Here is a 72,089-nt window from a genome sequence, read left to right on the forward strand (position 1 = left end):
ATGGCCTGTTCTGTGATGCGTGTTTGTGACTCTCCTGTTCGAAACTGTCTCGTCGTGTGTGTGTTTCGGTGAAAGACATGGGACGAGGGCTACTGGTGATTGCAGGGGAAAACACGCTGGTCTCTGTTGCCTGCACATCATTGGGGCCATTCATTTTTTCTGTAAAAACACGTCGAAAAAAGTTAGTTTGTCTTATCACTGCAAAGAGTTTAAGACAACAGCATGTAGAGGTGTGATAATTTATCTTCAACCAACTGGTCCTCAGATTCAAGACTGGATTCCAAAAATGCAATTGCAGAGTTTTTTGTCACCGCTGCTCCAGAAAATGCCGGCCTGTGTCCAAACAACGCGTCCAGGCGGTCAAACCACTTGTTAGTACGCCGATCGGATCTGCTTATTGTTGTGATCCTTGACTTTTTTGTAGTCTTGTTTTAATTTTTTAACGTCTCTCTGCACTGTTTTCCAGTGTGAACAATGCCCAGCTCGTATAACCAACTCGATATTTTCAGGTATACCTTTTCATTGCGGATTGGCGTTTCCAGTTCCCGCTGGATTTCTTCTTCCGCAAATACGCTTATTAAAGCCTGGACCTCGTCATCGGTCCAGCGGTTGTATTTTTTTGTAAACTCCATATTTCCAGACAACTCTTTACTGCACTAAGTCAGGAAGTGCGATTTTTAAAAATGGCGGCTAAAATAAAATGCTACGTGGAGTCAACCAGTCAAATGTGACGTGAGCTCAACCACGTCATCGTGAGCTCAACCATCAGCATGTTCAGTGCACAAGTCCCACCCCGAAAGTTCCTGAACTCTGAAAAAGTACCACCTCGTCAGCAGGAACTTTCTGGGGGGGGGACTTTTACCCGGAACTTCATTTAGACCCTGGTTCCTGTGGTGTAAACACACCGAGTACCACCTCAAATTTCCTAGTTCCTGGGGAAGTTCCTGCGGTGGAAACGTGGCTTAACAGTCAGCAATGAGGACACATGACTGTGTTTGTCTTCTTTTGAATTTTTGGTGGGGGTGGTGCAAAGGAGCCAGGATCAGAGGTAAGGGAGTTAGAAACTAAAGAAATCACTCTCTTTCTTTGTATTTGAGGTGGTGGGAATGGTACAAAGGAGCCAGGATCAGAGGAAAGGGGGTAGAGACTGGAGCCTTGATAACTACAGTAGCTGGGGGACAGAGTGTCGGGCATGCAGCTACAGAGAGAGCTGGAGATAGGGTACGTGCTGCAAGTACTTCTGTCTTAGAGCATAAAAACATGGCTTATGAATTGTTCCTTGCTTACTGTCTGGCTGCAGTACAGACAGTGAAAATGGGCTGTGGTCCTGCACAGTTAGTTGCATTTTGAGATTAAGTAACCTGCAAAATTATAGCAACTAAGTTATTAACAGTTGCACAGTGAACACAGTAAGTTTAACAAAACACAACAAGATTGTCAAAACTTCAGTGTAGGGCTATGTGATTTTTACGTTGACTAGTTAAACATTTAAGAAATCAAAATCGAAACGGTCAATCATTCTGAAAAGGAAAAATCAAGATTAATTTGTTTTTCCATATTAGCCCTGCCCTATACTTCAGAGTAGTTTCTAAATTTCAATAAACTACAACTCATCTTGTTTGTCTTCGTTTTGAGATGCAAGTAAATATTTAGATTAGACAAACATATTTGTGATTTAAAACAACAAAAATGTATCAATAACTAGAGAGATGCTCCCACCATAACTTCATGTTTCACTGCATGACTTATATGGTTCTCAAGATGAATAGAAAATGAGAATTTCTCTTTAGTCCTAAAACTGCAGCAGGGGCATTCAAACCACCCATCCAGGCAGTATTGATCTGCATCAGGCTTAATCTGAAAATGTATAGGATGCTGTAAAACATGACAATGACAATAATTATTGATATTTCCATTAATTTAGAATAGATAGAAGGATACATAGATAATTTGCCACATACATAGAGTTATCATGTATGTAGTGAAATGATTTGGTTGCCCAATCAAGTTACTTTGCAAGGGTTGTAAGTGATAGATGATCAGACCAAAACGTTTTAACCTAGCTATCGTTAAATTGTTAATTCCATTTCAGACAAACCTTTGGCCCGACAGTTAACAGTCCACTAACTTGATTAGGATACAAACCAAAGTTTATTTTTACTTACCGGCATCGCAAACAATTACTTGCTTTCAAAATTGTAGTACTCCTGAAAAGAAGTCTAATATAGTTATGAAAGACTGCTGATGTGATGGCTGGTTGCCGTCACTGTATTTACTATGAATCAATAATAAAACTTATTCATGTTACAACAGTTCATCATCACATTACATTATCTAAACATGTACAACTTCTTTGCATAGCAAAAAACTTTTTCAATATGCAGTATTTACAACTGACAGAGTGACAATCAAATCTCATATTCTTTACAAGCAGAAGATTTACAAGATGTAACGTCACACATTAGCACTGAAATAATATATTTTTCATATTTACCCTTAATCCAAATAACAACATTAAATTGGTGATATAACAATGCAGTTAAGTATAGTATAATAGTAATAGTATACAAAACAATATTCTCAGTTAAGATTCTAACGTACTTAACGTTATTGATAGGAAATTCACTCAGCAACATGTAACGTTAACAATTCAGTGACGAAATATGTAAGTTGAAGATAATTCATAGCTCTAGAACAACATAAAACCGTATTGATTAGAATTACATTGATATTTTGACAATGTATTACTGTACATAGGCTTTCACGCTGAGCAAGCATTCTAAGTCAAGTGATCAGCCGCACCAAACTATTATTAAAGTGATAAGAGCTGCTTTCGACAGGTACCTAACATATCTCATTCTCATACAACTCATTCGTATTATGTTGAACAGTGTTTATACTAAAACCGCAAGTGTGTTTTGTGTATTTTGTTTTGCAGTTACCATTGTCTTCCCTCAATGCTTCTTCCAGTGTTTAAATGTTAACGTTGATGAGAATGTGTCCAAGAATGTGGGCCGGGTTGATGCAGCGAGAGGCTTCTCGTTTAAACGGGGAAAAACGAGAAGGGGTGGGGATTTACCCAGATAGCAAACTGACATTGAATCAACCTGGAAATTTGACATCGAAACAACGTTGATCTGACATTGTTTTGCTCATCGAATTAACGTTGAACCAACGTCAGACGCGTCATTCTTTCAAAACTAACGGAAAATCAACTTGAAATCAACGCGTTGTTTCAACGTTATGAAAGCAAACCAATTTTCGATTTTCATTTAGCTTTGAAGAATGCCGCGTCTGATGTTGGTTCAACGTTAATTCGATGAGCAAATCAACGTTGTTTCAATGTCATGAGAGACGTCGTTTCCACGTTGATTCAATGTCAGTTTGCTGTCTGGGTAGGGATGAGGAAGAGCAGAGGTGTTAACAAAGTTATGGCTACAGGTGTTTCTAAATTAACATAAAAAACTCAACATTAGCCATGATGGTCAGGGCTATATTTAGGCCTAACAAAATTAGCCCTAAAGGCAAAATTTAAAAGCAGTAACACTGCCAACTGTAAGCAGTTTACTGCATTTGAATGTGGCCTTTAAGGCAGTTAACTATTGTATTTAAAAACATATCATTTCTAGGTATGAAATGAATCTTTAAAAAATTGCCCAGGACTGTCAATTATATTTAAGTACTATTATATTTTTACACTATTTAAGCCACGAACATGCCTTGTCAAGTTTCACCGGATTGGCACCGGCCTTCCAACGGCACCTCTGGGTCACAGCTGAAGACATGATCTTCATGCCCGGGTGCCAGAGTTTAAGCTGGTGCAGGTCCTCCTTCATAGTGTTCACCAGCTGGACGCTGCTGACCACCCCCAGGCCATTGCTGCCACAGTGGATGAGGAAGACGTCCGGTGCTGCTGTTCCTCGCAGGGAGTGGGAGAAGAAGGGAAGAAGTCCTTTCCACCATAGCCCACCACAACCAAACCAACAGACATGGACACCTGCCAGACTGAGGTTGCTTCCCATGGTCTCTGCAGCTCTCTGGGCACCACGTCTGACATATAATTGTCATTGTTGTCAACAATGATTCATACTGTGTCTATGGAAGGAAAATAAACGAGTTTTTATAAATGCATGAGGTAAGGAAAAATAAGAATTTAATGTTGCTCAGTTTTTTATGTTGGCAATACTGTCACATGTGGGAGAACATAGATGAAGTGAACAACAACTCAAAATGTTGTTGTTGTCCTTTTAAGATAGACATATCCGCTGTCAAATAGACAAGACTAGTACTTACAGTTTAAGCTATGTGCAGACGTGGTGCATTCGTCACGGATGGCCATCACCTCAAAATCGATCACTAAAAAAAAATGCACAGCTTGTAAAGAATACGCTAACTAATGTAAATGCGTAATAACATTTTTAATGTCAGCTAATATGATCCTAACCCTATCTTAACGTTATATTCAGTTGACATCCAAATACACACTCATAAATGCAGGTTAATTGATTTGCTTCATTTTGGTTCTTTGAGATGCAAGTTTTTAAGTAAAGTTATAACGTTAATTCTTATTCATAATATTAACGTTTTCTGCAAGTCATCTGGTGTTGCAAATAAATGTTACCACATGTATTAAAAGTGCTGCAGCGTTTAAACCTTTGTATAGTTTATTATCGATAACATATAAATAGTTATTTTAAGTTTTGTTGTGAAGGTTCAGGTTAATTTACCTCAATAGTAAGCTTGGTATGAATCGGTTCAAAATAAACCAAGCCAATATCTTCCATCCAAAGATAACTTGATCGTGTGTAGCTAGGTTGGGTTTTCCGGGAGTGACGTGCTGCCAAGATGGCGACGGTCGGCTACGCCCACTTTAGGCTTCAAAAATGCTCTTCAGAAATATACGGGTGATGTCACGGACACTACGTCCAGTCTATGGAGAGCAGACGCAGCACCATTGAACTCACGCTGTTTGTGAAATTGCGTCTCGCGGAACGTTTTCAAACTACTGATTTGATTTTATAATTTGTGTGGATTTATTTTCTAATAAAAAATACATGCTAAAGCGAAACAATGTTTGTAGTGATTCACATGTATATAATAATCAAAAGTATGCGCAATACCCTCGCGGAAATTCGAGCCCTGAATTGGCTTCATTCAAAAGCACAACGTTATCGATACGGCAGCTGCTGTATAGATACGTGCATCGCCTGGAGCTCATGACGATATATTGTTGTATCGATATTTTGAGCACAGGAATGATAGTTACATAATGACGTCTATTTCATGTGTGTGTTTACATCTGGAAGACATATTTTTTAGAGGGTTTGCTCATCTGCAATACGTCTATAAGACGTTTCCTGTCAGATGTCAAATTGATGTTTAGAAGATGTAATAAGATGTAATATATCATTTAAGATGTAATGAATTATGTTAATTAGTGTATGTTAAACTGACATCGTAAACATGTCTATCATATGTTAGTAAACAGCAGATGCTTTCCAGATGAAGTGATCTTTAACAGACATCTTGCAGACATTCGTGTGCCATCTGAAATATATACATATATATGTATATATCCCTCTGATGGTCCTCGGTCACTTCTGACCGAATCATTTTCTGTTTTGAATTTTAAAAAATCACAGCTTCATCGGAGGGTTATGATACTTGGTGACTTTTCTACCATTTGGTATGTGAATAGAAAAAAAAATTGAGGTCATGATCCGAGCATGCTAAGTGGTTGTAAAAAATAAATAGTCACACTCGTGGTCTTCGGTCAAAAATGACAGACCCATAGGAAATGAATGGGAAATTTACAAAAACACAAAAATTCTCAGAATTTTTGTCTTTACAATCTACAAATCAGCCACGATTCTAAGTAAGGGTTAATGCCCGACGAGGTGTCCATTGTCAGGTTTTAATGGACGACGGCGAGGCGTGAACCGGCCGACGCGCAGCGGAGGACGGTTGCCTCCGCCGAAGTCCATTAAAACCTGACAATGGACACCTCGGAGGGCATTAACCCGCTTATACCATGGTCACTTGCCAAATAAAACATTTTAAAAACATTAGTTTATATTTTAATTAGGCTAAATCTAGTTTTTACAAATAATAACTTGCCTGATGGTTTATTAAGCAACCGGAGATATTTATAGTCCGCTCAGCTTGTAGAACCCTTCAGTTTCAAAAATGCATTTTTTTTTCATGAAACACAAAGGTAGGCATAGATATTTTTTATTACACATAAAACAATTAATCAAACAAAAATAAAAAAAAACACAACAAAAAAAACTATTAGTTCTGAGCACCAGCGATTTGCGCTTATAGAGGGCAATAAATTAATCAGATCAAAGAGAGGGTCATTTGACTACATGCTAGCTTTTTTATTTACAATTAATTTCAACGTTTCCATTTATAGTGCAATTTGAAAAAGTCGGCCAGTCAGGAGGATCCACAAAAGCTGGGTAACGTTACTGCTGCCCATGATGGGCACTTGATGCACACATGTAACGTTACGTTGCTCCAGCTTCGTCTCTCACGGACAGACGGAGCCCTGTAAGCCCACAGACTGCTCTCGCATCGATGGCCTGTCACCGACATTATTTGACGGCTCTCCAGTCCAGCATCGGAGAGTCGACCTACAGCATATCAGTCATCAAAGTTGCCATATTCTCCATAAATGTTAAAAGAAATAACGAAGTCGCTCATTATTGTATTAGGCTATTCTCAAGGTCGGACATCCGGGACTTTTACTCCTGTGCGCGCATAGCAACACGGCGAAGGGTAAAACAAACAAGCCCCCGCCATTAAGCTACACGAAAGCGGTAGATAAATAAGCGTCTAAATTGAATCTAAATAGAAATGTAATCTCAAATGAATGGACAAATTGAGGGACAAATCAAAGAATAACAAAATAATACCACTGCAGAGATGGCCACTCAATTTTCTGCTATGTTATGACATTGCTATGCATAATGGTCGGCAGCTCTACACCGATAAGCAACAATGAAATGCACTGTTTTTGTGGGGAAAAGGATGCAGTTAGCCTTTTTTGGCTTTTTTGAATAAACTTTGTCCCTCACTGACATTGTAGCTACAAGTTGTGCCACTGACAGACTTTGTAACACAGTGCTTTTGAATGAGCAGGGGTTTTTTTAATGAATAAAAAAATCGATAACATAGTTAATATGTAATCGATGCTTGGTTGGTATTTAAACATGACTGCAAGTGTAGGACACATGGTATGTACACATGGTGTTCAGGGGATTTGATGAGGTGGGCCATGCTTTTGGGTTGTTCTACCAAGACTCAGCTGGATGCCGATAGGGACAAGATTGTAATGTTAAACCTACAAGCGACAGCTTTCTGTGGTACCTGGTCAATGCAGGCGCTAGGAGACTGTCTATATATTGATAGAAGATATAAATTTATATAGCTAGCTGCTAGCGCCTTTCACAGACATGTAACGTTAGAAAGCCACAAAGCCCTTTACATGAGTGTTTTATTATTCACTTCTCACCACCGACATACATCTGCATACACAGATATCATTCATTATTAATACAAAGTAGTCCGTTAGTATCCATAACTGACATAACCCACAGCAAAACTTCTGTGAATAGATACCTTTTTGATTTGCCTCGGGCATTGACTTCGGTTTGTTTTACCCTTCGTGGCCGGTTGCTATGCAGGTCACATGATTAGTGACGTAACACCGACCAAGAGAATACAGTAGTATCTAACGTTAGATGTTTGTTTTGATAGAGCGTTTGACTGCCTGTTGCTATGGTCACTCACAGCTGTTGTAGGCAGCGCATTTATTTATAAATTTCGAATGGTAAACAGGCAGTTTCACCAGAACTACTTTACTAGGTGTCCTCTATCACTTTTTAACGGACACCCTGCAGCCAATCAGAATCGAGTTTTCACCCAGACCATGGTATAAAAGAAAGTACACCACAGTAAAGGGGTGACACTCTACAATATCAAGAGTGCAAAAAATTCACACGCACCAACACACACACACACAAACACACTTTTATACACATACACACCAATAAATTCAGATTACAAAAAATATGTTTTGAATTTTTAAAAATCACAGCTTCATCGGAATGTTACGAAACTTTGTGACTTTTATGGGATTATGTATGTGATTACACAAAAAAATTGAGTTCATGATCTGAGGATGCTAAGTGGTCGTAAAAAAATTAGTCACAATTTTGGTTTTCGGTCAAAAATGACCCCCATGGGAAATTTACAAAAACACACAAATTCACCACATTTTTTTTTCACTAAAATACCTCATTAATAATTTTGCAAATACTGCAAAACTAAAACTAAAATACTGCATTAATAATTATATATATATATTTTTTTTTTTCCATGACAAAAAATAGACAATAAATATTGCATACATAAATTGTACATAAATTGTACAATAAATTCAATCAAATTGTCTCAAAATACTAAATTAAAAAGAATAAATATTATAGAACAAAAATAAATTGCATTGTTTTTACTGGGATGGCGGAAGTATATATATATATAATGATATTATATCATTATACTATCATATAATGATGGTTGTCTCGCTTTGGTTTAAGAGGACTGTACCCCAGATTTCGTGATTTTAATAAATTTAAATTGACTTTTATGTTGCCTCTTTAACGCGATGTGACGTCATTACGTCGTTTCCGGGACTACACCACCGACAGAGGGTAAAGTTGTTTTCAGCCAGTCAGGATTTGAGGTCTGTAGTACAACTTTCAGCAAGAATTAAATTATATTTTATTTACACAAAATTAATATAAAACGTAATATGACAATTCTTGCTTGCTTTTGTTTGCTAATAGCTGGTCTCTCGTAAACGTTATGCCATGGGCGCCAAAATGTGATTTTATTGTGTTGCGTTAACATTTTCTGTGCAAAACGCATCCACGCATGAGGGACATTGTGATTTCAATTAATTTATTTTTCTTTCTACTGTAAATTCTTATTAAAATCCTCCGTGAACTCCAGGTAACACAACTGAGATGTACGTGGCAAAGATGGAGTTTATTAAAGAGGAGAAGCTGGACATCGGTGACTCAGAACCATGCAGAGTGAAAGAAGAGGAGACTGAGGAACAATTAGGTGGGTGTCCATTGATTTGCCAGTAACTGTTAGTCAGGAAAAGTACATTACGTGTGTGCATTTGAGAGAGATTTGTATCTAAAGCGACTTTTTTACATTCAAGCAACAGGAAAAAAAACTAAGCTTTTATCTTTTCATCGCATTTGGCGACTTGATAAGTGGTTCTTAAACTGTGCTAAACGTTTTTTGTTTTTGTTTTTCTGAAAAAGTTACCACCTTACGTAACGCTGAGTGCTTTCGTGTCCTCCGCATTAAAGTTCATCTAAAACATATCGTTTATAAAATCTAATTACAATTTTCTTAGCTGATAACGGTATCCATATATAGACTTGTTTTTACAGATTATTGTATTTGAATTAAGTGTTGTGCAATGCATAAAGGCAGTATATTGACGTTTTTTTTTTTCTGGGTCAAAATTGTCATTTATTTAGTGGTGTAGGACGAACACGGCCATCCATGCACACAATAAATTCCCCCTCTAAAAATAAGTGAAGATAACGTTTGTAATAAGTTATATATAAATCTTTGTCAGGACAGATCATAAAACAAAGGGAACTATTTTATACCTAAAAACCTTTAAATTTACACCTAAACAGTTATTGAGTTACTGATTTGAGAAGTTGAACAAAGTAAAGCATTACAGGTCGAGTGGCAGGTCAATTAGTTTACACTTACACTCAAAATCTTAATGCACTGATTTGACATACAGTATCAGATTGTTCTTTCTGTTTGAAATGGTTATCACTAGGTCTGGGCGTTATGACGATATTGTTACTATGGTGTAAACTGTCTGTCGTTAGTAACGGTTCTTCGATCAGGATTTTTGGAGCCGATCACAGGAAGCAGTGTCTGCTGAAATGATCATCAATACGGATCTGCTTGAAGCATTAAAGTTCATCTAAAACATTTCGTTTATAAAATCTAATTACAATTTTCTAATTACAAAAATCACTGAAGCGGTCAATTACAACACGAGGTACACAAAGCTGCACTCTTGTGAAAACTCCTATTATAATCAATGAAATTGTGCAATTAGGGTGGGCGATATGACCATTTGTTTTTATGATACCAAAATTTGAAACCATTAAAATTTCATAATTCTTATCACCATTTAATATATATAATTAAAAAAACTTATAATAGCCTAAAAAACCTCTCAAGCTTACTGATGACAAGTAAACTGTGATAAAGAAAGAGCAAAGAAAACAAACTACAATATGACAGACCTGCCTAAAAAAACTGTATAACATGTATGCTGTAAAGTATATCAAATGTATAAAAAACAATGCATAGTCTTGACTGTTTTCAAATGAAATATACATTTATTCCTATAAAAGTTACAAAAGTGATTCAGTCAACAGCAGTGAGAGATTTTTACTTCATTGTTGTTTGATTAATATTAATAAAGACAGCAGGTAACTTTTGGATGCCGTCACACAAAGACTCCACACTGTACAGATCCAATATACTTGTGCGTTTTCTCTCAACTGTTTATGTTCACTTTAGACATAAATGGCTCCGTTTACTTGCAAATAGATGGTCACTTTGACACATGTGGAATGAATTTCTTTTTGACATTGTGTTTATACTTTGTTGGTAATAATGAAAGTTCAGTGGATTCTGGTTAACATAAACACATCTGATTGGCTATTGTTCACGCACTCAACAGATATGCCTGTGATTGGTCACAAAGATCAACACTGCATGTAAATAGGAAACTTTGATGTACTTCACATAGCACTTATGCAAACACTCATGGTTTTAAAGCGGAGGTCTGTGAGGCATGCTTGAGAATGACACTGCGATATGAATCCAATAATTAGCACATCTAACTAATTTAATCTTCATATTTTTAACTTTCCATACCTGCCAACATGTACGCATTTTGCGTAGTGGGCACACATTTTGACCTCAAAGTGCGCTGGTATGATTTGTCTCTCTAAACCAGGGGTTCTCAAACATTTTGGTGCCAGGGACCCCTTTCAGGGGAAAAAAATTTCCAAGGACCCCCCTCATATTTATAACCGTTATTGAGCACAAAGTTAATGTGTGAGCGGCTAATGAAATATTTTTGCACAAAATTAATGGTCTCCACCCAGGGTACTATGCAGGAATTTCTAAATAGCCTACTGGTCCCAAAAGTCATCTTGCTAGGAATCACTTAGGATCCCTCACTTAGGAAATTTTGATGTTCTTGATCTACACATGTGCATTTTAAGGTGTTTTAAGGCCCCACAATTGGATAACTATAGATTTAGTAGAAGCATGTCAGTCAGTGGCATACATTTTTTTTGTCAAGATGTCACGAAACACAATCACATTCCAAACAGGAATGGCCTTAAAAGAGAATGTTTCAATGATTAGGCCTATTCTGCACACAAATAAAGCCCATAAGCCTATAAATACAATGATAATGGCATTATGTTTAATAGGTGCGTGCGTTGTTAATTTGAGCTTCTGTAATTAGCTAAAAAAAACATACAGTATATGTTAAATATATGAATCCATAATGTTAATCTCATGGGCACAGTATGTTTCTATTGACCTGCTTTTTCCTTTGTTAAAGTTGAGCTTGATTAATAGTTTGCAAACTGATTGTTTCAGTCGTTTTTTAAAACTTTTATCTAAAACAGCTGTTTAGTTTATGTTAATTTATGCCTACATCTTATCTCGCACTTTATGACCGTTGACTGAAACGTCGTGCGGGGAACTTTGAGCACTCCGACTCAAACATTTTGACATTGAGCTGCGTTGTTAGTCTGCTGAAGCACCTCAGACGAGAAGGTCAGTATCATCGCGATGTGCATCCTTGCAACCTCAATTGTGGGTACGGCCCTGTCACTATGCACTTTTATTTTGATAATGATCAGACTTCTAATGTCAAATCTACAGTAGCAGTGCTAAAACTGACTATTGTGCGCGCACGCGAGACGCCGACGCGCGATTACGTGGGAATTTTTCCTCAGCAGTGGAAACAGGAATACTCTTATTTATGGTCATAGATAAGACAAGAGTGCATCATCCGAAACGGTAAAGTGTCCATTTTTTATTTGTGTATAGGCTACATTATAAATGACTACAAAATGTCATGCCTTTTAAAAAGACACATTTATATGCGGGTTCATGCCGTCTCTCGGTCTCCTTTCTGGCGCACGTCCCGCAAAATCAACAGCAGCGAATAATCTACTTGACTCACAGATATAGATTATCTATCTATAGAAAACTTTAAGTGTCTACTTTGTATTGTTTGATGTTAAATGCATTAGGCTATATAAGTTACTTGGGAATAAATAGCATGTTTTTAGATGATAAAGAAAACATGACTCATAGCACGGAAAAAACGTTAGGTTGTTATAAATTATTTCGCAGACCCCCTGGCTTTAGCTCACGGACCACCAGGGGTCCGCGGACCCCACTTTGAGAACCACTGCTCTAAACTACGCAAAAACCTGGTGACGCCTATGTGCACGCGCAGTCCTCAAATAAAGCAACAGCAATAGAAGAGTTCGACCAATCATAGCGCTGGGTTCATTCCCCAAATTGCAAGCGGAGATGATTGACAGATGTGTAAGTCCTATAATTAAAAAGAGACTGAAAATCGACACCAATAAAGAATCCCGCTCGATCCCGCTTCCACTCGCACGCGCCCCGGGTCTGACTGATTTAAGCGAGGACAGTAGGCCTACAGTAGTCGGGACTTCTCCTGAAGGTAAACGGGCTGGGGTGGATGTGGAAAGTTGAAATATTGAATTTGAGTTCATTTAAAATTGATTGGTTATCACACGGGACGGGATCGCAAGGATTATTTAAAAAATATTCCGTAATTCATTCATGGTAACCCAGATAAGACATTCAGCCATGCAAATTATAAAATGCTCAAATGTTGAACAATAAATCTAAATAAAATTGAAATCGCTATGTCTTAGTGATTATGAAAGTGCTGTGGTTTGTGGATGACTGATAACGTAAAGCGCGCGCATCTGGAGAAACGGGCGTTTATTTTTTTCTTTCTCTGTGTTGAGAAACATAGCCTGCATGTGTTGCGTTATGTTAATAACTAAAGTACAGAATTATGTTACGTATTTATTTTGTATGAAAACTAGAGTTAGTTGGCGTACTTATGGATTAAAAACGACCATTGTATGATCTCATGTATCAGTGCTGCGCGAGCTCTCTCACAAACAGACTCAGAGAAAAGATATTTATAAAATAAAAATTGACAGGCAAAGTTCTTGCTTGTGTTTTCTTTGTCAAAATAATGTGAAAGCTTTTTGTCTTGTCTATTCGTGTTTTTACAAATCGTTAAGCAACGGACGCTTTACTGTTAACAGCCCTCATTATGTCCGATGTTCGTATTTGATCAATTATATTATTGGTCTGTGACAGGACTCCTGTCTGTTCATTGTTAACTGTTTTCTAGAAATTTATTTGGATTGGCTAAAGGTTATTCAGCTAATGCGTGTCCTGTTTATAATCTGTAGCCTAATATTCAAATGCGAAGAAAGCACAAATATAAGCCCTTTTCCCTGTAGGATTTAATATCATATTTGGATATTGGAATAATCAATTAAGTAGCCAATTTAAAATATTTTTGTTGTTGTTTTTTTTACTTTTATCTAGGTTGTTTTTTAAAATTATTTTAGACTAATTGACCAGCACAGATTATATGCAATACAATATTAATCAATCATGAATCATTAAATGGAGTTGAGCAGGATTGAAACTTTGTACTTTCACTGTTGCATTGCAGTGCAATGTAAATTTAGTGTCAAATAAAAAAACCTCTAGAGGTCTAATTTTTTCTAGAATTATGCAGATAGGCATGTGTCTGTGTGTGTCTTGCATTCTCAAAATAATGCCAAAAATATATGACTGAACAATATAGTCTGAACAATTTCAGTGTAACAGTTTGTGTTGGAGTCCGTGTTGTGCTCGAGACAGTTAGATGTTTTTTTTTTAGATGTTATTAATCAATGTTATATGCTTTTTCTGAAGCCATCACCCAGCATTATTATTTTACTTTATTCTTAAAACTGTCACATTTAAGAGCTAAATTTGTGGTTAAAACTACATTACCCCTGATGCTGTAATGACAATTCCACCAGAGAGTCAGAAGAGCTAGCAGGGAATGCCCACTCCCATGAAGCAACACGAATAATTCTCGCTCTGCTGTAAAAATAATAAAATTAGTTATACAGGGCTCTAGAGTGAGACCATTTGCGACCAAAATTTGTAAGGGTGTGACCAAAATTTTTCCCAGGTCGCACCAGTGCACCTAACGTTCTCTTATGATCGCATCCGCTCACTTTCCACAAGCGAGTCTTTTGTTCTCTTTGCTCGCATGTTTGTATCAGAGATAGAGATTGGGCTGGTCTTTGCCTCTGATTGGCTGTGGTTCAGCTATTCCTGTAGATCTAAAATGTTCAGTGCTGCTGTTTGATACGAAATAAGTTGCGACCTGAACACCAGAAAATCAGTTACGGCAATCAGCAACAGAAGAAACAGACGACGAAGAAACTTTTAAAAATGTTGGCTACTTTTTATGGCTAGGTAAAAATATTCTCATATTCAAAAACTAGTTGTCATTTTACGAACCTGTTGGGCTATGCTGTTTTCAGTTGATGAATGAATGGAAGATTGTAGCGCGCAAAGTGCATCCCATCCAATGCATCGCAATTATCTTTGTGCTTTGTTACTATTGATATGAAACAAAGTTTCAGATTTCAAATTAGGTCCATTTTCTTACGAAATTCAAAAACATAAATAGTGTATTGACGCTGTGGCGTGAGATCGTTCTTTTACTCAGCTCAAGTGAAGCAGCAGCGCGGAGCACACGTGAGCTTCTCTTCCGCCTTAATAATACCAGTTACAGCGCGAAATGAACATGAACGTGCATCTGAAATTGTGTTAAAAGATAGAGTACAACTTATCGAAATCCGTATCTTTCACGTGGAATTGCTCAATCAGTGTTTCAATCGTGAAAAGACGTCAGTAAAACAATTGTAAACAATATAACATTATTATTATAAAAATAAATAAAAGTGTAATTTAAGTGTTTGTGTACAAATCAGGTCATTTTTACCTACAATATTATAGAAGGGTAATGAAACAGTGGGCTACAACTAACTCCCAGTTTACAGCATTAGTTGAGTTTTGTTTTCCTTGAATTGTGAAATTTTGTGTCAATACCCAGCCCTAACTTGAGCAATGTAATAAACAGCACTTTAATTTTTTTTTTAATTTATATTTTTATATACAGTATAATTGTGCTTAAAAAAAACACATCTTATTCTTGTTTAAAAGCATTTACATGTATGAATATATGGTGTGTGATAAAAAGTTGACCTTGAAGGTTTGAACAAGGTGGCAGATTTATTTAACGATGAAACTATGCTCAGTTTTCAGGAATTAAGACACAAGTTTGATTTGCCAAAAACCCATTTTTTTAAATATCTTCAAATTAGGAATTTTATCAATAAAACACAACATCTTTCTCTTCTCTTACCAGAGCTGTCCCCTTTAGAAAGAATTACTCTAAACCACCTTAATGGTGCTGGGCAAGTTTCCCTGTTTTATAAACTGATTTCCACTAACTGTAAAGAAAATACAGAGAAAAAGCGTTTGGCTTGGTGTCAAGATATAAGTGAGAATATAACAGAAGATGAATGGCAGAGTATCTGTTTAAAGGCCCAAACCCAAACAATCAATACCAGGTTTAAACTTCTGCAGTACAAGTGGATAATGAGAGTATACATAACTCCAGAATTGCTTCATAAATTTAATCCCAATATCCCCAATCAATGTATAAAATGCAACTCAGAGATAGGAACTTTATTCCATTGTCTATGGAAGTGCCCTCAAGTTCAACTTTATTGGGAAAAGGTTCTGGACTTTTTGTCACTGGTGGTGAAACAGAATGTCCCCAAATGTCCTAAACTTTGTATATTTAATTTGTTCCCTGTTACTTGCACTCTAACTAACTCTGGTAAGAAAATGTTAACCTTCTGTTTATTACAAGCAAAACTTTTAGTTGCCCGTCATTGGAAAAACACAGAAATCCCTAATTTTAAACAATGGTTACAGGAATTGTCAGGTTGTTTGGCTTTGGAGAAACTCACATATATTGTTAAAGGAAAATCTGGAAAGTTTTTCAAAGTTTGGAACCCCTTTATCCACAAGTTTCCTACGCCCCATGAGGCCTTGCGTCAAAAGTGGGCGCGACTTCCGGTTGGAAGTAAACAAAGCGCGATTTGACATGCTTGACACTCGTTCATTCAACAGTTGACAGTCATTCAAGTTATAGCGATCCAAACTAGCTAACGATGTGGGAACACAACCTCAACGAAATTAAAAAGGGTGAAATAACAGTACCTTTACCCTCCGCAGTAGTTGATTGGGAGTATTATAATAACATTATTAATAATCAATACTCATCAAGGCATGGTGACAGACAGTTGTGTGAGCTGGCAAACAATTAAAATAAAAAATACACACTTAGTCATTGTGCTTTGGAGTTTATTCAAAATTATAAATGAATGTGCTGCTTGAATACATTAACTGGCACATTTGGTATTCTGTCAACACAGGCTTTGATCCTGAGTTTAGGTGTAACATCAGTAGAGAACAGCCAATCACAAGCTGATAGAGTTTATAGAACATTAAGAATTTAAACAAATGTACACAGGAAGATTCGTCGTCTTTTGGGAGGTGATGGAAACTACAGTCGTTGGCAGGATCAGACGGGCTCTGGCAGAATCACTCTGATTTCGTTTTCAGCTTATGTTCAAAACAATCCCGTTTAAGCCACTAAATTAGTTTAGTCCGGTTATACATACAACCGCGAACAGCACATGTTGTCCCTGAGCTCCGTAACGACATCTCTCATAAAGATTTGCGTCTTTAAATAGTAAAATAATTCTCCGAAAAACAGCTAGCCTCTTCGCTAACTAACACACAAAATACCATTGGAATGCTACTTCCGCCGCCTCACTTTCACCCACTTTATTTTTTACAGGAGCGCCCCTCGGAAACTTGTGGATAGAATTTTTAAAGGAAGCTGAACCAAATAGTTTATTTTCGGTGTAACCAGGAATAACAAATTATGTTATTAATGTACCATTGTCTTGACATTTGTATAGTATAGTTGTTGTCGTTGTTGTTTTTATTATTATTTCTTTTTTTAATTATTTATTTATTTAATTTTTATTTTTTATTTTTGTATTTTATTTTTCTTTCTGTGCTTGTTTTAATGTAAATGTTTCTAAAATCAATAAATACAATGTTGAAAAAAAAAAAAAAAAAGTTGACCTTGAAATTGTGGCGTTAAAGGTGACGCGAGATGAGGAAAAATGCAAATATAAGTAAAGTTAGGCGCACCAGTGCAACCAAGGCAAAAAGTTAGTCTGGAGCCCTGTTATATAGCACATAATTTTGCAATAATTTAAAATATATTGTTTCTATATAATCAAGAACTTTAAATGACTAAAGGGCTGCAACAACTATTTACAATAAAATTAGGGCTGTACGATTAATCGCAATGAAACCACACACGATTTGGCAAAGGCTGCAAATTATTTTTATTTTTTTAAGCACAGCTTGTCAGTGCAGCGACTGATCGGTAGTAAACGCTGCTCCAACTGAATGCCAGAGGGCGCTCTCACTCACACACTCCAAATATGCCATGTCGGGCATTATACTACCTGTAGCTGAATACACAGAAGATTGAAATGCTTTGATTAAACATGACTTAAACCCACACGACTGCCTTATTCTGAGTAAGAAGCCACATCTCATAGAAGGATGCTCAACTGTAGTTATAAAGTGAGTTTGGAGTAAAAGCATGTTATTAAATGTTGTCTTTTGTTGGACAAGAGATTTCAGAAGTGCTTCTCATGTTCGGAAAGATGTTTGCATGTTGTTTTTTTCAAATGCACGTTGTAAGTGACTCAAACTCAGTGCTTTCAGATTGAGCAGCGTTTACAGAGCCGTACATCAATGACAAGCTGCGCATAAAAAAGACTCGCAGCTTTGCGATTTTAAGCCAACTCGATTTAAATGCAATTTCATATAAATTGCGATTAAAGGGATAGTTCACTTAGAAATTAATTTTTGATATGTTTTAGCTTACCTCAAGGGCATCCAAGATGTAGGTGTCTTTGTTTCCACAGTATTTTCAATTTTGACATTTTTCGGTCAAACCGTTGTTGTCTGTCAGTCAAATAATGGAGATTTAGTCCACCTCAAAGAGCATGCACAGAGAAGTCAAAATTAAACATGATTTAATGACTCGTGAATGTAAGTACACATTGATGGCCTAAGACACGAAACGAGCGGTTTGTGTGAGAAAACAAACAGTATTTAGATTTTGTTCTGTATTCTTCTGTTTTGTTCAGTATTTAGATTTGTTCTGCTGAACTCAAAGGAAGATATTTGGAAGAATGTTTTAATCAAACATTCTTCCAAATATCTTCCTTTGTGTATAGCAGAACAAGTAAACACATAGAGGTTTGGAGCAACGTGAGGGTGAATAAATACTGACAGAATTTTCATTTTTGGGTAAACTAACCCTTTAAGGCATATTTTTTTTATTAATCTTTAAATGGAACTGCCAAATGATGACCTATGACCAGCAACTAAAGCTATTATTACAGCAATATTTTCTATAAAATGGCTTTGAAGTAATGTACATTGTTATCGATATACACTCCCCAGCCACTTTATTAGGTAGATCTTGCTACCACCGGCTTGGACCCCCTTTGCCTTCAGAACTGCCTTTATTCATTGGCACAGATTCAACAAGTTGCTGGAAAATTTCCTCAGAAATTGTGGTCCATAGTGTCTTGATCGTGTCACACTGTTGCTGCAGATTTATCGGCTGCACATCCATGATGTGAATGTCCTATTCCAGCACTTCCCCAAATCTGCTCTGTTGGATTGAGATCTGGTGACTGTGGAGGTCGTTTGAGTTTAATGAACTCACTGTAATGTTCAAGAAACCAGTCTGAGAGGATTTGAGCTTTGTAACAATGCATTTTCCACACATTTTGTATTCAGAGATGCTCTTGTGCAAACCTTGGTTGTAATGTGTACTTGTTTGAGTTACTGTTGCCTTTCTATTAGCTTGAATCAGTCTGTCCATTCTGCTCGGACATCAGCAAGGGATTTTTGTCCACAGAACTGCTGCTTACAGGATATTTTTTCAATTATGGGCTATTTAATGTAAACACTAAAGATAGTTGTGCTTGAAAATCCCAGGAGATCTGCAGTTTCTGAAATACTCAAACCAGCCCATTTGGCACCGATAACCATGCCACGTTTAAAGTCACTTAAATCACTTTTTTTTTTTCCCACATTCTGATGCTCAGATTTGACTAATTAGATGTTAGCATTGCCAAGCAGGTGTACCTAATAAAGTGGTTGGTGAGTGTACAAATAAAGCCTGATTTGACAGCTACATCTCTTTCTAACCGGGCAGTCCTTACTGATAAGCTACAATTTATGTGCACACACCTGAAGCATTCATATAAAGTCACTGGTCACACAGCTTTAAAGAGGACCGAATCAAGTTCTTGTTGCTTTTTGTGCTTAAATGGACATACACAGTTATGTCAAAATGCCCACCTCAGAAAGTGTTCACGTAAACTCTTTTATGTCTTAAGTGAACCCAAACAGTTGTGTGAGAATCTGATCTTGTCATTATATTAGACCTGTGCATTAAAGAACAGCAGACTATATAACTTTCTTCATTGGTGTCTGTAAATCATTCAATGCTCTTGATTGAATGACTTTGGTAACTTCAATAAAAATATTTCATACTGTGAAGACTATGCAGTGTTTATCTGATCATTTTAAAGCACTGTTTATTGAATTAATGTCTTTTTATTATTGTTTTTGTCCTATTATTTGTAACTAGTTTCTTTATTTTCTTAGTTTACTTGTCTTTAGTAAGCTTTTTACTTATGTTAGGCTAGTGTTAGTTCTATGATATTGAAATTGTCAAATTATTAAAATTCAGTTTTATTTGAAATTTTGGTATATTAAAGCTACAATGTGTGATTTTTACCCCCATCTAGCGGTGAAAAGGTATATGACCATCCAGTGAATATTAGTTTCTGTTCTTCTCAAATCCGATTTCGTTGTAACTCATACGGTGGCCAATGTAGTCCAAGATTAACATGGCTTCCAGTTCGACTTTGTCTATGAGTGTTCCGTCAAGTGATGAGGTTATTTTAGAAAACTATTATAATTTGCAGTAATTTAATTTGTCAGGTAACATATAGGTTATGACATCTATGTAAAATGAATAATATCTTTATGTTTATCCATCATAGAACATGGATTTATGTTACAAGGTAAACAATATTTTTCATCATTGACGTGAGACCTATCCTAGATGTCATTCTAGAGTTATGCACAGCACACCATGATATAATTAGCCAAGGAACAATAAAACTTACAATATACACAAATAGGCTTAATTAACGTTACCTTTCGAGAAGAAAGGTGGCAACGTCGGCGTCTTTTTAAAATCGTTGCTCGTCATGAGTTCTTTCCATCTTGGAAAGGCCACTCCAATATTTACTTCTTTCTTGTTGATTTCTCGTTGCCGTCTTAATTATCTTTTTCGCTTCCTTGGCGACTCTGACACGCATCCTCGAGAATAAGGGTGATCCTCCATCAGCAACAGACTTTCAAAAAAGGCTATCAGGTTTTTATATACCCGTATTTTCCGCACTTTAAGGTGCACCTGATTATAAGGCGCATTAGATACTGCAGTCAAACGTTTGACAAGGTTTGCGTTATGCATCCACTAGATGTGCTAAAGGGAATGTAGCGAGTGTGCGGCGTCGGAGGTGAGGCGTTTATTTAAGCGTGAGCGCGCTGGGGCGGGCACGTAACTTATATTCGCAGCCTGACTCATGAGTATTTATGTGCGGCAGCTCGCTGACAGCAACAGCTGGCTATTTTGAATATGATGACCCAGTTACAGTGAACGGGGAGCGCTTTATGGACATTCTGTCTGTTCGTGTGTCTGTTAAGAGTGAGCGCTCGTGAGCGGGAGACACACATAACCTGAGGGAGGATAAGGTTGAACTGGCCGTGTGACAAAGCGGGCATAAGATGGACACGAGCGCGAGTTCGCAGGCGAATTTAATAACGTGGAGCATTGTTAACTAATTGATCCATATATAAGGCGCTCTGGATTATAAGGCACACTGTCGTTTTTTGATAAAATTAAAGGCTTTTAAGTGTCCTTTATAGTGTGGAAAATACTCTATCAGTCTTAAACAATCCCCCTCTTCACATTCGACACGGGTTTGAATTAATTAATTGAATTAACGGGTATGTCCCTCTTTGGCTAATGTACTTTCAAAATGGAGGGGCAACATGGTGACCGACATTAGAACCCCTTACCTGTATGTATTTTCAATGGCATATTATACACTCATGAGAATACTTTATTATTTGAATGAAGTAAATATACATTAATGAGCACATATATTTTTGAAAGAACTAAGTGTTCTATAAGTGTTTTACAATAAGTAAAATAACAAATTTATTACAAATTATACAGAACATACCTACTTTATACACATCTAAAATAGTACATTGCAAATGAGTTACTATAGCATTTTTTTTTTTCAGAATGACTAACAAAAAAAAATTCCTTCAGGTCTTTTGCCAATTTATCTTTAAATATTCAACTCTTTTTTTTGGTATTTATTTATTTATTTATTTATTTATTTATTTTGTTTGTTTATTTATTACAAGGACAGTGCATATTAACATGACAAGTCAAAATATGCCAGAGTTAGCCAAAAGGCTAGTTTTCATCTGCAGTCCTGGGCCAGATGTACAATAGGCATCCTAAAAATACAATATACATACAACAATTATAATTAAAACATAACAAACCAAAACAACTACAACCCCCCCCCCCCCCCCAAAAAAAAAAAAAAACAATAGAATAAAAAAAATCAATGTTGACATATTTGCATGCTAAAAAGCCACATTTTAAAAGAAGAACGAAATTCATTATAACTATTTAATTCTCTAACAGACGTTGGGATGTCATTCCATTCTTTTGAGGCTTTAATAGAGAAGGCAGAAAAAATTAATAACACAGTCCCTTCTAAGGGAACCTCTAGTGAGACGACTATTATCCGACCTTAAACTCACAAACTCACTAAGAGGTGGTGGGGCCAGGCCATTTAGAATTTTATAAACTAAACAGCCATTTGAAAACTTAACAAAGTTTTCCCAACTCAACAAATTATATTTTGATAGAATTTTACAATGATGAAAAAGATGTGGTTTCTTATCAAAACATTTTAGCGTTTGTTTATACAGAGATTGTATTGGTAGCAAGGCGGAGTGGTTGGCCTGAGACCACGTAGTGAGACAATAATTCATATGTGAAAAAATCATAGAGTGCATAAACATTTTGGCAGCTTGGGTAGACATTGAATTCCTGATATAACGAAAATTAGATAAATTGTATTTTATTTTCTTAACAGTATTTGAAATCTGGGAATTAAACTTAAGATTGGAGTCAATGATAATACCAAGATATTTACATTCTGAAACAATTTGAATTTTCTCACCGTTAATAAAAATGTCCGGATCAACTGCAGAGTTGGTGGTTTTACTAAAAAACATACCCACTGTTTTGGAGAGATTTAACTGAAGGCTACAATGGTTTAACCATTCACTAATTTTAAACATAGCCTTTGTAAGTTTGGCAGCCACTGCTGCTTTTGAAGTTCCATGTATATATAAAACAGTGTCGTCTGCATACATTTGGACTCTCACTTCTGGGCATGCAAGCGGCAAGTCATTAATATACAAGCAAAACAAAAGGGGGCCCAATATAGACCCTTGGGGCACTCCAGTGGACAATTGAAGAGGTTCAGATTGAAAGCTGCCAATACGTACAGATTGCGATCGTTGGGACAAATAAGATGCAACCCACTTAAGAGCATTCGTAGAAAAGTTAAAATGAGATAGTTTAGACAGTAAAATACTGTGATTAACAGTGTCAAAGGCTTTCCTAAGATCTAAAAAAATAGCTCCAACAACCTTGTGCCTATCAAGCATTGATTTAACATTTTCGATAAAATAACAATTCGCTGTCTCAGTGGAGTAATTTGACCTAAATCCAAATTGTAACGGATGAAGGGAACATAACGAGTTATTCAAGTGATCCCTAATCTGTTGAGACACCCATTTTTCTAAAACCTTAGATATTACAGGCAGAATGCTAATAGGTCTATAATTGGAGATCATTTTTCTGTCTCCTGATTTAAATAAAGGGGAAACAATAGCCAATTTCCAAGCATTTGGGAATTCCCCCACAGAGATCGATTGATTTATAATATTTGTGATGGGGATAATCAATGACGAACTTAATTTCTTGTTCCACCTTTCTTAAACTGCTTTTATAACCATTCAATGTTAATTGTAGGTCAGATGGAAGTGAAAGAGGAAAGTCAAGAAATGAATGAAGTGGAGGACCATCTGAAATTCCAGACACCTGAAAGTTTCATAACGGAAGAAAAACCTTTTAGTAAACTACAGTCTGAAAAATGTTCACAAAAAGGACACCTTAGGGATCACATAAAAAATCATACCAGAAAGAAGCATTTAACATGCCATCAGTGTGGAAAGAGTTTCAAACAAAAAGGACATCTTAATATTCACATGAGAATTCACACTGGGGAGAAGCCTTTCTCATGCCCTCAGTGTGGAAAGAGATTTATTCATAAAGGACACCTTAACGGTCACATACGAATTCACACTGGAGAGAAGCCGTTTACATGCCATCAGTGTGGAAAGAGTTTCACACATAAAGCAAGCCTCTCATGGCACATGAATATTCACACAGAGGAAGAACTTTCCACATGCCAACAGTGTGGGGAGAGGTTCCCAAATGCAAGAATACTTAAGGTTCACACAAGAATTCACACTGAAGAGTGCCCTCTAACATGCCTTCTGTGTGGAAAAAGCTTCACACATCAAGAAGAAATTAAGTGTCACATGAGAATCCACACTAAAAAGAAACCTTACACATGCAATGACTGTGGTAAGAGTTTCATTCATAGAGGACACCTTAATGATCATTTAAGAGTTCACACTGGAGAAAAGCCATTCCCATGCCATCTGTGTGGGAAGAGTTTCAATCATAAAGGATACTTGAATGTTCACATAAAAATTCACTCTGGAGTGAAGCCACATACATGCCCTCAGTGTGGAAAGGGTTTCATTCATAAAGGACACCTTAATGACCATTTAAGAATTCACAGTGGAGAGAGACCTTACACGTGTCCCCAATGTGGAAAGAATTTTAGTTATAAAGGATACTTGAAAGTTCATTTAAAAATTCACTCTGTAGACAAGCTGCATGTATGCCTTGAGTGTGGAAAGAGTTTCATTCATAAAGCACACCTTAATGAACACCTGAGAATTCACACTGGAGAGAAGCCTTTCAAATGCTCTCATTGTGGACAGTGTTTCACACATAAAGGAAGTCTGACATGGCACATTAAAAAAAATCACACTGAAGATGGACTTTCCACAAGCCATCAAAGTGAGAAGAATATTAAAAATGAAAGAAACCTTGAGAATCGCACAAAAAGTAACCCTGTAGACAAACCATTTGCATGCCAACAGTGTGGAAAGCACTTCATTCATAGAGGACACCTTAATGAACACATGAGAATCCACACTGGAGAGAAGCCGTATATATGTCCTCACTGTGGACAGAGTTTCAGACATAAAGGAAACCTGACATGGCATGTAAGAACTCACACAGAAGATGAGCTTTCCACTTGCCATCAGAGTGAGAAGAATTTAATAAAGACACCTTAAGAGTCACAAGAATTCACACTGGAGAGAAGCGTAACATGCCTTGAATTTGAGTTTCAAACACAAAGGACACCTTAGGGATCACATAATAACTTGCACTCAAGAGTTATTTTCACCTGGTGTCATTTTACCAGTTATTGCAAGTTATTATTACACGAAGGACAAATAATTGGCTCATTTGCTTTGTGTCCTGTGTTGAGAACCTCACCTTTAAACGATGTACATTTTCATAATGGCTGATTTTGCCTTTTAAACTACAATTGGATAATATTTCAAATTGACATAATATCATGTTTAAAACCAAATATAAGCCCAAATGACCATCAGTGATGTAATCAGAGCCGGACAGTAACGGAGTATATTGAGTACTTGAGTACAGTACTTAAGTACAATTTTGAGGGATCTGTACTTCACTTAAGTATCATTTTTGGGGAGTGCTTATGACTTTACTCAAGTATATTTGAGAGGGAAATATGGTACTCCTCCACTACATTTCTATCCATAACCGTGAGTACCTGTTACTACTTCTGGGGGAAAAAAAAAAATATATGGAAAAATAAAATCCTCGGAAACCCTTAATTTGCTGTTTCCCTCTCAAACGTGATTGGATTGTGCAGGGACCACTGATTGGGATAGCCTATCAGCAATCACCTTCAGCTTTCCGCCAAAGTCAATGGTGAGATTTAGATAAGAGACGAAACCATGGACAAAACAATGGATGGAGACGCAGCAGGTCCATCCCGGGAATGTGCCGACCCGTGGCCCCACCTCGCCAGACTATTTCAATTTTCTGAATTTTCTGAAATTTTCTTAAATGTTAAATAAAGCAACATGGTAAAAAGATGAAAATAACTTGATTTTACTTTCAATTCCTTATACATTCTCCAAGGTATTAAAATTTGAGAATCACACAAGAGTCTACCCACTGTGACTCAGCATCACTGCAGTGGGTAGTTGGGGTTTTGTGAGTGGATAATGCAAATAAAAATCTTGAAATGTTGAAAAATATGTCTTTGATTTTATTTTGGATGATGTAACTAACTTTTACAATCAAAAATTATTAAATCTAATCCATATTAAATATTATTTGAGTGATTGTGGTTTAACCGATAAGTAAATATTCAAATGCATGTATTCTCTACAAAGGTAGTCATATACATTTATTTCATGTTTCTAATATTAGATTGTATCATATCCATAATTAAAACTGACCAACTGAAGAACTAGGAAACATTTTTGGTTGTTGTGTTACTGTAATTTCACCTATTACACAAACTCACATGTCGAGCTTGAATAGTTATTCATTAGTCAACTACTTATTGACACTTCACTGTTCTATCTTGAATAATGTAATGCTTATATAACACATCCGTATCCAGTTTAGCGCTGTTCATGTAACAGAGATTTAAAGTGCTGTTTCTCTGGCATTTTCAAAGGCTCAGAAAATATAACACTGTACCTTGATGCACAATCTAATGGACTTAAGAAAACCATTGTAAAGTAATTGCAAAACATGACTAGTTGGAGCGAGATCTGAAATGGCTTATACTGTACCTTGATGCACAATCTAATGGACTTAAGAAAACCATTGTAAAGTAATTGCAAAACATGATTAGTTGGAGCGTGATCTGAAATGGCTTATATTTGATTTGACTGGATGGAGTCCACTTATTTATGGATTTATGTGCGTCTAGGTGCAAGAAATGTTTCAAGGTCCAAAAACATGCAGTGATCCACAAATAAATGTCATGCAGATAGAGTTGTGTGACATGACATTAAACACATTTGTAAATATTTTTTTTATTTATTAGTCACTTTTGTTACGCAATTGTTACGCTAATTTCAACATCGCGCTATTGGGCTCCAAGTGTCACACCTATTGAGTTGTGTTTATTCTAAGGCTAAATTCAGACTGTCCATCCAAAATCTTAATTCAGTACATATCTGATTGAAATCTAATCAGATTTAGCATGTGTGAACGGCTGTAATTTTTACCAAACCGTTCCAAGCTGCATATATATGTGGTTTGAAATCCTATTCAAATCGCATTTCTGGAAATTCGGATATTGTGGGGGTTATGTAACTTTATCATGCCACATAAAACGTAAACGTCAAACATTGTTGTAGGAAACATGCTGAAAGTGGAAACATCCTTTTAAACTGGCGGAGACGATCGTCTCTGAATAAAGCCACGCATTAGTCCAGCGTGGCGGCTAAACATTGTCATTTTGTAAATAAAACAACATCTGTATTGCAAACCCCTGAAAAAAAAAATGGATCTTAACAGTTGCAATATACAATGTGTACAGTCAATAATTTCGGCTACACAGAAATCAGTTTTGGACTGACAATGTGACGATAGCTGTGTCTCAATGTGAAGGCTGCGTCCTTCGAAGGATGCAGCCTATTCGGCCTTCGAAGGACGCTTCATGTAGCTTTCATGGGATTTCCCAATTGCGCAACCAGGTGTTCCCTATTACTGCTCCTGGCGTCAAGCAACAGAGTGAGAGTACAGCTGTGTAGATTTAAAAAAAATATATATTCTTTTTTGCTTTCCCCCTTGTTGTTGATTCATTTCATGGAAAGAGACACCAGTGATTTTGCCAAGAGATCTCTCAAATTTATTTATAATTTTTGGAAGACATAGGAGGAAGAGACACAGAGGTCTTCATTTTGCATCGTTGTCATCTCTTCCTGCTTTTCGACAAAGGGGCACAGTATAAATACTATCCACAAGTTTCCTACGACCCATGAGGCCTTGCGTCAAAAGTGGGTGCGACTTCCGGTTGGAAGTAAACAAAGCGCAACTTGACATACTTCACACTCGTTCATTCAACAGTTGACAGTCATTCAAGTTATAGCGATCCAAACTAGCTAACGATGTGGGAACACAACCTCAACGAAATTAAAAAGGGTGAAATAACAGTACCTTTACCCTCCGCAGTAGTTGATTGGGAGTATTATAATAACATTATTAATAATCAATACTCATCAAGGCATGGTGACAGACAGTTGTGCGAGCTGACAAACAATTCAAATAAAAAATACACACTTAGTCATTGTGCTTTAGAGTTTATTCAAAATTATAAATGAATGTGCTACTTGAATACATTAACTGGCACATTTGATATTCTGTCAACACAGGCTTTGATCCTGAGTTTAGGTGTAACATCAGTAGCGAACAGCCAATCACATGCTGATAGAGTTTATAGAATATTAAGAATTTAAACAAATGTACACAGGAAGATTCGTCGTCTTTTGGGAGGTGATGGAAACTACAGTCGTTGGCAGGATCAGAGACGGGCTCTGCAGGATCACTCTGATTTCGTTTTCAGCTTATGTTCAAAACAATCACGTTTAAGCCACTAAATTAGTTTAGTCCGGCTATACATACAACCGCGAACAGCACATGTTGTCTCTGAGCTCCGTAACGACATCTCTCATAAAGATTTGCGTCTTTAAATAGTAAAATAATTCTCCGAAAAACAGCTAGCCTCTTCGCTAACTAACACACAAAATACCATTGGAATGCTACTTCCGCCGCATCACCGGAAGTTTCACCCACTTTATTTTTTACAGGAGCGCCCCTTGGAAACTTGTGGATTGACCAAGAAAAAAAAACTATATCACCATAGTAACACATACATTACCACAAGAACATGTGGGTCCCATTAACAATGGAATGTATATCCAATCCCGGTGGAAACTATACACTACATAAAGTTTCAGTCTCACTCCAACATACATTCTCTCATACAGTCTAACTTATCACAAAGTCTCCTAAAGTCTCTCTCTCTCCCACATCTTCAAAACATTATAATTCACAAAATGCAATGATTACAAATGATTATGTATGTATACATGTAATAAAACAGATACATAATACTTCTGATTATGAATATTAATAAAAAGTAATAATAGTACTAAAACAACATTAAATTAAGAGATTTTCAATCTTCAAGCTGCCACCCTGATCATTCATTTTATAAAACTGAGTAAACAGCTATGGAGAAGCTATGGAGAAAGAATTGGCTATTGTCATTTTTTGTTTTATATTTTACTGGAAATTTTATGTTTTATATTTTCCTGTTTTTAAATGAGGGGCAATATAATATATATATATATATATATATATATATATATATATATATATATATATATATATATATATATATATAAAATCACATAATTTCAATTCACATAACCACTAACCACTCAGCTCAAGAGCTAGTTTAATGGCCAGAGCTTTAATGCGTAGCTAGAGGCTGTGTCCTGAATAGCCAGATTACACTCTAAACTATCAAATATTGGGTGTTAACCTACGTAAATATTGTAATGAAATAGGCTAGCCTAAAAAATAATAATAATGATAAAACATAGGCACATATATAGCCTATATTCAAATGTTAATCGTACACAATTTTGTACACAAATGGACCATGGTGAATATATTTATACAGGCAGTCAATCCTATTTGAATATTTTAAACCAGGTGGATATAAAAAGTCCAGTGCAAACGTCGTTACTCCCGTTCGTCGTCGGCAGCTGTCAGTCACAGTTGCTAGGCGACAAGAACAACAATCCTTCGCAGGCTAGACCGGTCAGAGCGTTTCAGGTGCGCACTTTGATATGGGATGCAGTTATAGTTAGCAACAATTTGTTAATATTGTGACAATGGACCAACATTTTGTTACTTTAATTGTTAAAATAACCAGTGGGAGAATGTAAGGAACTTCATAATGTGTTAGTATTCATGTACAAATGTGAAGTAGCCTACTTTTTCCCTCACAGGACAGCAACACTTAACTACACATTTTGCATTAAACTACACAAAAGTATATTATAGTTTAAATGTATCAACCTTGCAAACACTCAGAGACCCTTACAAAAATAAACAAATATCCAGAGCCATGAATTCTCTTCTGTGTACACATGTAAAGTTGCATAAAATAATGAATAATAAAGAAATACAATGTACAAGAAATACAATACAAGGCTTTAATGCCGTTTTCACGTTTCCACTTGACAAAAGCATGCAATGCTGACGAATGAGTTAAGATGAATAAGAAAAAAAAAAATTGGCTGTTACAGTTTTTCTCAATTGCTAAAACACTAAAATCCATTGGCTGAACAAAGTTCTCAGTTGCCTGAACTCATTTAGCTAATTGTGAAGTCTGTTGTCAATACCGTAAACAATTTCTCATGGTAAAACACAATTTGCAGATCTCACTTAGACTTTTCAGCAAAACTCTGAACACATTTTCATTCTCAAAACACATTCTGCACTCCAATGCACATATCATCCATACTGGTAAACACAAGTGGCAACAATCAAATACAAATAGAAAACACATATTATTTGATTGAACACAACCACTCAAAACTGATTCAACCTGTTTCAAATGATGTGACACAACCAATATTAGCCAGTTCAGAGAGCAAACTGAACTGAGAGGTTGTTGAAGGTGGAAGGGAGAAAGTCTCAGAGTGGATAGAAAAAACAATGTGAGAGGACGAGGACGTATGCGAGGTGGTCGACGAGGAGGAGGAGGGCAAGAAAGAGGAAGAGGAGGAGGGCAAGAAAGAGAAAGAGGAGGGCAAGAAAGAGGAAGAGGAAAAAGAGGAGGAGGAGGGGGGCAAGAAAGAGGAAGAGGAGGGGGGAAAGGGACAATATTGCTTGTGAAGTCGACGAAGTCCTCTGGCATGACCCAGGCCAAAGACAAGAAGCACATTGATCAAATGTTTACTCCTTTCATTTGTGTCCCTTATTTCGTATATATATCGTAAACTGTAGTACAGTGCACTGCTGTAGACTATACAATGAAAAAATATGTTTTTTTTTTATATGGAATTCATTTGTTTTGACATATAGTTCTCCCTGAGAGCTATATGTTTTGAACAATGTGTTTTAAATTGTTTGGTGTATTGTTTACTGACTGATTGATAGTGTATAGCATTTTAATCACTTTGTTTATGATTTGAGAGCAGTGTTTGAATTTGAACACAGGTAAAACTGTTTTGAGGCGAAAGTTTCATTTTGCAAGAGGAATCAGAGGTTTTGTAAATAGTGCTTGAAGATAAGGTTTTGTGTTTAATGTTTTCAGAAAATGGAGCAATGTTTCAGAAATTGTGTTTTAGCAATTGAGAAAAAGTGGAACACTGGTTTCTCTGGCTATTTGAGAAAATGAAAACATACTACTTTTACATTTAAATGTGAATTTTCCATCCACCACCGAACTCTCGGCCGCCCTTTTTTGTAAAATAAAAATGCTGTCGTCACCCGCGCAATGATTTATTTATTTATGTATCCTTCCTTTCACGGGGAAACGAAGGGTGCATTTGGCGTCTTTTTTGAATCAGGGAAGCCTTCGCCGCGCTGCAATGACGCAACTGGACTTCAAATACGGCCTTTGGAGGATGGATAACTGAATTGGGACAGCCTTCATCCCACTGCGATGACGCAATCGGCCTTCAAATGCGACCTTCAGAGGGTGCAGCCTTTGAATTGGGACGTCCTTGGTCGCACCGCAATCGGCCTTCAAATACGGCCTTCGTGGATGCAGCCTTTGAATTGGGACGTCCTTCGTCGCGCAGCTATGCCGCAATCGTCCTTCAAATACTGCCTTCGGAGGATGCAGCCTTCACATTGGGACACAGCTAGTGTCTCGTGTTTCTTTGAGGTTCCCGCCACTTTCGCCAGTTTCCGTGGACACCAATCATCACAGCTGTTCGTCATTTAGTTCAGTGGTTCTCAACCTTTTTGATGGTTCTCATCTCAAAATATCCTCATGGACTCCACCAAAATGTATCCTTGTTAACTTTTTTTTAATTAATATTTGTCGACTAAAATAGCATTGATTTTTGTCAGTTGTCTTCATTTACTTTACAATTACACAATAATCAAACACAATTAACATTGACAAAACTTATTTCAGTATACAAGGATATCCTGTGACGTCACACATTAAAGATGGTGCCATCTTTAGGACCACCATGGGACCGGAAGTGAACAGTAAACATGCCTTCTACCTGCTGTGTCGTGACTCGTGGGCTGTGATAACAGCAAGGATTTTTTTTTTTTAAAGAGACATACGTTTTATAATATTCCTAAAAACACTGAAAGGAGAAATAAATAGTTAGCTGCCATTAAAAGGGATCAGTGGACTCCCACAGAACACTTCAGACACTTTTGGGTAAGTTAACTCCTTAACCCCTTAATGCCTGAATTTATATAGCTGTATATATAAAAATGTTTTATGTGTGTTTTTGCCTTTAAGTAGAATAAATGTTAAATGGTAAATAATGTTGAGATTATCAATTTCCCTTTTTCTCAACAAATAAATCGAAATGTTGGTATGTTGCAAATCTGCAACAGCAGGCATAATGGTCAATAATAAGATTTAAAAAAAAACCACAGTAAAATAACAGTGAAAAAACAATGTTTTATTTATTCACCCTTTGTTTTACTTATTTATATAAATCTGTAAAAGCAGGTATTTAATAAGAAGAATTATGACCACTTTCATGTCACAAACACAAAATACACAAACGTTACTGTTAAGGCTATAGGAAACATTGAATTCATTTGAATTGTAGATTGATTTGAATTGTAAATTAAGTTTTCAAATGTATGTTGCTGAACCTGAAAGAATGAGAGGGAATGCACAGAAGCAGTTCTTTGTACTATAACAATGTAACGTAACAATGCTACTCCACTTTAAAGGGGTCATGAACTGGCTTTTAAAATGTTATTGTTGTCTGAGGTCAACTTAAGACGTTCGCTTGGTTTTTGCATTCAAAAACATCAAAATGAATAAGTAATAGGCTATTTTGTACCCAAGTTGTGAGCCTTCCTGAAAAACGGTCGGTTTTTATGGGCGTGTCGCACTGAAGACTTGGAAGTTAACGCCCACTGCTGTGAGTGGAGAACAGTTTTGCATATTATAATGAGTTTCACTCACCCATCGGTGTATGTGGGGGAAAACGTCCAATGTTGTCAAATGGCAACCGGATTCGCCCATACATGTTCGACCCAGAGTCCGTGTGTTGCACAATTCCTGTCAGATCCAATATAGACGGCACCGCACCGTTCTTTACTCTTAATCGGTCTGCAAATCCAGTCTTGTTTACAAAACAATCCTCAGTGAAATGAAGCCAACAGACGACGATGTTTTACCCTCATCAGCTCGAACGTCGTTAAAAATAAAGTTTATCCATGAAGTCCTATTGGAATCCAGAGGAAGCTTATACAGCGACTGTCTTCTTCCACAACCAGGCACTGCAAAATATTCTGTATTGCTCGGTAGAACGATCCGGTTTGTCATCACGAGTTAGGCATGTATGTTAGGCTACTTAGCTATGCGTGTAATGCGCGAAACGGTGGGCGGGGCTAAACCGGCCGTGTTGAAGTAGGCGTTGATCTTCTTCTGCGGGGGTGGTGTTTTAACCCCTTCGACGTCATAGTTTCCAACTTTTCAAAACGAGACGTTTTCAGAGGCTGGTGTAAATAAAAGCTTTTATTGGACTAACAAGGACGTTTTCAGTTCTGAAACTTACAGGATATTCTTATAATATGATAACCTTTTAGATATCAAAAGCTTTAATTTCTCAGTTCATCACCCCTTTAATTATTTAAGGAGCAGGGGCCGTGAAACACCTCTTGGGTAGCCGCAGGGTTAACCTCCACACACACACACACACGCACGCACACAAACACATGCATGCATTCAGTGTTGTAGTCGAGACCACCTCACTCGAGTCCGAGTCGAGACAGAGAACAGAGAGAATCGAGTCCGAGTCAAGACCGAGTCCATAGAGAGTCGAGTCCGAGACCAGAGACTGTCGAGTCCGAGTCGAGATTGAGACCAGTGAGGGTTGATTACCTAATTTACTTTTATTTACTTAGAGAAATCCTTTTTTTTTTTACTGAATTTACTTAAGAGTTTAAGAAATATGATCAGTTTAGGGTAAAAAGGCCACATAGTAGGTGGTGTTAAAAGTAATTTTATTACAATTTGTCATGCGCAGTTGCGCACTAGAAAATCACCAATCACTGGGCGTGTCAATCAATTTAAAGAAATATTTTATTAACATACATTAATAATCATGAAAAATATTTTGAATTGAACTCAAGTGGACTCGGGAATAAGTCCAAATCCTAAAAAAAAATTTTTCGAGTACGAGTCAATTCCGAGTCCAAATGCACATGAGTCCATGAAAAGACCAAGACCATTAAAATATGGTCTCGAGACTGAGTCCGAGACGAGTCCGAGTCTCGAGTACAACACTGCATGCATTCACGCACACGTGGACACATATACATGCATACATACATACACACACTCAGGCATACACAACAATGTAACAATGTTTTCCTCCCTCGTGAAATGCACAGAAGCAGTTTTTGTTCTTATTTAGGCACAAGTGAACATCACATTTTGTACAATTGAAGCAAGTGTGGCCCGTGCACGTAGGGAATTTGCAGCGTGGGCACTGGTGCTATCAACCTCCTCATCACTGCTGCTGCTCCTCACACCTGCAGGGGTCAAAATTAACTTTTAGAAACTGGCGAAATTCACTAGCCATTCAATAGGAAATCAGCATTTTCAGTCTAAAATCTAGTACCAGCCAACATAAAAATTAACCAGCATTTGGCTGGTGCTGGTGCTAACTTTGAATCCTGATTCACCTGGCTTGACAACATACAAAGGATTACCTAGATAAACTGTCACTAAAAGAGTTTTTCTATATAGCGCTGGTTAGCAGTCAGCATTAGGCTTATGGTCCACTGTCATTAATATGCTACAAAGCTAAATATTACACTAACTTCAAAAATACCTGTCACACATACTTCACCTCATTACGTTGAGTGTATAAGCACACAATAAGAAGGTGAGTATTTTTATCTTAGGATAACTTACCTTATATACACCTCAGGATCAAACTTTCCCGACCCATATCCATAACGTTCCTGACCGGAGTAATCCTTGTGCGTAAACAGGAAATAAGTCTGTCACTTTGCGGTCCCACTAGAAACAAGTGCTTGTTGAAGGTCCTAGGTCTGTAGCGAATATGCACTAACCGGCATGCGAAATTTTTTTTTCCCAGGATGGTAGGGGAAGGTCCCGCCTTTTTCGCCTCGCTAGAAGGGCTCTCCTCCGATTGGTTATTTGATTTGTGTGTGTGTGTTGGCTTGGGTAAGTGTGTGTGTGTGTGTGTGTGTGTGGGGGGGGGGGGGGGGGTAGATTTAGGAGTAGGGCCTGCCATGAACATGAGATGACGTTTCACGGCCAAATAACCAATCAGAGGAGAGCCCTTCTAGCCAATCAGAAGTGAAAAATGCGGGACCTTCCCCTACCATCCTGGGGAAAAAAAATATCGCAACCGGCATTGAGGGAATGCAGACGTTATCTCAGCTGGTTGACTGAGTCAAATGGTTTGTCGCATATTTGTGACAGTGGGCGTTAAGGGGTTAAATGACGGTGTTAGCTAGTAGCTAGCTATGTTAGCAACCCTACAATAAGATAAGATGACATGCCACATAAGTTTTTGCGTGTTGTGATATTCATGAGTCAAAAAAATTATACAGATATTGTAATTAGGGTGTGCAAAAGCAGGCTGTGTAGGAACCAGATACTTGTACTTTTACTCAAGGATCGCTTGAGTAATTCAGGTGCTGTGGTGTACGTTGGAGTAAGGTATGGTGCTGTATACCATTTCCCCAACAGCTCAGGGAGCACTCCATTCTTGATGAAATTCATCACTTTGTCATAAGCATCGTGGAAGAAGACAGGGTCATATGGAATTCATTGGGTGAAAACTTCCTGTGGTGTCCACACCATGAAGTCACAGTAGCTTACCTCTGCAATGTGAACTTGTGCCTGCACTTGATGCATGTAGTTGTGGAAATGTCTCAGTGCCATGACCCCATCCTTTCCTGTGCAAGACAGAATGAGGAATCCTTGCAGCTTTCAGTGAGGGAGCAGTTCCTGGTTTTGTAGGGGCATTTTGTCTCTAAAAACACCATCCCCATGCCAAGTGCAGGCTACCATACCATCAGGTGATGCTCCAATCCAGGGGAGTTCTGGGTTGATGATGAACCCTGATGCCCTCACCTGGAAGTCTTCTAGTGGTCTTGCATCATAGCAACATAGCTTTCCCTTGCTCTGTCCTCATATTGTTTACCCCCTCTGACAATGATTGGAATGTAGGTAAGCATGCAGGTAAATTTGGTGCAAAATGTGAGAGCTTGTAGAATACAATGTGTGAACTTGCAGAATGAAAAAAATATGTACTTGTAGAACTGTTTACAAACCTGTCACAGAAAAAAAATCTTTACAAATGTGTAGATTGATTTGTACATAAACATCAGCTGCAAACATGTAATAAAAAAGTTGAGAGGCAAAGATTTACCACTTTGTGATGCAAGTGTTCGTTTGTTTTTTCTTTATGACTTATATATTATATATTAATATTTTTTACAAGTGCAAATTTTAACATACAAGTACAGATTTGTGTTCTGCAAGTTCTCATATTGTATTCTACAAGCTCTCACATTAAAATGCGAAGATGTCTATCATTTACCACGGGTTCCATTATGACAATTTTCAAAAAGCATTGATTTACTGGCTTATAAATTTCGGCTTCACAAACTTGCAGGCACTACTGTATACAACCTGTAAGCCTTAGAACAAAATAGACCAATTAATCTTGCGTTATGCATGGTTGCCTTGCACAGTAGGCCTATGAATACTTCTTCTAAAACCCAATAAGTTAACTCAACTCAAACCGATTGAGGAAACTGATTGCTACATATCGTTTAAGTTTGAAAACAAATGCAAATGAGTATTGTGAACTTATACATATCGAGTCACATTTACTCATAATTTAGTTTTGGTTTAGTCAATCATTTTGAGTATAGGTAACTTAAAGATTTTAAGTTCATTCCATTAATTTAAACTAACTGCTTTGAGTACATTTAATAAATTGAATCAAGTTTAAACAAATATACTCAAATGGTTTGAGGAAACCAATTGCCGTGAAGGATTGAAGTTACTTACACTCAAATTAATAAAGTTACATTAAGACAAGGGGAAAATAGTAGTATAAAGAAATGATGAAAGAAAATGATGCAAGTGTGCTGTTCAGTCCAAATAACATTAAAACAATTTAATCAAATATAAACTTTAACCATTAAAGGGTTAGTTCACCCAAAAATGAAAATTCTGTCAATAATTACTCACTTTCATGTTGTTCCTACCCCGTAACACTTAAATAATTACTGACAGAATTTTCATTTTTGGGTGAACTAACCCTTTAAATCAACTATTCCTTTAAGACTATAACAGACTGTCCAAACAGGGTGATTTTAAAACTAAATCAGTGTGCAAAATCAGTCCAAATAACATTAAAACAATTTCATCAGACACACATTTCCCATGAAATATTTAAAACTATTCAAACTTTAACAGACAGCTCAAATTGGGAACTTGAAAAAGAAATTCAAAAACTGCTGTTTACAATTCAAAAATCTACAAACTCAACTGGCTAATGGGACCAGAAACAGCATGGATTCCATATTAGTCAATCAGAAGTTCATTTTTAAGTGCAAGCAACTTTGGCCTGGCCTTCCCATCTAAGCGTTATATATATATATATATATATATATAAAAAAATATATCAAGGTTCAAGAGCCCAACTAAAGTAAACACTGACTGCTATAATGGTGACTTAATGTTGATTTTCATCTATGGTAATGAAAATTGCTGGACCCTTCATTTTTTTTTGGGGGGTGGGGGGGGGGGGGTGGGGGTTGTCTTTTCCTCTTTTCCACCTGGCTACTGTTGTAAAATGTTAATAAAAAAAGAAAAAAAGACTGCAAGTGATAACACTCCAGGTCTGAGAATGTGAATGTCTGCAGTCAGACCTCTCACTGAAATAGTTCACAGGTGGCAATAGATAAGCATTTTCCATCTAGTCTAACGCCACCTGGAATCGTGTGAAATCTGTGCAATGAAACAGCAGATCCACAATGTGTTTTTTTTACTATATAATTCCGTAAGATAGAATAGAGGGAATGCGCGTGACGTCACCGTCGGCCGGCGTGCCTGCAGTTCCTCACAGTGAGTGGCAAAAAGACTGAGCGGCTGTATATGTGTTCAGCGTGAATGCCGCGAAAAACAAACACAACACACACAAATAAAGTGGGAAAGAGCTTTGCGATTGACTGTAGGCCTACAACTAGATTTGACAAAACATCGGAGGCATATTTTTACAGACTGCTATGGAAAGAGGAGCAAATGGATCGCTGCAATTCACAGAAACAACTGGACTCCAGTCAAGGTGGATTTGCAGTTATCATTTTGTGTCAATATGCTGAATTTAGGTGTATACCCATATATTTTGTATTGTTATATACATTAACAGCTCATCAATTAAATATTTATCATTGCATATTCTGCATTATTTTTTTTTTAATAAACACTGACCAAAAAACATATAAAGTTTTAGGGCTGGACGATATGATATGTATAGGCTAACTTATATAGGCTATATATAACACTGATATAAGTGATCACCCGGATTTAGACCTACCTATATTGTATTTATATAAAGCGTTCACAGGTAAATTTGCTTTATGTTTAGGTCTTGCTTTTATTTCCCCGGTGTCGAAATCAGGCAATAAATGTCAGGCAACACGATTCCCGGCTGCATGTCAATATCCATGGATCACTGGATCTTTAGTAAGTTGTAAGGAACACTATATTGAGTCCAACATTTAGTTTAAATTGATAAAATTGTTCGATTTAGTCGCATTCCCGCAGTTTTCCCCTATTAATCCAGTCACGCAGCAGATCTTTTGCCACTCGGTCAGGCTGAGGGGGGGGGGGGGGTGTCACGTGGGAAAGTCACGTGTCAATGAATTCCCTCTATTCATAAAATGCCACACAAGTCTTAAAGGGTTAGTTCACCCAAAAATGAAAATTCTGTATTTACTCACCCTCATGTTTTTCCAAACCTCTATGTGTTTATTTGTTCTGCTGAACACAAAGGAAGATATTTGGAAGAATGTTTTAATCAAACAGATCTCATTCCACATTGACTACCATAGTAGGAAAAAATACATACTATGGTAGTCAATGGGGAATGAGATCTGTGAGAACAGAATTTTAATTTTTTGGGTGAACTAACCCTTTAATACCCAGGGTTCCCTTTAAGGGAATATTTTATGCAAGTTGTTACACGACAAAAATGGTTGTTTTTTTATCTACATATTGTACATTATCTGTGTGATGCCCAAGTGATTACTTGCCACTGCACACACAGCACTTGAACGAAGTTCTTAGAACCTCACTCTGCTGTTCAGTAAGGCCCTCGCTACGCTTGCAAAGCTCTCTCAGCTTGGCTGAAACAGCCGTTAAACCCTCCGATGCTAGAAGTACCTCCTCGATTTTGTCTTTTATGTCACAGAGTCCAGAGTCCTCATGTCTTGAAGTTTGCCTTTTACAGAAAAAAAATATATAATTAGCAGGTGACAATAATAGTTTAAAATATTTTTTTCTGTGAATAGTTTAAAGAAACCAAGACTTTCATGTGAGGTCTTAATTGTAACCAATGTGTACTTTAAAGCGATATTTCACACGCACATAAAGAACATTCTGTCTTCATTTACTTGTTATTTCAAACCTGTATAGGTTTGTATGTCACTAAAATATCTTATTTTGTGTTTTGCAAAAGAAAGTCACTCACAGGTTTAAAATAGCACAGGGATGAGTAAATAATGACAATTTTAATTTTGGGTGAAGTATCATTTTAAAAGAGCAAATATCTGTCATGTCATCTATCATGCAAGTACATTTCCATCATCATCTTAACAATACACTGCCATTCTATATTCCATGGTCCTGCTATGCCTCAATATTACTTAATTTTAGGTTGTATGCTGTTTGTTTTTGATCAGATTAAAGTTAAGGTAATGTCTGAATCTCAAAGTTTTCAATAACTTGTGATGCTTACTGAATATGAGCCACCAAACCTAGTCCTAGTAAATACTGAGAATAGTAATAAACTATGATTATTTAAACCATTTTATTTCCAGACACAGTGTTGCAAAACCTAGCAAAACTGTAAATCTAACAAAACTGCTAACATGGTGGTGGGGTCAATTAAAATCATTTGAATGTAAATAGAGTGCAATTTTAAAGGGATAATTCACCCAAAAATGAAAATAGGATGTTTATCTACTTACCCCCAGGGCATCACAGATGCCATGAATGCAAGCAAATAAACATCATATTTTCATTTTTGGGTAAACTATCCCTTTAAATCCACTGTGGATTTTCAATTATTTGCATGAATTTAAATAAAAAGTTCAAAGATAAGTAGCTATTCTGATGAGAGCACTCATGAACCTACCATAGTTTCCTACATTTCCTCCTCCCCATCTCGGCAAATCAGTCTGTCTTGTCATCAGCACTACACTCCCCAGGATCCTCTTGTCTCCTCTCCTGAACTCACTCCCTCATTAGCCACCTTTTCCTCGTTTTGTTTCATCATTTTCACCTGTTTACACCTCATTATGTTTGATTCCCCTGTGTATTTAGTTCCCTCAGTTCATTCAGTCCTGGTCGGTCGATGTCAATGTCACTTTGCGTCAGTGAGTGGTCCTGCCTGTATTCCTGCCTGTATTCCTGCCTGTACCCCTGCCTGTTTGCTGTTTTGAGTTTGAGTAAAGTGTTTGAATTGGAGCCTTTGCCTCTTCAGTTTCTTTCTTCTGCCTACACTCCACCAGCACTGTGACAGATACCATCATTGATGAGCTGGGGGCAAACTTCAGAATGAATTTGTTACAATATTACAGCCCACAACACAGACCTTTAATTCCAGGGGTATCGATAAGCACATTTCCTTGACTATCAGTCAAGACTATGCTTGATTCAGGACCCAAAGCAAGGGCTTCTTTTACTTTGGTTTGCATTGTTGACAAACAGGCCTCACTCTCCTCAAAAGGAATAACTAATGCCTTGTCCTGCACAAGTCTGTCACCCTCAAGTTGTCCAAGGGATGTGGTTCTGTGGGAACACACAAAAAAACAAAAAAACATTGAACCTATCAGAAGTGGTTACTTTAAACACTTATATCTGCATTACTTTGAAATTGCATTTACTGCACCAGCATTTTGTCAGTGCTGACCAATTTTTATCTGCTAAAAAGTACGTTTTCCCACTTACCTTTGATACATTTTGGGGCTAACTGCACGTGTAGCTGTTGCAGTGGTAGATCGGGAAAAGCTGAAACGAGGTCGACTTTGTGCAGGGTTTGGGTGAAAGGGAGTGGCCCACATGCATCATCACCCATCACCTGAAAGGTACTACCACCATTAATTAGGTCTAAACAACTGAAGAATCCAGATTAACCTGGGAAAACTGAAATCCCCATGTCATTGGTCAAGTAAACTCTTGACTGTGTAATCTAGACAAAGGAGACAAGAGAACAGCACAAGATCAGAATACAAATTGGTAAGAATTTTACGCTATACTTTGGACCAACAAATTGTCATTAGCTTTCCAGGACTGGACTCTCTGGTGTCTTGAAGAAGGCATCTTAATATGCAAGTGAAAAGTCGTTGCGTATTGTATTGTGACTCATACTCGAAATTGGTGTTCTGCATTTAACCCATCCAAGTGCACACACACAGCAGTGAAAAGTGAACACACACATACGCACACATACTGTGGACACACACCGGAGCAGTGTACAGTAATCTTGATTTTTTAGAACAACTGACCAACAATTAGTGTTTTTTCAAATGTTAAACTAGTCAACTTAAACTAAATGTTAGTTTTAGTTCAATTCTCTTCTATTTGTTCTATTCACTCCAGGAATGGGTGATACCTATTGACAGTGTGAGGCGTTGATCAGCTGCGCCATCGTACGGTCGGCATCATTCGAATCTTAACAGTTGCTAATGTTTTACTGAAAAACGCTAAATTTTCTAGATTAATTATAAAAACTTTACCAAACAATAAATTCAAATTATTAAAAAAAAAAATTGCCCAGCCTTAATTTTTCAGGTTATATGACTGCAGGTTTGGTTTCTGACATGAGCCATGAGCATAGACTGTAGAAAATACCTTTACAGGGCCATGAGGCAGGTTGTGCTTTTGCGTTGTTAATGTAACTTTATATTTAGCCATCTTGGTTGGATACGCTATCCGTTGTCATGGTTACTTCGGCAGTGAGACCGAGAGAAATAGCGGCAGAGAGAGAGCAGCTTGATATTTGTTTGTATTTTTGTCGATAAGGAACAGTTTCTTGAGAACAAATGAAGAAGGGGGAAGCAAAAGGAAAGTGGCTCTATCGGGAGAGAATAAATTACAACACCAAGCAGCATTATAGAGAAACGACTTGACAACAACATGGACCCGTACGACCTGCTACAGAATGGATGAAAGACCCGAAGCACTTCCACCTTTCACATACCCTGACAGAGTCAATTACCTGGTTTATGGTATCAGTTCCTAACGTTACTGCCTACACAATGCAAAGGAAGAGTTCAGAAGCTTGAATGAACAATTCAGCCGTGGCTGGGTGCAAGACTTAGAAACCCCCAAACCTGTAACGTTAAACTGGGAGAGTTCAGTCATACTTGATTTTTCAGGCCTCATTCATATGTGGAAATAGCCTGGCTGCGCCCTCCTACGCACTTCCGCTCAATTTCATTTTACTTCTGTACTACGTCTGGGATCGCTCCATATCCTTAGGTTTCCAGAAATCAATTTTTTGTAGGACCAATCAGCGAATAGAGGGAGTGGCTGAGAAAGATGACGTTGATGTAAGCGCGTCAGTTTCAATTCAGTAATGGCAGCGGAGAAAGACGTGAGAAAAGCTATTTCGGTCCGTTGTTGGAAAAGAAACTGCCGAATATACAGAATTTAAAGCCGGATTGTTATCGTCTCACCTCTTGTTGCACAACTGAGGACCAAGTGAAGGAGGCAGAAAGTTTGGAAGTTTGTGCTGGGCAGTTCGTGCACGATGACCGTGACATTTTGGACGGACGGTTTAGCCTGGTGTTCGCGGTGTTCGGAAGCCCCGAGTCCTGGCTGCTAAACTATTGTTGAAGATCCGCTCAGGAGTCATATGTCAGTCGCTCAAATTCCCAACTGTAAATTTACTGATTCTTGTGATGAATAGAACAATTTGGGCACTCTGGGTTCGGGCAAAAATTCCGAGCTCGGAGCCCTCCCCCTGGACAGCACGCCAAATACGCATAATCTTTACTCTGTTTAATTGATGTAAATGTGAACTCGTGAAACAATAAGACGTAATATGAAAAATTGTTGTTTATTACACATCTGCAGATAGAGACAGACTGATCATTCACTGTAGCTGCTACAGCATTTGCGGCAGATCAGAAACGACCACAGCGGCGTATTTGTAATGACACAGCTTCCACCGTAGAATGAATATATCACTGTCCTTCGTGTCAAATATACATTTCGAATTAATAATTGTTCCTAGATTAACAAAACCTGCGGCGCTCGTTGACTGAAATCCTATTGTAAACATAATCCTCTGATCATTCGGACTTGTTTCCAGCCATTTCGGCGCGTGACATACGTCACTCACGACACCCCGTTAGCGATTGGCTATGGCAGATCGTGAGTGACTTTGGGCAGATCCAATAGATTTGAACTTTAATAGTGAACCCGCCTACAAGGAAGGAAACGTTTTTCAATGGAGCGGTTCCAGACTCTATGTGGAAATGAAATGAACTAGAGTCTGGTTGAACCAGGCTAATGTGGAAATACATCTGATATGAATCATCAGATACGTGCATTTGCAACCGGCAGTGCAACGTCAAGCGAACATATCGGACATTCTCGTAAATGCGAGTCGTACGTCATTAAAAAAGTCTTTTTAAAACATTTCACGGTACAGATATATCTATAACACATTAAACAACTATAGTTGAATAACAGAGTAGCTATTAATTTCGTTCGTCTGTGTTAAATAAAATATGAATTGTGCTGAAATGTTCCTTTTGAAATCATTCTTTGCTCCTGTTGCTGCTGTCAGTTTATTGACAAGCAGTTTTTCTAAATAAAACTGGCTATCATTGATATTTAGTCTCTCCTGATAGAACCCCTTTCATTTCTCTACCTTCTTCCCCCTATATCTTCCAAAGAAACTGCCATGGTGTACATCGCTAAAATGTAAACAAATTCTGCGCTGCGCTGTCTCTCTATGAAGTTCTGAAGACGTCGCCCCTGACTCCTCACTCTCAATAGACCCTTTTTGCACCGACGTCACAGTTACGTCACGGCTCTAGCTGGAGGCAAAACAAACCGACAAACTGAAGGCGGCCAATACACACAGCACAGGGTCGGCTACACAAGGAGCTTAAAATGACGTCTTGTTGTGTTGTTGGTTGCCAGAATCGACGGAGTAAGGCAATTTGAAATTTTATCGTATACCTGCTGCCACTGCCAGACAAAAAAAACGACGACAGCTGTGGTTAAATGCAATAAAACGAACGGACTGGACAGAAACGATCATCCAAAATGCTCGGGTATGCAGCGCACACTTCATATCAGGTAAGTTTATGTAACGTTAAATAAACTATTGTCTTTTCTTTGGTACGTTATGGATTATGGTTTGGTTAAGTAACGTTATCTACAGATTTTTCATAATTCTAGCTAACTTACATGAATTTTTAAGGTCATAGTTTGCGAACTTTGTTCGTAGCACAACTAACGTTAGCAGTTAGCCAACTGCTAACGTTAGGTAACATAAACATACTTTGTTGGTGTCCTCTCCCTTTCAAACGTTGCAGATGTTGCAAATGTAGAAAGGGAGAGGATACAGTAAGAAGGCCCGTGTCATGTACAGGTGTGTGTTCAAGTAGTTTTTAGCAACGATTTGCTAAAGTTCGTCACTGTTAACTTAGTAGCTAACCAAAAGGGTAACGTTAGTTAGCTAACTATCTACATTGTAAGGTAGGCTGACATTAGCTTTAATTACTTATTATTATTTTGTAGGAGAGGCTATGGATGAAGACAGCCCTGACTTCTAGTGATGCGCGGGTCGACTCATAACCCGCGGACCCCGCGGGTCGGGTTGGGGCGGGTAAAGAAATTGTCACTTTATTTGCGGGGCGGGTCATTAAGTTTTTATTATAATTTTTTTATCCATGTATGTTGCTTGCAATTTCCAGCCTATATTAAATATTTGTGAATGTCTATTTTCATATTTTATAAGGTTACAATACGATTGCCGTAGCAACGTAACTTGCGTGAGGTTCCCAAACCTTTGGTGTCACGTGACACGTCATGAAAGTCAAGCAGCTCCCGCTGACAGAGACGCGACAGCCTCGACAACAACAACGGAGAAATAAAAATGAAAATGGAAGACGAGGTGCGGGAGAAATTGAGGTCGGGAATATACATGATGTAAGACTGGAAAAACTGGTTAAAGAGAAAATATCTGACCAGTGGCCTTTAAAGACAAATGCACTGCTTGCAAATTAACATTTGACACCCTACCCCCTTTTCTCTGAACATCTTATCTGCATCTTCTCTCTTTCACTCTCTCAGTCAATGATACTGAAAACTCACACAAGAATATGGTTTTAATGTGAATCTGATCATCTTTAAAGGAACACTCCGACTTTTTGGGACTTTAGCCTATTCACCTTACCCCCCAGAGTTAGATAAGTCCATACATACCTTTTTCATCTCCGTGCGTGCTATAAGTCTGTTTGACGCACCCACCGCTAGCCTAGCTTAGCACAAAGACTCGATGTGACTGGTTGCAGCTTTCATACTGATCCAAATGAGTGGCAAAATAACGCAAACGTTTTCCTATTTACATGTTGTGATTTGTATAGTCACATAATGTACAAATAACAAAGTCAAATGAGACACAGACATCTTTTAACCGTATAAAACCTGGGAACTATTCTCTGAAGGCGAAGCACTGCTACTTTGACGGCGTAATAACCGCATCACCGGAGACACGCCGTGGTGAGGAGCGGAGAGTTCGCTCGGTGTTTGGGTAATAGAGTCAGCAATTTATAAATAGTAAAAGCGTAGTTTAGAGTCATGGGTTTTCGCTCTATTGTAAATAGCTGCGACTGTAAACAGGGGAGGTAACCATGTTTCACAGAATTCCAACTAAAAACGCTGCTGGATGAAGAAATGGCTAACTTACTCTGGATATTTATCCAAACACACCTAAGATTATCAAGGGACATTATGTTTGCTCGGTACATTTCAATGAGGACGACTATTTTGAAAAAATGGAATTTGCCACACGCATCATAATGTGCTGAAGGATACGGCCATCCCATCGATAGCACAGACAGGACAAGTGGATCACCTGCGGCTGAGGTAAGTGTTCCGTTATGTTTTTAGATGACCTACTGTAACAGTGCCATTAGCCAGATCTAATGTAACGTTAGTGACACTATATGATTAGGGTATGAATATGTTTTTATCTTGATGCGGTGCGGACGCGCTTGGGAAAAAAAAACGAGCGCGTTTACCGCGTTGAACTTGCACCCTGCGCGCGGCGCGCCTAGTAGCCTAAATTTGAAATAACCATGGAAATAACGAACTTGAGCGTGCAACAGGGTACGATAGGCTGTGAGTTCATTGTGCAAAAACAATTTGTGCTATTACTTTCCCCTTATTCTATCCTATAGTAATGCAATACTGTATATTATATATGCAAATGTATTTACTGTTGAATACATTTGGTTCAGCTAATAAATTGCATTTAAAATATATTGATTCCTGTAATAATAATTATTTATTCATGTGATATTTATAAATCTGGGTGCGTTTTTGGTTGGAAATCAATGAAACATGGTACTGTATTACCTGGTCTCCCCTGTTTATTGTCACAGCTCATACAATAAAGCAAACACCCATGATAAACCTTGCTTTTCTATCTAACGTTAGTAATTGCTGACTCTTTATTCCAACACTGAGCGAAGCGAACTCTCTGCTCCTCGTCACGGTGCGTCTCAGGTGATGGTTATCACTCTGCCCAAGTAGCAGTGCTTCCCCTTCAGAAAATATAGTATTTATACGGTCAAAAGATGTCTGTGTCTCATATGGTCTTCATATTTGCACACTCTGTGACTATACAAACCACAACATGTAAATAGGAAAACGTTTGCGTTATTTTGTCACTCATTTGGATTAGTATGAAAGCTGCAACCATTCACATCCAGTCTTTGTGCTAAGCTAGGCTAGCGGTGGGTGCGTCAAACAGACTTATAGCACGCACGGAGATGAAAAAGGTATGTATGGACTTATCTAACTCTGGGGGGTAAGGTGAATAGGCTAAAGTCCCAAAAAGTCGGAGTGTTCCTTTAAGGATTGTTTAGAATGATTTTGATGGTCTCAGGGTGACTGGTAATAATGTCTCATTCCCAAAGTAATAAAAGAAAAGGTAATAAGGTTTTTAAGAAGTTTAGGAATCACTGTCACACAAAGGAGTGTGGTCTCTGAATTAACACCTTCTGCCTTGTTGTCTGAATGCAAATTACTTTAAGCAAATGGTCTGCCCCCGATAAACATGGTAGGGGGATTCAGTAACTTTCCATTGAAACCTGGTGATTAACATATCAGGTAAGGTCTGGCTATTTAAAGGGTGCAGCGGGAGAGCTCGGGGCTGCCTTTCTGTATTCAGATCAGCCCATGATGTTGTGTCTCTTCGAGGCTCAGCTCATGTAATATGTTGGGTAAAGTTCCTTGTTCTAGAAACATTGATGGTTTGCATTGATTATCTTGTGGAATTGTAATAAAACATTTACCTGACATAAAAATTTTTTATATTTGGCTATTCTAACAGACTTTGACTATATTTTCATTAAGTTAAAAGGAGTAGTCAAGCATTAACGTGTATTTAATGATGCACAGATATCATTGATAAACCCTTTTCATTTTATGGAGTCAGATGAAACGAGTTAATAGATTAAATGTGTTGCATTTAATTAAAAAACACTTTGCTTGGAAAAGACGGAACGCGCCTGAAACCTTCACCACGAATCGAACCCCGCTATTTCGACCGATTTCGTGCCCCTTTTTACAATGATTAAAAGAAAAAACGGTCAGGCTGCTAAATCTAATGTTTGGGAGCGGTTCTCAGAAGTAGTTGCAGCAGGAAACAACAGTTGTCTCGGCTACCTGAAGTGCAACTCGTGTGAAAAATATACAAACAGTAGCGCCACAAAACGGGCACTTCCAGCATGTCAAGACACATTTGTGGGGGTCTAAGAAATAAAAAAATGGTTTAGCATATATTAGATGAATACAAATGATGCTTTGTAAAAGTTGAAAATGTTTATTAATATGACCTGATTTATGGTTCATATTCATAATCGTCTGTTGTTGCCAGTTTACAGGGCGATGTTTCCAAGCACTTTCAGGCTGAAATAAAGGCTGTTTTCATTTACATTACAATGCCTAGTAGCTACTATGTCTATTTAACGGTCGCGGGTGCGGGGCGGGTTGTAAAAATAGAGACAATGGTGCGGTGCGGGCTGGGGCGGGCCAAATAATTTCATAAAAGCGGGACGCGCGGGTTGGAAAAAAAGCCGACCCGCGCATCACTACTGACTTCATCCCCTCTGTGTTTTCCTATAAACAGCAGAATGACAGACCTGTGGAAAAGCTGGAGAGGTAAGTGAAATTGAGTTTTCTAAATGTGGCTAGGTGAGTGTTACCATAGGCTGTAACTCGTGTGAGCAGTCCTCACTAAAATCTCTGTTTTGTTCTGGTTTTCTAAGGCTGGAAAGGAAGAGAAAAAGGGAATGTTTGACAGTGGAACAAGAGGCTCCTTGCCATGGTACATTCAAAAAAATTATGCACAGTAAAATGTTTTTTTTTTTTGTCATACATACATTTATCAAACTGATTTGTCACTTGTCTTTCATAAATGTCTTCCAGATAATGATGATCCAATTAAAACCAGAGGAACCAGTGGAAGAAGCTGAGGCTATGGTCCCTGAAGCAGCATACAACAGCCTCAGTGAGAAGTATGATCAACTCAACACTGAATATGTCAACATTAGAAAAGACTTTTACAAACTTAAAGAGGAGAATGAAAGACTGAAAGAGGAGCTTCAGAAATCACGCTTCTCATTCTCCACAATCAAAAACAATGCTGCCCAATTTCTGTTTCTCACTGGGCTAACTTCACTCATCTTCAGTTGGTTAATGTCAAAAATAAAGGACAGTGTTCACAAGCAAATTGAAAGTCTCATGCTGGAAGATCATCTATTAGTCGTCCTTATGAAACTGAGATTGGGGCTCATTAACAGAGATATTGCATATAGGTTCAAAGTTTCTCAAAGCAGTGTCAAACATTCTAAGGTCCTGGTTGCCAGTAATGGCAGACATATTGAAATCTAATATTAAATGGCCAAGTAAAGGTGCTGTCCTTAAAAATATGCCCAAAAGTTTCAGGCGACATTTCAAGAGATGCAGGTGTATAATTGACTGTACGGAGATATTCATAGAGAGACCTACTAACTTGACTGCCAGAGCTCAAACCTGGTCCAATTACAAGCATCACAACACTGTTAAGTACCTGGTGGGAATAACACCTGCTGGGGCAGTTTCATTTCTGTCCACGGGCTGGGGTGAGAGAGTATCAGATAAGCAGATAACACTTGAATCAGGATTTTTGCACTTGTTAGAACCAAAAGATGAAATCTTAGCAGACAGGGGTTTTTTGATCAGGGATGAACTTGCTGCTTATGGTGCCACTTTGCATATACCAAATTTCACCAAAGGAAAGAGTCAGTTACCTGCTTGTGAAGTAGATTTATCCAGACAACTGTCACATGTGAGAATACATGTAGAGAGAGTTATAAGCAGATGGAAAAGTTTCAAAATTTTGCATTCTGTTATTCCAATTTCCCAAGTTAGCCTTTTGGATGACATGGTAATTGTGTGTGGTGCTCTAACCAATTTGTGTAAATCTGTGGTGCCCAGAAAAGAGAGAGTATGAAATGTCATGTATGAAATGTCTGAGTTGTTGTGTGTCTGTGTGTACAACAATGTACTGACAATTTATATGCTTTCACTCTACTGTGTGTAACTTTGAGAATTTACTTGTTTTTTCTAAACTATTTATTAATTGTGAATAATATGTGACTATATATATGCTACATTGTTGTGATGAATTGTGAATCAACTGTGATCGTATATACATTGGTGTGATTAATTGTAACTGGAATTTTTAAGAACCTGGTAAGAAAGAATAATAAAATACAGAAAGTTTGGTCGCATATGCGACCTTTTGAAATCCCATTGCGACCCTAATTTTTAATGGGTCGCAAATGTATCACTGACTATTTTGACGGGTCTGTTTTTTTTTAGTTTCTTTCGGTTTGTATTTAATCTTCTAAAACCTGTCGGATCGTCCGCTTTTTGTCCCGTCAAAGCCTTTTTTGATCGCGGTGAGTGTTGTAGAGTAGAATGACTGATGCGTTTGACAGGGCGCAAACGAGCTGAGAGAGAGAGAGCGAGAGAGAGAGCGTGACCTGGCCGCGCGCGCACTATCACGTCTTCACACAACACAAGCGCTGTCTTGCTCTCTCTCTCTATCGCGCGCATATTATTCAAATGACATGATAGTAAAAGGTTTGTGTCTTTATAATAGGCATGCTAATCATAATCATATAGGCCAGCCTTTCTCAAACTTTTTTCAGTCAGGGCACCTTTCAAAAGTGCATAAAATCTCAAGGCACCCCAGTGTAAAATATAATTTAAAAACACTGCATGACCCAAATGTAAATGCAAATGTCTTGTTTAGTTAGACAGAACAGTAATGAACATAGCATAATATGAACTGTAAATAACAATAAAAATAAAAACTGTAAAGTACCTTTGAAAACAAAGGTTTGCAAAGTAATTCACAAAATAATTAATCAGAGACACAAATGCCATAAAACCGTAAGAGGTGGACCGCCCAATACAAGAACCCAATAACAAATCCAGACCAGGAGAACTCTATAGAGAACTCCAGAGAACTATATATATATATATATATATATATATATATATATATATATACAATGCAATAAGAAAAAGATGCATGTTAAAAAATGCACCAGAGATAAGCAGGAATGTTTTTCCATAGTGCTTGTTTTTTTTATCCGTGCCATGCACATGCACACACACACACCCACATACACCCACACACACAAACAATAATCCACAACGAGAGAAGGAGAACAATCTACATGCGTGCATGCAGCGCGTATACGCGCTCACACAAGCCGGGGGTGGGGGTGACCACAATCGAGACGTGAGCCTGGTGCGACGCACACAGCCGCCCTATCCTGGCAGGGTTGGATGAGAGGTGGTCAGGTGTCTTAAGTTTGCGGAATCATCCCTTGGTTTGATAGTTTCATCCCATATATTAGACACAACGGGAGAGGGCATATTGCATCCCCAGTACTGAGGAAGTAGGCTGAGGCTCCATTTCACAGAAAAACTGTCCGGTTCTTGGGGGGATTTTCTTTTCAAAAAAAAAAAAAAAAAAAAGATCCATGATGCTGTAACTAAAGTGACCTAAATTTACGTTTATTTTTACGTTTCTGTCAGTCTGAGGTGTTGTTGCTATAACGCGTTGCTATGGATTGCGTCACTTCCGTCAAGTTTCGTGTCTTGCGAGACGGATTTTTATGCTTAATAATTTTATATATTTATCTAAAATGAATTTACAATTTTATTAATACGTTCATATGTTTAAAAAGAAGAATGTTAATATGTAAATTCAAATATATTTATATATGAAATGTCAGTTGTTTTTTTTATTTTTTTTTTTTATTTTTTTTTTAGCCTACGTAATTTTTTGGCGGCACCCCTGACACAGTCAGGGGGCACCCCAGTGTGCCGCGGCACCCACTTTGAGAAAGGCTGATATAGGCTACCATCTGAGCCTGCATGGCGGCAGGAAATGGCGGCAGCATGGTGTTCGGCTGATAAACTCTGCCATGAGCTAACTAATTATATTGCTAGCGCTGATATTGACATCGACTAACGTTATATGATCACTAGCAGTTTTTTAGACTAACGTTAGTTTTTTCATAATCATAATCGCGTGATTCGCGTCAAGACACCTGATTGGCTAATACTACACACTGTCACTGAAGACAAATTAAATGTTTTATTAAATAATTTCTGAAAATATCCCTCTCTTCATCCCACACCCCAAACATGACATACAAAATGTTGTGGAACAGAAACAACCAGAGATATATTTATAAGCTATCATTTTATTGTCATCACAGCTTTCCAACAGTCCTGCGTATGATTCTACATTGATTAAAAAAGAAAATCAAATGTGTTTTAATGGTAATTATTTTATACGGAAATCATGTATTTATAATTCAGATGAAAATAAAGTTAGGGTTAGTTAAAATTAAGGAAAACAAATATATTGATCTGAAATATTGCAAATTAATTTTACATTCATTCAAGTACAATTACCAAACATATATCAAGGTCATTTTGTCTTTTTATTAATTTAATTAATAAACTAATTATATAAAACTATTGTCAGTGCACTACAAATAAACTGGTTCTATGCCTTTATTAATAAAACTTAAACAACTTAAAAAATACGAGGCTTAAGACATTTATAAAAATGCCTTCTGCATTTTTGTTTTGCTTTTCACTCCATTGTACCGAAATCGTACCGAACCATCTGAATGTCTGAACCAAGGTATGAACCCGACCCAACCGTGACTTCTGTACCGTTCCACCCCTAATGCAGTTTCATTATTATTCATTACTATCCAGAGTGCGGCTTACTATAAATAATTTGTGCGACCAAATCATGTTTTGCGCCAGTAACTGAAAAAGTTAGTAGCGCAAGTGCCACCAGTGGAAAAGGTTAGTGTAGTTCCCTGCTGTGAGCTCTAGAATATGACATAAGACAACAATATTTAACACAAATTTGTTTAATTTAATTCATTTTGTTGTTGTTGTTTTTCAGCTACAACAGCATCTATGGCAATGCATAATATTCTAATTCTATGAGATCATTGTTATGTTTGTAGTATGACTGTAGGGTGAGAAAAACCACACTTCTCTATAAAGTCCGAAAAGGAACACCCCATCCAATATTGTATTGCTTTCTTGGTTGGTAATTTTGTCGTATATAAAATGTGTTGAGATTTAACTAAGCACTTAAAAGTTTGACTGGACACTGAGTGAACATTCACCTAGCAGAATAGCTTTGACCTGGTCAGTTAGTAATTTCAGCTTAATTATTAACTCTATCTTAAAGTAACAAAGCCTTATCTACTCTGGTACATGCCTCTAGCACTGCTACTGAACCTCCTGACTTTGGCTGGAACTGCTGCTGTCAACTGTCTTTTGGGCCTCTGGAAGTTGATCTCCCTAACTCTGGCTGGTTTAACCTCTCTCTTTGTCTGTTTCCAGAGACATTCTCCAGATGTGGCTGCATGGCTGCAGCAAGACCCTAGACTTATGTCATTAAACTGAATGTCATTTGTTGCTCATCTCATAGCATAGCTAACACAACAACATCACTAACACACCAACATAGTTAACACAACACAATATTAGCTAGCATAACTGTTAACAACAAAAGAGTTTTTCATTTAAATTCAATATCAAATGTGAGCATTATAATCTGATATTAGCTAACTTACTCACCCAGCCATGCAAGTGCAGTTAGCCGTCAAGATGTAGTTGTTTCTTCTGTTTACAATGACCCAAGCCTGGTACATGGTCGTCTTCTGGCCTTGGCGCTGGCTAGGCAGAACTTCGGATCGTACGAGACAAAACTCATCTGTTAAATCTTTGTATTTTAAGTCTTGTGCGTGACCATTCAGTACGTAGTTATAAGCGTCTATGGATTTATACGCCTTCAGTTTCTCTTTACTATACACGCTCGGTAGGCCACTCAACCAGAGGTAATCCTGTCAGATCGTCCATCCAATGAGTGAGTGTGAATGGGTCGACCAACCTGGTTCTGTCCGTTAAAGTTAACTTTTTCAAATAACTATCGCGGACAGTGAGTGACCTTACATATTCAGATAAAACCGGAATTTCTTCAGCCATTGTTAAAAAAAATAAGCTAGCAAAACTTGCTATACGACAATTCACCATGACGTCACAACAATAATAGACGTTCTTCCGGGTGGCAAAAGCCGAAGCGTCCCTATGGCAACACTAGTAAATTGCATGGAGGGAGACACACCGCCGGCAGAAGCCTAATCTACATTTCAACAGTTGATTCAAGAACAGACGTGGTGGAAATTCAGACATAGTTAACATGATCATTAAAGCTTAGATTCTTTGATCTAGAGACGTGCACTCCCAACGCACTAGGCCGCGGCGCGGGACTAGATCTGATGGCCGAGTGCGGGCGGTAATGCACTCTGTGTGTGCGGATTGCAGGAGAATAAAACGATTTGCGGGACTCCCGCAAACTAGAAATATCTATGAATAAAACAAATAAAAACTAATACATGTCTATTCATCTGTTGCAGAAAAGCAACAAGAACAACTAAAACAAAATAGAAATGACTTACATGGCAGAGTTTCTTTTTATAACGTGACTGCAGCGATGAGCGATGTAGCCAATCACAGACATATGTGTTGATTTATTGAAGGCATTGGCCAATCAGAAGCATTTACGATGAAGAAGCAGTTACTCACCGCTCAAAAGAAACATAGTAATAGAAATAACTAAGTTAGTTGAGAACGTCAGTTATATAACGACCCACGTATTAAAATGGTTGGGTTTAAATCGGGCTCAGGCTCATAATTAGAAGACGACATGCACTTTTGACGACGTCCACTCGCTTTAACCTCCTCACCCACAGGTTCTGCTGGATAGATTTACTTTTTTTCTGAAGGAAATCGATAAAAAAAACCTACACCTTTTGCTGTATATCTGGTGGCGCAACCCCAAACACAACATATTTTCGCCATAGATTCAACTTTGATCAACAACAATGATTTTAACTGTGTAACTGTTCAGTTGCCGGCTGGATCTCTTCAGTTAGTCAATGGAAGCCGCTCGCGTTCTGCCACCCGGAAGTATCGCGGTGCCTACAAACATTCTGAAATGCCCTATAGATACCTACAAGATTTAATAAGAGCATTTTTTTCCATCTAAGATATTATGATGTACAAGGTTTACATACCTTCAGGCTGGTTAACAGTGAGCCTCTGTGATGAAAATGAGGACAACTGGGGTTCTGTTCAGTTCAATGTTAAGTACAGTTATTTGTCTTATACATTAGAGTTCATACATGGTTTTACTTTCAAAGTACTTCCAGGAATATTTGCACACATTTAAAGGGTTAGTTCACCCACAAATTCTGGTAGTATTTACTCACCCTCATATTGTTCCAACCCCGTAAGACCTTCGTTCATCTTCGGAACACAAATTAAGATATTTTTGATTACATCTGAGAGCTGGATCACTCCTCTATAGGCTTCTTCATGGGTTGAAACTTGCTGGCCTCGAAAAGTTATTAAAGACTTCGTTAAAATAGTCCAAGTGACTACAGTGGCTCAATCTTAAGTTTATCAAATGATGAGAACACTTTTTGTGCACAAAAAAACAACAAAAATAACGACTTTATTTCAACTATTCATTTTAGGGCTGAGTAATAATATCGATTTCTCGATATTAATCGATTCTCATTTTTATGAACCGATATCGATTCTTAAATCTCAAGAATCGATTAGTCATCTGTTTCATTTGAATGAATGGGACATTGTATCGCGGCTGCGCGCATAAAAAAAAAATCGCAATAATCTTTGTCCTTTGTTATTATTGATAAGAAACAAAGTCTCAAATGTCAAATTACGTATATTTTCTTTAGAAATTCAAAAACATAAATAGTGTTTTGGCGCTGTGGCATGAGATCGCTCTGGTGCAGCTCAAGGGAAGCAGCAGCGCTGATCTCTCTTCCGGCTTAATAATACCAGTCACAGCGCGAAATAAACATTAACGAGCATCTGAAAGTGTGTTAAAAGATAGAGTACAACTTATCGAAATCCGTATCATGTCACATTGATTCGCTCAATCAGCGTTTCAACCATGGAAAGGCGTCAGTTAAACAGTAATTAATGTCATGCATCGTCATATTTACCTCAGAAAACCCACATAAACTAAAAAAAATAACTCCAGAGAGGAGCATTTTGCTAAATATATACACCATATCATATGCATTATAATCTTAATGTTCTTCAATATTTAATGCATATAAATATGGCAAGTTTTTTTATGACAGCCACCATTTAAATGTTTATATTTCATGTAATCTTCTTATTATAAAAATAAATAAAAGTGTAATTTAAGTGTTTGTATAGCTACAAAACAGTATTATTACCTTATTCATTATTACCTTCATATTAGGCTAATGAAGTCTATAGGCTACAACTAGACTCCCATAGTTTACAGCATTTAAGTGATTTGATTCCCTTGAGAAAAATTGCCATTTATTGTAACTGATATCCAAAATAATCGATATTGAATTGAATCGAATCGTAATTGAATCGAATTGCAAGCTTGTGAATCGAAATCGAATCGAATTGTGAAATTTGTCTCAATACCCAGCCCTAATTCATTTACTTCTCTCTCTGCCTCGAGTCAGGTTACTAGTTTAACAGCGTATGATCTGTTGATGTACGTCACACGCATCACACACATGACCAGCGTCGGCCAATAGTGAGCCTACGTGTGACGTAGCCCTACGCTATCACACTACGTTAACTGACTAGAGGCCCATGGAGAAGGAAGTGCCCTTATGGGCGCATGCACGAGAACTGAGACGAGGACGTTCTCATTCGTCTACTTCTTGTTACCGGCTGCTCACCGCTTAGGAGTTTTACCGCCACCTACCGTATAAAATGATGATCCATATATAAGGCGCTCCGGATTATAAGGAACACTGTCGTTTTTTGAGAAGATTAAAGGCTTTTAAGTGCACCTTATAGTGCGGAAAATACGCAAATTGAAAAGCGTATACAGCGCGCATCTTCCTCTGCTTGTAAACAGAAAGTTTTGCGCTTCCAGCTATATTAGCACATCATCTTATACGGTAGGGGGCGGTAAAACTCCTAAGCGGTGAGCAGCCGGTAACAAGAAGTAGACGAATGAGAACGTCCTCGTCTCAGTTCTCGCGCATGCGCTCATAAGGAAGTAATGGAATAGTGGAATAAAGTCGTTATTTATGTTTTTTTCGCACAAAAAGTATTCTCGTCGCTTGATAAACTTATAATTGAGCCGCTGTAGGCACATGGAATATTTAAACCTTTTCTTTAATGACTTTATGGGCGGTCAAGAGCCAGTCCCTTAGGCAGTCTATGTAGGACTGATCCATCTCTCAGATTCAATCAAAAATATATTATTTGTGTTCCGAAGATGAACGAAGGTCTTACGGGGTTGGAACAGCATGGGGGTGAGTAATTAATGACTTAATTTTCATTTTTGGGTGAACTAACCCTTTAATCCACTCATTATTTCAGCTTTAAAAGTCCACTTGATGTCACGGTAATGGATGACCAATGCAGCCTTGCACATGTACATTCTGACTCGAGTTAACGTTATTCGCATAATAACTTTAACTGTTTGCCCTTTTTGAACTATAATAACGATTGTTTGTTGCTTGTTTGGCTTGATCATATCGGTGTTCTCTGTTCTTCAATGAGTCTGAATCTGACCACCAAAACTTTAAGATTAAACAAGACGGTTCATTTATATTATTATAAACATTGGAGAAAATGTAAAGCGCGGTTTGGCGGAAGCTCTGCTCTGGTTGCCATAGAAACATGACTTGAGATTGCACTCCGATCGCACGGGTATTACCAGCCTGTTCTCAGCGCGTGTTATATTAACGATAACGGGTGCCATGTGAGTAGTATTTCGCCGTTTTGTCATATAGCGTCCTATATGACGCTAAAGGATGAGAATGCGTTGGTATTACACACAATGTTAAACAGACCCGGGACCCGAAGTAATAGATTCGGACCCGGGTCGGGTCCCGGGCCGACGGGTCTCGGGTGCACTGTGAAGACCTCTAATTGGAAGTATTAATGAAGAATGCACTGTCTGCCTCATTAGGGCAGTAAATGGAGACCAATGTTAAACTGTCATTATGTATTTTGCAACGTAAAAAAAACCTTCATCATCATTCCCGGTAAGTTCAATAGTTACAGTATATGCAACTCCCTATCGACTAAGATAAGCACCCCCTTAGTTTTGTTAAGAGCACAAGAAAAGGCTGCCAATTTATAATACTTGTTTTGAAAACGTGCTACATCACATTGTTTTAAATGGGTCTCCTGTATCAGGGCACAAGAAATCAATTTACGGTGCAAATATTCTAATTTACGGGTACGTTTTATAGGAGAATTAAGGCCATTCACATTCAATGATAAGATATTCAGAACCTGCATTGTATATTTTCAATGTTAAGCATATTATATCTAAGTGAAGAGAAACGAGAGTACTGCCATACAATAAATGACATGTAAACATTGGTACAAATCCTAGGTTGTAATCCATCTGTATGCATACATATTTTAAAAGAAAAACTAAACAAATAAAAGAACTGGTGTCTGTTGAAGGGAATAGAGAGTAACAAGAAAAAAGAACAACTAACAACTATGTACAAAAAAGACAAAAAAAAAAACAGACCGCACATAACCGAGAATGTAGGCCTGCATACACAACAAAAACAAATCTGGATGCGTGAACGACCCACTTCAACGCAAGACATGTCCTCCTAAGGCCCGCAAAGCCAAAACGTAGTGATCGAACCTGCTCATTATTAGCCAGAAGCAGAGAGAGAAGAGACAGGAAAATAATCAAAATAAACAAAAGTATTGCATTGACTGTTATTTACCACTCAACGGACAAGACTTCAGAAAACAAATTTCAACAAGTATCCATGTCCACCTTACTGTTGTCCTCAGGGCATTTAAGATCACCACAGACCACGTCACAGTGTTCTCTTAGTGGAGCTGAAGAGATAGAGACGTTCGCCGTTGTATTCCCGTCGCTTTTTAGAGCTGCAGAATACGTCTTCTTCTGTGACAAAGAACTGACAAAATCCTCCGCTTTTTCAGGAGAGTCGAACATCATCTGCTCACCCTTGTACCGTAGTTTGATTGCCGCCGGGTAGATGAGGAAGGGCTGGAGACCGAGTGCAGTCATCTTCTTCAAGACTGAATTAAAGCTCTTTCTCTTGGTAGATGTGGCAGGGCTAAAGTCCGGAAAAAATAAAAGCGTGACATTGTCCTGCGTATATTTCACCGGATAAGCCTGCCGAGCACCCTTCAGGATCGCCGATCTGTCATTCCATCTTAGTTCACGGAAGATGAGAGTACATGCCTGATCTGAGTTTTTTCTTCCATCATAAACGCAATGGGCACGGTCAATCTCGATGTTTTGACCTTTCAGTGAAGGGATCCACTTGGAAAGATTAGCTCTAAGGAAGCAGCTGCATCTGGACCTTCCGCCCCCTCAGGCAAACCCACAAGTCGTACGTTATTTCTCCTGTTCCTGTCTTCAATGTCTGTCATTTTTACGGTTAGTTGTTCCAACTGATTTCTTAGGTTTATGACTGCCCTCCTATCCTATCCTTGGCTTTTCATGATACAACACTGCCTTCTTTAACCTCTCTTGGCTCTTATATGGAGGCCAATAACATCCCTCCTTGGTGCACCAGTTTTCTGGGATGACAGCTAAACTGTCCTCTTCGTTGGGAAATTTGACCACAGCAAACATTGAACTGTGAACAAAAAGGTGATGGGGTCAATCAATTTCACAAAAAAATCACAAATTAAATTGCAACATATCTTATAACATACAAACCTATTTACAGATAATTGAGGGAGTTCTACATTGTTTGTAGATGTTAAACTTTTTACAGAGCTTTTTCTTTCTTTCTTTTTGTACAGGTGCCTTACATCCTACAAATGGAGTAATGGCAGACCAGCAAAGTGCTCTTTGCATGGAAGAAGCACAAACTTGCGTAGCACATTTGTGGCTTGGGTGAAAAGGAGTTCATCCTTCAGTCCGGAAAGAAGGAAAATGTCTAGCTGTGATGATGGCAGGGGATAGACAAAAAGATCTGCCTTGTTCCTGAATGTGGAGTACACAATGAAAGTTTCTCCATGCTCCTCGACCACCAGGTTTTTCACTACGACAACATCCTTGTTTTTCAGCTGGACACAGTTATTCCCAGTGCACATCTGCACAGAGAAGTTACTGAACTGCATTTTTGCATATTGTGCTTCCACATTTAGACCATTTGGGACTGGGCCTTTGTCATGTGGTTTTTGCAGAATTTTCTCTGGATCTGACTGCATTGTTCACATAGCCTCTCTTTCTGACAGTCTTCTTGTGACTTGTTCCAAAGGCTTGTTTGGTTTCCTTATCATTCTTTTAATTTGCCCAAGGAAATTCTCAAAGGGAAAGCAAGAAATGTTGTCAAGGACACCGAATGTGTGTACGTCGTGAATCAAATGAGTCAAGCAATGCATGTTGTAAGTTATGGTTTCTTTCCCATACAAGCAGCTGCAGTGGTTCACAAACAAAACCATGAGGTTTCCAGCATAGTCTGCATAGTCAGCACACAAGGATGGACTGAGAAAGATGGTCATAGCAACTGCAAGCAGCATGAAGTTTTCATACATTGCCTTAGGAATATTTCCTTTTAAACAGACAGGTGCAGTGTACAAGAGAAATGTACGAAATTCAGTTGCCTTCCAGCGGTCTGACTCGAATAGAGATCTCGGTTTTCTGTTCACTTTTGATGGGAGTATGAGGCCGTAGCTCTGACAGTTGTGCAGAAACATTTCTGACAAACGTTGGGCCCAAACGAGTCTTCAGTGGCCCTTTCTGCCATAGAGATATTAGTTTACGTGTAACCCCCAAACATACAAGGTGCATGTAGTCAAGAGGAAATGATGTCACCAAACCAATGGACAGAGATTCTAAAGGTGTTTTCCCATTGTAGTTCGAGTCCTCAGAAAAAGACTCTACATGGTCATGGTTGGACCTCAGACAGGCTGTTGTTTCTGGGAACGTCATACGGTTACTGTAGTAAACTCCCTTTTGACTGCATTTGTCACATCCATAGTAACCATTGTGACCTTTAGAATTTCTGATAAAGGCCCTTGCTGGTGCGTCGCAAACAATGGCAGAGATCTGGACTTGAATATTTCTGCCTTCAAAAAAGAAACCTTCTTTTTCAAGATGTTGCATTTCCTTGACAAAGTCTTGTAAATAATCAAGACTGGCTGGTTTATTTTCCTCAAAAAACATCCCAATGACAAATGGTAACTTGTTTGTCTGGACCCCATCTTTGTTGTTTTCTACTAGGCCTAAAATAGGCCAGAACTGAGAGTTTGAGCTCTTGTATAGAGGAAGACCATCTATATTGACTTGCAGGGACAAGGACTCAGACCGCATTGGATGAACTAATGCTGTGAGTTGAGACAACAGACCATGTTCAATGCCAGCATGAAAATAAGTCCCCCCGGAGACCTCTTCCATTTCCACCGCTGATTTTGTTTTCAGCAAAGTCTGTGAATCTTTCGGAAGGCCTAATTCGGGTAATTTGGTGCTCAAAATCTTCAGTAGTTCAGTCAATGCTGAATGTGGAATTTGTTTCCTGACTTCCCAATCTGAAAGTAATGCTCTGATATCATCCTCCTCCTCTTCCTCCTCATCTATACTTTCCTCATTGATATCATCCTCCTCCTCGTCTATGCTTTCCTCATTGCTCTCCTCTGTGTTCCCAGCAAATCTCTCGCTAGCTCTTCCCTCACTACTGCTTAGTGTGTGATCATCCACTGACTCCACTCTATTGTTAGACTCTGCCACTTGCTCAAAATTGCCTATGTTGCAATTAAGTCTCTCAGTTCTTTCATCTGTTTCTATAGATGCTGACATCAGATTTAGCAAGTCTTGTTCAACTCCTCTTTTAATTTTTCTACGTTTACTCCAGTAACTGGACATGTTAATTGGAGATAAACACTTCTCAATAAATCTGCAATATAAATCAAAGGATAGCATCAACAACACTGGGATGTCATCCTCTTGTGGTGATTAAGCAGCTACCCTTCCTCCCTGCATATAAGGTAATCACATTTAAATTCATAATGATCTAATGACTGTAATACTAATCTAATCTTATCAAATTTTAATCCCAAATAATGAATTTTCTTTTTTCCATAGCCGTATTCATAAGCTGAGTAAAATGGTGTCAAGTCATAGGGTCTTTATTACCTTAATAGTTAATTTAAAAAAAAAAATGTAATGTAATGTATTTTGATTAATTAAAAGTTTTAAAGTTTCCTTGGTTAAATTTTCAATCTCAATTTTCTCACGATTTAAACATTGTTTGAAACATTTGGAAAATTGTGAGTTATCATCATAACTAAATATATAACACTAGCCTTGTGATTTTGGGATATTTGAATGCAAAAATCTTAGGTATTCCACCTTTAAATTGTACGCGAGTTATTTATTTTTATATTCATGCACTGAACCATGACGCCCGCAAGTACATGCATATTACAGAAAGCACCGGTGACTGTTTTAAGGGGAACATAGGAATTAAGTTGTGCAGGCTATGGCTTTTTAACGTCACCAAACCAACCCTACGTCAATCTGATCGACGATCGTACACCTCCAGTGATTTCCAAGCTCGGAATTGCTCACATGTGTAAAAACTCCTTACCAATACCAGATAATGGTACACATGAAAATACTGTATCTGAGGCATAATCATTGCTCAGTGCTTCCTTCGTCACTGCATACGGATCCACACGATTTATGAATGAAATGTTCGCATTGTACCTCTCTCGGTCTTGTTCTCTGATAAAACTTTGTAAACGCCTATGGTAAACACAGCGGTTTTGCCCTCAAAGATGGCGTCTCCGGGAGGTCACGTGACATTAATTCGCCTGTGGGAACTATCTATATTTAAACTGAAGGCAGGTAAATGAACATTAACAAGGACAGCTAACATAGGTCCAAATAAGGGAATCATCTCTAGCTGTTAAGACATGGCTGATGATTTAGAAAATCAAAATACTAAAGTGTCTTCCAAATATACTTACATGGATAAAGACACATAACTGTTGAAAGAGCTCTTAAAAGAGCTTTTGGGGTTTATTTTGCAGAGCAAAATGGAGAAAAAGAAGCATGACTGATAGATATTGCATATGTCTGGACAAATTAAAATAAAAATTTCATCAATGATTACCAACTAATTGATATGTTCTTAAAGGGATACTCCACCGTTTTTTCATATTATTCTATGTTATGCCCTTAACTAAGACGAGTTGATGCCTACCTCTGTCGTCTCAGTGCGTGCACTCGATCTCTCTGGCGCGCGAGACACTTTGATAGCACTTACCTAGCCCAGTTCATACCATATGTGCCAAGGAGAGAAGCGACCCAACACCTCCACGTTTTCCTTATTTAAATACAGTTACTCGAGCAGAGTAACTCGACCAAGACTGGTGCAACAAAATAAAATGTGGCGCTTATCTAAGGGTGTAAAGTGTATTACTATAACGTATGGTGGAATACCATAGCAAGTGCTTGGGAGCCCTTCGACTTGGCGCATATATATCTATGGACTCGGCGCAGTAATATGAGTGAGGATACTAGGAGAGGGAAAGGACTTTTCATGAGTGATGATATTAGATATAAATGCGCTGAGTCAAAGTGCTCACTTGCTGTGGTATTCCACCATACATTATAGTTATCCACTTTACACGCTTAGAAAAGCGTTTTATTTTGTGTCACCAGTCTTGGTCGAGTTACACTGCTCGTTACTGTGTTTAAATAGGGAAAACGTGGAGGTGTTCGGTCGCTTCTCTGCTTGAGAGGTCGAGTGCACGCACTGAGACGAGAGAGGTATGCATCAACTCGACTTAGTTAAGGGAATAACATAGTTTAAAATGGAAAAAATGGTGGAGTATCCCTTTAACACGGCAAATCAGAGATCCAGGATGTAGGTAGTTTAATAAAGAACCATCCCTTAAACTTCTTTATTAAAACATTATTGGTGACTAACATGATGTAGCTTTAATTGTTCAAACCAAAATACTGAGGTGTTGACTAAACATATACGTATGTGCATGACAAACATATTTTGCATAGCTAAAGACTAGGGGTGTAGCGATTTGAATACACGTATTTGTATTGAAACGTTGAGTATGAGGCTTTAGGTTTGGTTATCGGTATGCATTTTTAAACCAATCGATGCGCTGTTTTGTTTTATATGCTCCTAAGAAACGTCAAGTAAAACAATAATCATACTTCATGATGTTAGTTTTAATAAAAAATATAATTTAAAAAAATAAATCCTTGAATTTTTTCTGGAAAAAAATCTGTACAAATCAAAATGTAATTATTTATAATCAATCATTATTATGGCAATATATATATTTTTTGTCAATATGTCATGGCAAATCAGGCATACAGGATGACTGTTAGATTGATACTTACAACAACCAGATGGCAATCGACACTGAAAAAAAAAAGAGTAGATATTTATTTTCATGGCATTGTAATCAGAGCCTTGACTTTGGATTTATACCATCTCAAAATGCACAAGGATTAAAAGAATGCTGAGTGCATTGCATCTGATGAGACACCAGCAGACTAACAGATAGAGAAGAGCCTTCTCAAGTCTCGGAAGCCTGCAGCCGTACTTCAGTGAAGCCCCTTCCACACAGAGATTACGGAAAATACACGGATAAAATGACCCGGGATTTGAACTGGGTTCATGTGATTTTGGTTCACGCTTGTGCATTTTTTTCTCTGATTTGATCAGAAACGCTGCCAGACGATCCACGAGCTGTGTGAAAGGGGCTTGAGTGTGTTTCTTTTCCTCTGTTGTTTCCATTTTCTCCTCCTGTCCCATTTCTCACAGGTTGTTCTGCCCTGGACATGCCATCAGTGGAGGAGGAAACAGGGGAAAGGAAGCATGAGAGAGAAAGACAGATGAGAGAGAGACATAGCAGAGCATGTGTTGCCCACTCAGAGCTGTAGAAATTGTGTTTTCATAGCTTTTGATTTTGAATTATGTGTTTTATTGATCAAGTTTGAGTCATTGATGATGTTTTTCTCTCCATCATTTTTCTTACTTTTAGTTGGTGTGTTTGGTTTCTTTTTTATTGTTATAAACTGGTTAGGTAGTGTTCTAGTGTAGAAACTGAATAATCAAATGTAAAATAAATTATGTAAAATGTAAAAAAACTGTATAAATTAAATATTAATCATCATTTACAAAAGGCTATAAGTTATTTAGTCAAGAGGTGCGTACGGCTCTTCTCATTCAGCACTGCGGGGAAAATATAATTTCCAGGTTCTAATTTGGCCTCAGAAAACCCAACCCGATCTCATGACCAAGTCGTACGAATTCGACGAATGATTAAAAAGTGGCTAATTCGTAACAATTCATACGACCTCACTTGTACGAATTAATACGATTTTGCTAAATCGTACATATTTTACGAATTGGCCAATTCGTACGAATGACCTACCCCTGACCATGCCCCTAAACTTAACCATCACGTGGGTTTAGACAAATCGTACGAATTAGTACAAGTGAGGTTGTACGAATTAGTACGAATTAGACACTTTTTAATCATGCGTCGAATTCGTACGAATTGGTTGTGAGATAGTGTTGGAAAACCAGTAAAATATTTTTTTTTCATATTAATTTGTCAAATATTTTAAATGTTTAAAGAGGCAAAAAAAAAAAAATCAAATATCTGAAAATTCGTCGATATAGCCTATATATAGCCTATATATTTTTGCGCAGCATTTGGCATAGGCCTACAGTTCAAATGAACATTTTGGTTTTCAACTTTGCGTTTTACAAAATACAACAACCGTTCATTTTTCATTTTGCAATTAGGCCAACGAATTAAATAAGGGGAAACGAATGAACACAAAATAGACAGACAGTTTGGACATAATACGAGGCTGAGTTCTTTTTTAAAATTCATAAAAGATACAAGGAATAGCCTACTAGACAAAACCTCAAAGAAATGCCACAATCAAGACCTCGGATCAGAAATGAGGGGGAACTCTGTCTCTTTTGGCTAACACGCACGTAATAAATAAATAATAATCTAATGCGGTGGCTGTGATAGACTCCAACGTCCGTTGCCATTATTTTTGGAATGACTTATCGCGAAAGAAAAAAAAGATGTTTTAGTCGCATAACATCGTTAATGGAAACGCTGTCATTTCACAATATTTTTTTATTGACATTCAGAAAAAACGCAAAAGTTTTGTGCAAATATGTATTGACGCCACTTAACCGAGCAAAAAGGTTTCGGTTATGCAATTTTAAACGGTTAATCGGTTAACCGGTTAAACATGGACACTAATATAAAGTGAAATGTGCATCTTGCTTCAGATCATAACGTTCCATAACACCGATAAACTCCGCCTTTTACCTTGAGCACGCCTCTAGCACGAGGTATTCGACGGGCCAGAAATCCTGGCCGTTGGCCCCGAGGAAGCCCCGATCAAGCCCCGGAAGTGACAGTGGAAACGCGACTGGCCCTGGCACGCACTAGCACGGCCGGCCCTGGCCCGGCAGTGGAAACATGGCTATTGTAACTGTAAGGAGGCGGCCTACGAACTCCTGAGTGAGTCTTGAAACTGACTTCTGCTGATGAAATGGCAAACTATGTTCAGTAAACATTTCTTTAATTTTTTTATAATTCTGACTCCGGGTCTTCATTCTTCATATCTGGTTCTGGGTCCTTAAACTGTTAACGCGTAACAACACGAAACGAGCGGTTTGTGTGAGAAAATGAACAGTATTTATATCGTTTTTACCTCTTGTAACCACAGCCAAGTCCAAGTGATCTGAAGGCACGGGCGCTTCGGTCTGCACAAGCGCTGGAAGAGATCTCTTACGCGGTTGCGAAAAAAAATCAACGTTGTCTGTTGATAAATCGAAATCGTCTTCCATTGCAATTTCCTGTATATCTAAATATGTTTAGATCTTCACAGTAAAGGGTAACACAGAGTACTGGATGTGACTGTGATTACAAGAGGTAAGAATGATATAAATACTGTTCTTTTTCTCACACAAACCGTTCGTTGGTTTGACCTAAAAATATCAAAATTGAAAATACTGTGGAAACAAAGACACCTGCATCTTGGATGCCCTTGAAGTAAGCTAATACATATCAAAAATTCATTTCAAAGTGAACTATCCCTTTAATTAAGCATTTTGGGCATGAACATGTAAATAGTAAAACGATTGACATTGAAAAATGACACTGATTGATTACAATATTTAATCCAAATAAATAAATGTTTGTGTTTCCTACTGACGTTATCTGTTCTCACACATTTCAGCGTCGCAGTCATTAGTGTAGACGAACACTGACACCCTGTGGTGAAATAATGGCGTATTAACAGCAGCTTTCTCGGATTGGCTTGTTTTGGATTTGAACTTCATGTTCCGATGAGTTTTGAAAATTCTGCACACGGTAAACATCAGAATATCCCTTCTTATGTCAATAAAAAAATTCAAAATATAAAATCTTATTATAGACACTCATTTTAGTTGGCGTTTGTTCAACTCATTGACTGCAGTACATTGAAAGTAAACATAACCGAAAGTGGTATACATAGTTCCCACAGGCAAAAAAATTGTCACGTGACCTCCCCGGAGACGCCATCTTTGAGGGCAAAACCGCTGTGTTTACCATAGGCGTTTACAACGTTTTATCAGAGAATGTCGTTTTACAAACAAATATTTATGTCTGTTTATATTGTTATGCAAATCATGAAAAGACAAAGTGTAATAGATTATAAAGAGACTATTAAAACAAGACATAGAGAGGTACAATGCGAAAATGTCATTCATAAATGGTGTGTATCCTTATGCAACAAAAGAAGCACTGAGCACCGATTATGCAACTTTGCCTCAGATACAGTATTTTCATGTGTACAATTATCTGGTATTGGTGAGGAGTTTTTACACATGTGAGCATTTCCAAGCCTGGAAATCACTGGAAGTGTACGATCAGATTGACGTGGGGTTGGTTTGGTGACGTTTGCTCAAGTGCAATCAATGGAAAAGTAACTTAAGTCATCATAGCGAAGTAGCATGATGCTAATCTGTCTATTAAAAAGCCATAGCCTGCACAACTTAATTCCTATGTTCCCCAGTCACCGGTGATTTCTGTTATATGCATGTACTTGCGGGCGTCATGGTTCGGTGCATGAATATTAAAATAAATAACTCGCGTGCAATTTAATTAATGTAATGAGGAACTACATTATACGCGGGATCTTTAGGGACATAATCTGAGATTGCAATGCTGGAATGTGAGATCAAACAGTGGAAACAATGTTGTTTTGTATGTTTTTAATACCTCGTCATTTTGTTCATACAGGACATTATTCAAACTGCAATGTGTTAACTTAAATTTATTTACACTCGCAATAAAACACAACATTGTGCTTTTGTCAAACAAATTCTTGCGTGTTTTGAGTGAGTTTCTTTCCTGTTTATGCTCGCCAGCCATAATCTCCGTCGTTGTTCGGACAAAAGCTTAGTCTTCTCACATCCATATGGAGTCTAATGACGGGTATAGTGTAAAATCCCGATTTAACTGAACCTCCGGCACGATTTTATCATCCATTGACTCAGCAGGAGATGACCATTTTCACTTTATAGCACGAAACTCATTTCACTTCGTTCAACTCGTATTGCTTCTTCTTATGTTTTGCCCTAAGCAATGGCGCCGGGTCGGCAAATGCCCGTATGTTGTGACGTCATGTGGGAACTATGTATTGTTTCCACACGGAAGATCGTGAAGTTCAGTGCTAGCGGTCCATTATATTTTGCGTAATCTAGGATTTAAATAAATTTTCCACTTTTCCTGATATGTCACCAAATTATCTTAACACATTTTGAATGGTTGTTCTCTTAATAATCCTGTCAAACACTAAATTATTCTGACTTTAAATAAAAAAAAAATTGTTATAAAATAATACTAGAAATATTGCTTTTTTTATTATGAAGTGAAAGGACAAGGTGAGATGTTTTATGTAGAAACATTAGAATAGAAAACAATACATTTTCCCTGCTGTGAACAATGTAGGCAATGAGAAGAGTTCAGCTTCAGTCTCACGCGCATTCGAAAATGACGTCATAAAAGAAGTTGAGCGTTGTCATGGTTCTTTGTGTTGTGTTTGTGTTAGTTCAGCCTTGTGAAACAAACACATACAGTCAGTCTTCGTTGTTTGTTTTGCAGTTTATTTGATAAAGTTACCCAACTGTTATCATGGCACAGAACAAGAGAAAGCCCCTCGCTCAGTGTGACTGCCCATCAACATCCAGAACTGACGCACCGAGAAATGAGAGAAGTGCTGAGGGTAAGTTAATCAAATGACCAAAATCCATCAACACGACCACGCATTATACCATAATTAAACTTAATTTTTTTCTTTTAATTCCAAGACATGTCTTAAATATTAGGGGTGGGGGAAATCGATACAGCATAGTAACGTTAGGCCTATCGCGATATTTTCTGAGGCAATACTGTAAAATTATCTGTTTTACTTTACGATTTTCTTCATTGGTTTCTCTATTTTTCACTGCTTGAGAACATAGGTTGAATCCGAAATCGCCCCCTAAACAATCACTCACTAAGTTAGGCTTATTCCCTAATTAGTCCACTGTTCGCTTGAAGGAGTGAATGAAAACGAGTGAGTGAATCCGGACAGCCGTTGAGCGTCGTGGGCTAGTTAGCTACACGTTAATGAAGTCCAATGTAGGACAGAGACGCGATCTGACACGCGTCCCATTTTCTCACAAATGTTCATTTAAGACTTTATTTAAATCATTTTAGACAGCTCTTATGAGGACATTTGACAAACGGACGTTTTGGCATAATTTGTGTGTAATGATGTGCTCAAGCCCGAACACCGGTAACACCGACTATCTAGCAATCCTGGAGCTCAACATTCATGTGAGAGGTCTCCTATTCAGAGAATAATTAGCAGCTACGTCCTGTCCTGTGTCCTGAATGTTCAAGAACAAGTTTTTGCACTTCAGTTGAAGATAATGTTTACAGAATTAAATGTGACATTTAATTGAAATGAGTTGAGCAGTCTTATTTTGCTTATTTTTTGTGATGTCTTTGAATAACATGGGGAACATGAATCACAATATATTGCTTGTATGACAATATATATTGAGAATCCCAATAATATTGAATTGTGGCCCAAATATCACGATATCAAATCGTCACATAGTTGCCAATTCCCACCCCTATTAAATATCTAAACAAGTTTTGTAAAAAAACAAAACAAAACTACAATTGTACAATACAATTTGGTTTACTGCCATATCTCAAATATTACTCTCCCTGCTGTCCATGCTTGGCATTTCTTGTGAACTATAACCATTAATCTTTTAACAGACGACATTCTAAGCCGGTTTAAAATCGGCAGAATGCTTGGTGAGGGAGGATTCGGCAAGGTTTATAAAGGGAAGCGCTTGGAGGATGGTCTTGAGGTATAGTCACTTCTTACATTTATCAATTTAGCAAATTCTTTTTTTTCGTCTCACTATCCATTTCAAGTTCTTTTAGAGTATGTTATGTTCACTAGGCTATGTGGTGCAATTTACATGTTTGTAAATGTAATTGTAATGGGGTAAATGTTTTGTTTTGTTGATTAGGTGGCAGTGAAATATGTCAAAAAGTCAAAGAGCATGGAATACGTCAGAATTGTAAGTTTGATCATGAAAACAAAATTTTTCCAAAACTGGACAAACATTTTTTATTCTAAAATCTTTATAAAAATCCTCCAACCAACAATGATCTTTCTTCCAGCCTGGTCATCCTACACCCGTCCCATTAGAGGTCGGCCTGTTAAAATATGTTAATAGGGACCCCAAAGTTAAAGAGATCATTGAACTGCTGGACTGGCAGGACCAGCCTGACGGATATATCATGGTCTTGGAGCGTCCCCCACACTGCGAAGATGTGTTTAATTTTTGGGATAATCACAAACGCATTCTCTGTGAGGAAACGGCACGGACTATCATGGCGCAGGCAACAACGGCTGCTCAGACGTGCTGTGACCGAAGAGTTTTCCACAGCGACATCAAGTTACAAAACCTGCTGATCAACAAAAAAACACTTGAGGTCAAACTGATTGACTTCGGGTGCGGGAGATTCCTGAAAGAGTCCGCCTATTACGACTTCCGTGGTATGTATTATGAATCAAGGTTTGAAAAGAGTTTTTATTTTTTAAATTTAGATGAATATGTTCTCACTAAATATGTCGCCTCACGCCTGGTTTGGCCATGGATTGATCTCACTTTTAAAACTCCAGAATTGTGAATAAAAACAACTAAATTATTAATTTACTCTAATGGATACAGAATGTGTTGATACACGGGGCAACTTTTTTGAGCAATGTTGCAGAGCGATGTTCCTTGGGCGCTTTCTCATTGAGAATGGCCAACAAATTTCTATCTGGATACTTTAGATCGGTCATGGGCCCAGTATCTCACCTGGTTTCCTGTTAACGGCAACATTGCTCAATAAGTTGCCCCATGTATCGTCACCTAGAGAAAACATGCTATGGGATTTCAAACTTAACCATCAGACAAATCTCTTTCTAGGCACAAGAAGGTACTGTCCACCTGAGTTCCACACAAGGGGCAAGTACCACGCTAAACCAGCTACTGTGTGGTCTCTGGGAGTGCTCTTATTCGTAATGTTGTTTGGACGCTATCCAGAACCCGAAGACCATCTGATGATTAATGATGACATGTGGTCTGAGTGTCGCTTGTCAAAAGGTAAAATTGCATTCATTATAAAAAAGATGATCAATTATAATTTCAAATCACCAAAATAGAACAAATGAAACAAAGAAGTAACAGTAACACCAAAACCAGAAAGCTTCATAAAATATGGCTGTTACCAATTCCAGTTTTTTTTAACCATACAGTATAACGTAGTCTAATCTCACAGCTTAATAGAAAGACAGCAGGTGTA

The 72,089-nt window shown here is 37.9% G+C and overlaps 2 protein-coding genes, 1 long non-coding RNA gene and 1 pseudogene across 7 annotated transcripts in view; 3 read left to right on the forward strand and 1 right to left on the reverse strand.

The window, feature by feature from the left end:
* The first annotated feature begins 8,658 nt into the window (after positions 1-8,658).
* LOC120470195 (uncharacterized) lies at positions 8,659-26,521 on the forward strand. Its single transcript, XM_039659661.2, has 3 exons — positions 8,659-8,749; positions 9,019-9,132; positions 23,597-26,521. Exons 2-3 carry the CDS (start codon positions 9,033-9,035, stop codon positions 24,997-24,999), a joined length of 1,503 nt encoding a protein of 500 aa, XP_039515595.2. The 5' UTR covers positions 8,659-8,749; positions 9,019-9,032; the 3' UTR covers positions 25,000-26,521.
* Positions 26,522-47,378: 20,857 nt separating this feature from the next.
* LOC148981318 (uncharacterized) lies at positions 47,379-49,123 on the forward strand. The gene is made up of 3 exons (XR_016168446.1): positions 47,379-48,686; positions 48,794-48,852; positions 48,954-49,123. It is a non-coding gene; the product is annotated as an uncharacterized LOC148981318 (long non-coding RNA).
* Positions 49,124-59,984: 10,861 nt separating this feature from the next.
* On the reverse strand, positions 59,985-62,037 carry LOC148981319 (uncharacterized; annotated as a pseudogene).
* A 7,192-nt stretch (positions 62,038-69,229) lies between these two features.
* LOC120470036 (uncharacterized) overlaps positions 69,230-72,089 on the forward strand; it is a 10,542-nt gene continuing 7,682 nt past the window's right edge. For all 5 annotated transcript variants that reach the window (XM_089130839.1, XM_089130838.1, XM_089130840.1 and 2 more), the window contains exons 1-5: positions 69,230-69,453; positions 70,503-70,597; positions 70,763-70,813; positions 70,917-71,295; positions 71,714-71,890. In XM_089130839.1, the coding sequence (XP_088986965.1) occupies positions 69,363-69,453; positions 70,503-70,597; positions 70,763-70,813; positions 70,917-71,295; positions 71,714-71,890 (793 nt within the window). In that variant the 5' untranslated portion in view covers positions 69,230-69,362. The remainder of the gene's footprint in view (positions 69,454-70,502; positions 70,598-70,762; positions 70,814-70,916; positions 71,296-71,713; positions 71,891-72,089) is intronic.

The sequence above is a fragment of the Pimephales promelas genome, chromosome 5, assembly GCF_988280905.1.
Source record: "Pimephales promelas chromosome 5, fPimPro1.hap1.1, whole genome shotgun sequence".
Taxonomy (NCBI): Eukaryota; Metazoa; Chordata; class Actinopteri; order Cypriniformes; family Leuciscidae; genus Pimephales; species Pimephales promelas.

Excerpts from the sequence above, each read along its gene's own strand:
- LOC120470195 (XM_039659661.2), top strand. The coding sequence starts at position 9,033 with ATGTACGTGGCAAAGATGGAGTTTATTAAAGAGGAGAAGCTGGACATC. Across the intron at positions 9,133-23,596 it reads GGAGACTGAGGAACAATTAG|GTCAGATGGAAGTGAAAGAG; the intron begins GTGGGTGTCCAT and ends TGTTAATTGTAG.